We start from the raw sequence: 61397 nt of genomic DNA, 5'->3' as shown, positions 1-61397 counted from the left end.
AGAGTAAATATTTTAAGTTTTGTGGGCCACATGGCCTCTGGGATGACTACCCAATGGAGCCGCTATAGATTAAAAGCAGACACAGACAATACATGACAAATGGGGTGGCGGCACTCCATTAAAGTTTATTTATGGATACTGAAATCTGAATTTCATATAATTTTTTCCATGTCACCAAAAAGTAATTCTATTCTAGGAGAATGTTAGAATTTTGTAGGTAGGAGTATTAGATGATTTCATAAAACCTAGGGAGTAAAAGAGACATACAATTTTAAAAATAAGATCCTGTGTGAAGACTGTGTTTATTCTACATGGAAATAAAGCCGCCAAGCTCAACATTAGTCATCATGCAGACAGAGTCCTATGCAGATGTAGCTTGGCCTCACACCTAAAAACTGAAGACCAAGAGCTTCTGTGAGTTGATTTCATATAAGTTTCATATTTTCTTAATTGCAAAAACAGCTGCCTCACTGAGGTGTCTCAGACACCTGCAAAGTTCTTGTAGGCATTTAAACCAAATATTTCCTTCTTAGGATTCATTTTGTGAGTTTTTTTGTATCCTTGTTGGTTTACCATTCTCTCTCTAGACAGGTGGGTCAGAGGGTTGTGTGAAATGCTGGCTGTATCCATTAATTTAAATAAAGAATAACCTGTTCTTCATATGAAAAATAAAACCACCAAAATGTCTCTCTCACTAGAATAAATTAGGTCTTTTCCTTAATATTTGAACTGCTCTACCTTAAAACAGATTATTTTTTTCGTTAATCCATTTTCTTGGCATTTCACATGACATCTTCCTACTCTTCTTGGATTTCTTTTCATCATATCTTGCCAAAAGAATTAAAAAGTGAAAGCTGAAACTTTTCATTTCATTTTTAAAGTCATTTGATGAGAAGATGAAATGAAATTCCATCAACTGGCCAAAGTCCATCTCTTCCAAATACTTCACTGTACACATACCTAAGTCACACACAAAGTTGTAACAGTTAAAAAAAAAAAAAAAAAAAGATGTTCTATATAATACAAGGTGGTATAATTTAAGCAACCATGAAGAATCTGAAACTATTCAAAGCAAAAGTAAGTCAAAATCTACAATCAAGACCCCCATTTCTTCATGACCCCCTCTTTTTAAAAACAACCTGTTTATTTAATATCAGAAAATGAAAATTTTACACTTGGAACTATGAGCTATAAAACATTTAGTTCTTCATTCAACTCTTTTTTTAAAGATTTTATTTATTTATTTGAGAGAGAGAGAAGAGAGAGAGAGCATGCACAAGGAGAGGGAGGGGCAGAAGGAGAGGAAGAAGCAGGTTCCCCACTGAGCAGAGAGCCCAATGCAGGACTCGATCCCAGGACCCCAAGATCATGACCTGAGCCAAAGGCAGACGTTTAACTGATGGAGCCACCCAGGTGCCCCTTCATTCAACTCTTAAAGAAGGAAGGATAAGGTGTCTTGATGGCTTCCATTTCTTTTCAGGTGTATAGAGACTTAATGATCATCATCTCCCCCAAAAGAGTGAGGAGTTACCACCTACCTGTGGGACAGGAGACTCAAAAAGAAAGTTGGAAACAGGAGATGTCCTGTTTCTCTTCCCCTTAGATGCAGAAAGCCACAAAAGAACTGATCTTGAACCCGCCTTGAAGGCAACAGAAAGCTGGATAATTAACAAAATCATGATTTGCCTTGAGCCCACTGGAGGGCTGAAGCAGCAAGGCAGACAGGTGAACTAAATTTCAGATGACCGGCCCCTAGGAGAGGCCAGATGCTTGAACTGCTTCACCTGTGGCAAAGCACAGCCTAAAGAGACAACCGCCTTAAAAGAGGGCTTAAACAGAAAATGGATACATGTTTAAGGAATTCTTCAAGGCCAAGTGTGGGCCAGAGGCACATTCACATCCCTGGTTGCTCCAGACACAAGAAGTCTGCACACCTTCACCCCACCTCCCAACCCCCACACCAGTGCACAGGCACATAAGGCCCTACCTACTTTCCCTTTGTGAAGAGAGACCTTTCTGGAAGCGGGAGTCAAGGACTGTGGGTCCTGGGGAAGGGGCAGGAAGTGCTCCCACCCACGCAGCCTAGGCAAAGAGTCACTGCCTCTGGGCAGGGATAGAAGCCAACATCACTTGTGGAGGTGTAGAAAACCCTCCCTCTCTCCCCCATCCCAGGCAAAGATGAATTCCAAGGGCAGAGTCAGGCAGTCCCCCTCAAACCCACCACCAACCATGTACTAGCAACAAGGGCTAGCAATCTCCCAACAGGGCTGGAGTGTGGAGCAACAAGGCAACCCACCTGTCACTCATCTCAAGCAAAGGTCCAGTGCTGCTTCTGTGTTGACACAAAGCAGAGATCAGCTACCACTCCGGGAAGAGCAGGGAACTCTCTCCTGCCCCAAATTCTCTGTAGATACTAGCCAGAGTCTGGCTGCCATTTGAGGGACAAGAATGCTGAAAAAGCCCTACTCTTGAGATCCATGTACCCAGGGTCTGGCTCAGTGAGCCTGGACCAAGAGAATGAAAAGCCCCCACTTCACCCCCATCTTTAGCTTCCCACCCAATAACCAACAACTGGCAGGATACAACATGAGAAAGATAAGAGCCATAGAGACAGACCCTGTATGCAGTCAGGGCTGCTTTAAGTTGCAGGTGAACTGGGAACACAGAAAAATCCACCAGCACCCTAGAATCCACATTAAGTACAAGGCAGCGGCAATCAGCCCCCCCCACACACCGCCCAGAGGCATTAAAAGACTGTGATACATTAATAGTAATTATAGCAACAACAAAACCTACAATCAGCTTGAACCGAAGCTGCATTGGCTCAATCTTCTCTCATGAAACACTGAGAAGAGTCATGCCCATTTCTGGGCATAAATACTATCTACCTCAGGCTCTACTATTCTTTTTACACAAAATGTCCAGTATTCAATCAAAAATGACAAGACACACAACAATAACAAGAATGTATATTGTGCTATTTTGGGATGTATTCTATATATGTCAGGTCAAGTTGGAAGTGATTTTCTTTTATATTCTTACTGATTTTCTATCTAGTAATTCCATTAATTAGAGAGGACTATTGAAATCTCCAGCCATTATTGCCGAACTGTCAACTTCTCCTTTCTATTCTGTCCTGTTGCATCATGTATTTTGAGACTGTTGTGAAATATATAATCATTTATAAATGTTAGAGCTTCCTGATGCATTGAATCTTTATGATTAAGAAATATTCCTCATTTCCAGTAATATTCTTTGTCAAAAAGTCTATTTTGTCTGAAATTTATATGATCACTCCAGCTCTCTTATGGCTACTTTCAGCAAGCTGTACCTTTTCTGTTCTTTTATTTTCAACCAATGTTTGTCTTTAAACAAATATGTATGTCTGATACACAGTGCATAGTGGGGTCTTGCTTTTTTATCCAGATGATCTCTGCCTTTTAACATAACTACCGATGTAGTTGAACTGATGTCTGACAATTCACCATTTGTTTTCTATATGTCTCTTGTTCTATTTATCCTATTCCTTTTTACTGCCTTCCTTTGCATAAATATATATTTTCTACGATACTATTTTAATTCCTCTACTACTTCTTAAGCTTTTCTTAGTTTTGTTTTTTATTGTTGTTGTGGGTTTTTTTGGAGGGGGGGTTAGATAGTCATCTCAGAATTAATATGTACCATTAATTCATCACAATCCACTTCAGATTAATACTGACTTTTTTTTTTTTTTTTTTTGACTAATCTCTACACCCAACGTGGGGCTTGAATTCACAACCCCCAGATCAAGAGTCACATGCTTGGGGCACCTGGGTGGCACAGTTAGTTCAGCGTCCCACAGTTTCAGCTCAGGTCATGATCTCAGGGTCGTGAGATTAAGCCCTGCATCAGCCTCATCCTCAGTGTGGAGTCTGCTTAAGATTCGCTCTTCCTCTGCCCCTCCCTTCTGTTCACTCTCTCTCTCAAATAAATAAATAAGTAAATAAATCTTAAAAAAAAAAAAAAAAAAAGAGTTGCTTGCTCTACTGACTGAGCCAGGCAGGCACCGACCACAATACTGACTTAATTTTGATAAAATATGGCAAATTTCATCCAGTAAGCTCCATTTCCTCTCCCCATCTTTTATGGTACTACCATAAATATTAAATCTATTTATGTTATAAACCAAAATCAGTCTTACATTTGCTTTAAACAATGGTAAGCTCTTTTTTTTTTTTTTTTGTATGCTCTTTTTTTAAAGATTTATATTTATTCATCTGAGAAAGAGCACAAGCAGGGGACGGGCAGAGGGGGAGGGAGAAGAAGACTCCCCATTGAGCAGGGAGCCCGACACGGGGCTAGATCCCAGAACCCTGGGATCATGACCTGAGCTGAAGGCAGATGCTTAACCAACTGAGCCACCCAGGTGCCCCAACAATGGTACATTTTTAAAGAAATTCAAAGAAAAGAGAAAAAATGTATAGTCTTTTATATTGACCTACATTTTTATCACTTCCTGTGCTCTTCATTCCCTCTGGTGGACCTGAGTTGCTATCTATTGTCATTTCCTTTCATCCTGAAGGACTTCCTTCAGTATTTCTCATAGGGCAGGTATACTCCCAGTGTTTATTAATTTGGGAAGTCTATTTCACTCTTGTTTTCTGAATAAATAGCTTCGTCGGATAGAGAATTCTTGAACGACACTCTTTCTGCATTTTAACTTGTCATTCTACTGCCTTCTGGACGCCATTATATCCTGATAAGTCAGACACTCTCCACACCATTGTTTCTCTTTGACGATGAGTCATGTTTCTCTTGCTGCTTTCAAGACTTGCTCTTTAGGTCTTTCCACAGTTATACTGTGATGGGACTAGATGTGCTTCTCTTGGTGTTTATCCTTCGTGGAGTTTTTTGAGCTTCTTGAATCTGCAGATTACAGGTTTTCATCAAATTTGGGGAAGTTTTAGATCACTGTTGCTTCAATTTTTTTGTTTGTTTGTTTGTTTGCCCCTTTCCCTCTCATCTCTCCATGACTCCTATCACAAATATTAGAGACTTATCCTGATATCATCCCACAGGTCTCTGAGGCTCTGTCCTTTAATCTCATTTCTTCCCTCTGTTCTCTGAATTGGGTAATTGCTATCTTCAGGGTCAGTTATTCTTTTATCTGCCATTTCAAATCTGTTGTTGAGCCTATCTGCTGAATTCTGCACTGGGTTATCTTACTTTTCAATGCCAGATTGCCTTTTGTTTTTATTTTTTTTTTATAGTTTCCATTTCTCTTTTGCAATTTCTTACTTGCTTTCACTGCCAGTTTTTTCAAATAAATAAACCCAATTTCCTTTAATTTTATTGAACATATTTATAATAGATGCTTAGAGGTCTTTGAGCCCATTTAGAATTAGTTTCTGTTGATTGCTTTTTTTTTTCCCCTGAATATTCATCACACTTTCCTGCTTCCTTGTATGTCTCATAATTTGGGATTGAAAACCGGATATTTTAGATAATATGTTGTAACAGCTCTAATTCTGTCTCATTTTTCTGAGGATTTTTTTTTCCCTTTTCTTTGTAACTTGCCTGGACTTACACTATAAAATCTGTCTCCCCTGTGGTGGGCAGTCACTGATGTTTCTGGACAGATTTTTTAAATTTTTATTTGTGTCCTTTTTTACCATGGTGCCTTCATGGTTTCCCCTGTGTCTACAGAGCATCATGGGTCAGTCAATACTTGGAGTAGAAGCTGAACTCAAACATCTTATGCCCAAAAAGCGTACAACCTCTCCTGATTGATAAGTCTGGGAATGTATTCAAATTTGCAATCAGTTAGGTCTTCCTTGGGATTTCTTTTCTTCTCAGTTCTCTCAGGTCTCCTTTGTGCATCTCTGTGGTTTTCCATTCAGCCAGGGAGATCTGAAGAGCTGAGCTCATTTCTATGATGTCTCTATTAAGTTGCTAACTGGCCTAACACTCACCCCAAGAACTGCACTGTCACATTAGTAAAGCAGATGATTTTTCCTGTTCCCAGCCACATTCATCACTGTTAGCCAACAAATCCACAGGTTTTCATCCCCACTTCCCACCTCAAATCAAGTACACCCTCTCTGGCCAGTAAAGCTACTGGTTTTCCCATCCAGCCCCACATTCTTGATTCCACTGTTGGGGTGTTGGGTGGAGTGGACAGAAGGGGGAGACAGCCTGATTTAGCAAAAAAAAAAAAAAAAAATACAGGATATCCAGTTAAATTTGAAATTCAGGGGCGCCTGGGTGACTCAGTCGGTAAAGTATCTGCCTTCAGGTCAGGTCATGATTTCAGGGTCCTGGGATCGAGCCCCGCATCTGGCTCCCTGCTGAGCAGGGAGCCTGCTTCTCCCTCTCCCCTGCTTGTGCTCTCTCTCTCTCTCTCTCTCTCAAATAAATAAAATTTTTTAAAATAAATAAATTTGAAATTAAAATAAATCATGAGTATTTTTTAGTATATATCCCATGCAATATTTTGGATATGCCTATGCTAAAAAATTAATTTTTGTTTATCTGAACTTCAAACTTAACTGGACATCTTGTATTTTATCTGGCAACCCTAGGGAATGCAGGGAGCCTCAGACAAGAGGGCCACATAACCTGCTGTTCTTCCCTAAAACGCTCTCATTTTCAAGGATAAATTGCTCTCTGTTGCCTGCCTTTGGTCAATTTCGAGTGCCTCTCAATGATTATTTTTGACAGTTGTACCCAGTTTTGTACTTGCTTTTGCAGAGAGGAACTACCATCATCTTTATCCCACCATAATGGGAAGCTGACCTCCCTCAAATTATAAATATTAATATTTTCCGAAAATTTTGGTTGATCTCAGCTATGGCAAGAGACTAAAGGGAAAAAATGTCAGTTCTCTTCATAATCGGACCCCAGTTTATGGAAAGCATTCTCAGATCTTTACAAAATGGTCCACAGAGAAACTCCAAAGATGAAGTTACCTGTGGAGGGTGTCGGGTCTCTTGTACAGTTAATGCCAGTTTCCCCACAATGAGGTGGTCCTTCTGGACTCTTTGCTGGTGGTGAAAACCACAATTTCCAAGTAGTGAATTCTCCACCAGCATGGGGCATCCGGGGAAGGTCTGAGCTTAGTAACGGTGGAGTACCCAGCAGTAAAGTAGGAGAGAGGCCAGCCCAAAGATGGTTCAGGGTGCAAAGACTGGCAAAAAGCAATGATTTGAGCTTCATTACTTATATTTTATTTTCCCACTGAACAAGCAAACAAAGGATGCAAAAATACATGCGAGACCAAGAGATTTCGATATTGTGTATGGATACAGTTCTGTTGCACCTCCCTTGCTCCTCAAGAAAGTGCATCTGAGTTTTAGTATTTTCAGCAGCCTGTGTGAAACGAGGGACCCTCTCCTGAGATCCAGAGAAGCCAGCCACTGCAGATTTACCACCTCTCGTTTCATTGTAGGCCCGCGAGCTTGCATTGGAGGTAGGCAGGATACATCAGTATCAGTACCCACACACGTATTACTGTGCGTCAAGCAAGCTAATATCCAAGTTCAGGTTCAAAATGTACCACTGCATGACAGTAACATAACACAGCTGTTAGCACTGACAAAGCACTTTATACAACATAGCTATCACCATACTTGATTCCTTGCCAGGCCACTGGGCTGCCAGACATTTCCACGGAGCAGGCCTGGTGATGGCCCACCACAGAAAAAGACAGATTTTTGAGGTCAAAACCAGGCTTCTGGGATGCCTGGGTAGCTCAGTCAGTTAAGCATCTGTCTTTGGCTCAGGTCATGATCCCAGAGTCCTGGGATCAAGCCCCATGTCAGGCTCTCTGCTCAGCAGGGGTCTGCTTCTCCCTCTCCCTCTCCCCCAGTGCCTTGTGCCCCCTCTCTCTCTCTCTCTCTGTCAAATAAATAAATAAATAACCAGGCTCCGCCACTCATCACTTGTGCAAAAGAGACATAAAAGGAAATGCAAAGCATAACCCAGGTCTTGAGGGCCTGTTTGAGGTTTTCTTAAAATTAAGCAACAGTTGAAGGAGAACAATTTTAAGGGTATTACTGCCTTTCCTGTAAGTGAAGATCTAATGGAATAGGGAGCCGATATTGAAGGTCTACAAAATACATTTTGGCATGGATTATTCTTCCAACTGAAAATAAACTTTACATCACAATACAATTTTGTCCCTCCAGTTGTGAAATTCCTAACAATTCCTTTTCATCCAAATGTGGACCAAAATACTGGTCGGGCTTGTATAGATATTTTGGATGACCCCGATAAGTGGAATACAAGCTATACCTTGAGCAGCATCTTACTTACCCTCCAGGTTATGCTTTCTAATCCAGTGCTAGAAAATCCAGTGAATTTGGAAGCAGCCCAAATGCTGATTAAAGATGAATCTCTGTACAAACAAGAAGTTCTAAGACTTTTCAACCAACCAACACAATTGAGAAATAACAGCCCTGAGTTTCCTAAAGATCCAGATAAACTTATCAGATCAACTAAAGCAATCTCATTTAATGATTACTACAAGACATGGTCCGGAATAGCAACATCAAAAGCCACAGAATACTATGGAAGTCCATGTAAGGTGGTCTAGCCTTATCTTTTGTCCTTTTGTATATATTAATCTCCTAATTATTCTCCACTTGTCTTGCTTTCCAAGACTAATTGACATATATTTATAATCAGAAGGCAATAAACTTCTCTGTTACCTCTATATATGAAACATTCAACAACTCTTAATTTAGTTCCTCTTTTGTATAGAGTCCTGGACTGAAGCCTCATTCAAAGTCAGAAAGAAAGATAGACAATTGGAAGAATAAAAGATGACGTTCTCAAAAAAAAAAAAAAAATTAAGCAACAGTTTCATTCCTTAAGCAGTTCCCCATTTTGCCTCAGTGCACCTCCAACTCTTTCTCCCCCACATCACTCAGAGCAGAGTACTTTTAAAATCCCAGATCTGCTCATTTTGTGCTCTTAATGCATGGATCAGGTCTCTTAGATCCTTTGTGCCATGCTTACCATACAGTTGGTAATAGGTAATAACATCTAATACAGACATACCTCATTTTATTACATCTTGCTTTATTGCACTTTGCAGATTTCACAGTTTTTACAAATTGATGGTTTGTGGGCAACCTTGCATCGGGCAAGACTGTCAGCCCCGTTTTTCCAACAGCATGTGTTCACTCACTTCATGTCTGTGTCATATTTCATTGATTTTTGCAATATTTCAAACTTTTTCATTATGACTCTATTTGTCATGGGGATCTGGGATGAGGGATTACAACTCACTGAAAGTTCAGATGATGGTTAGCATTTTTTAGCCATAAAGTGTTGTTGTTTTTTTTTAATTAAGGTATGTACCTTGGGGGGGGGTTAAGACGTAATGTTATCTCGCACTTAATAGACTACAGTATAGTGTGAATATGACTTTCATATGCACTGGGAAACCAAAAAATTCATTTGATTCACTTCACTGTGATACTCACTTTATTTTGGCAGTCTGAAACCAAACCTGCAGTACCTCTGAGGTCTGCCTATACTTCATGAGCTCTCAGTATATGCCAAGCATTGCTCCAAACAGTTTAACATGCAAAAACACATTAAATTCTTAAAACAAGCCATTAAAAAATGGTATGAACTATTATCCCAATTTTCTGGATAAAAGAAGCGAGAAACAGTGAGTTAAGTACCTTGCCCAAAGGGAAGTAGCTGAGAAATGTGAAAGCTGGAATTCAAGCCAGGTGGATGCTAGATCCAGAGCCTACCCGCCGACCATGAGGTCCTACCGCCTTGCTTTAAATAAAAGAAGGAGCATGAAGAATGACTTTATAAAACAAACAGGTGCAATTCACTCAGATCAAAGCAGTGCTACATTTTATACAGTTGCCTTTTTAAAGGGGACACTTCATTTCAACACCCTCAATGGAAAGAAAGTTTAATTTACTCTCCTAGATAATCGTAAAAAGATTAAAAGTAGATGCGCTAACTTGACATAAAGCTCCTGGGAACAATAAAATTCAAACCAAGATAAATTATCATTTCATTGCTACTATGTGTCATACGGACTTGCTAGTTAATATGCCCGGAGTGTGCGGTTTCATTAATCCACCCCATGCCCTGCAGTTCAAATACCCAATCACAGCCCTCGGCACTAATCTGCTGTTTGTATCAGGGCTTCTACTCTCAATCCATATACTAATAACTTCTGTTTTTACAATGCTTTGCAACATAGCAATTACCTTCTTATACATCATCTCACTTAATCTTCACAACAGCCCTATGAGACTGGCATTATAATTCTCATTTTTTTCACTCGCATCTAGTGACAAGCAGGGGGTTTAAGTAATTTTTTCAAGCTCACACAGCTTGTGAGTGGCAGACTACAGACTCAAGTCTCAACCCAAACTTCAAGTGTAAGCCCTTACCTATCACACAAAACTAGACAAAAAGAGACACGGCTTTTACCAGGATATCAAATTCTATGACTTGTGGGGCCACACAGACTAAAACGGAGTAATAATATTTATGGTTATGTTAGAATCTTGTCTCAGAAGAGCTCAAATACCTTATGCTTCATTAATCTTGCCAGATGTCTCTAACGGGTCCTAACAGGGAAGGCCAAGGACTGGACGAGAGCGCCCGTCGGTCCTGATGCCAACAACCCACCCAGCACGCCCAGCTCTCTGACTCCCCAGTGGCTCCCTAGTCAGGGAACATGGCCTCGGCTTTCTTTGCTTTCCAGTCACAGAACACAGAGGAAGAAGTTGAAAGTAACCTCCTTGTTTCCAAGGAAGATGTGTTTAGGTATCTCTCTAACAAAAAGAGCAAAGTGGAAGAAAGATCACAGATTCACAGAAGAGTAAGCAGAAGAGGTGACAGATCTCATTTTTCCACTCACTATTTGACTAGCTTTGGGCAAATCTCTCCCCAGGCCCCCGACGGCTCATCTATTAGAAAAAAACAGGCGGGGCGCCTGGGTGGCTCAGATGGTTAAGCGTCTGCCTTCGGCTCAGGTCATGATCCCAGGGTCCTGGGATCGAGTCCCGCATCGGGCTCCCTGCTCCTTGGGAGCCTGCTTCTCCCTCTGCCTCTCTCTCTCTCTCTGTCTCTCATGAATAAATAAATAAAATCTTAAAAAAAAAAAAAAAAAGAAAAGAAAAAAACAGGCGTCTAGGGGCAGCTGGGTGGCTCAGTCGATTAAACACCTGCCTTCAGCTCAGGTCATGATCCCAGGGTCCTGGGATCGAGCCCCGCGTCGGGCTCCCTGCTCAGTGGGGAGTCTGCTTCTCCCTCTCCCTCTCCTACTCCCCCTGCTTGTGCTTTCTCTCTCTCTGTGTCAAATAAATAAATAAAATCTTTAAAAAAAGAAAAAAAACAGGTGTCTAGGTCAGGCCTCTGCAAATGAGGGCCTGTGGGTCAGATCCTGCCCAACGCCCGTTTTATAAATCAGGTTGATTCGAACATGGCCACATCCATCCATCAAATTTCACTGACAGCTGCTTTCACACGAAAGCAGAGCTAAGCAATTGAGACAGAAACCATCTGGCCTGCGAAGCCTCAAATATTTACTACCTGGCCCTTACAGAAGAAGGCTGGCAAAGCCTTTGCCCTCTGGCTACAAATCTCTGGCCATAACAGAATATTAAAAAAAAAAACTGTATTTGAATTCCAAAATAGCCATGAGAAACAAGGAGGGGGATGCTTTGGCACATACATTTCTGAGGACTCTGTGAAAGATAGAAGATGACTGGGATCCAAGGAAATGGGAAGCCTTGGCCCATAGCATACACAAGAAAGGGGCAGCCACAGAAGGTAGGGACGAGCCCAGGGAACGCCTCGCTCACACAAGGAGGCCAGAGAGGACGGGGGTCCCTGCACAGCAGGCAGCATGGCTGGGTAGGCACCCTAAGCAAGCGGTCCATGCCCAGCCTCAGCAGCAAAAGGCATCCACCCCCAGATTGGAGCCCTGAGGTGGAAACCGTGAGCCGGGACATAAGGACAGTGTCCCTGGTGACTGGCCACCCACAACCCCCTCCAGAAAAAAGGGGTTTGTATCCCAGGGAGAATAGCTACTGGTATATTCTCCCCACTGGCATAGTCCCCAGTCCCTGGAGAATGGTGTCATAAAGAGATGAAGCATCCACAGGGGAGGAGAGAGGGAATTTAGCTATGGGGTGAGTACATGTTGCCTACCCTTAGCACCATGACTGAGCGGCCCAGGTACAAACACAGCCTCATGTCTGAGTAGACAGTGTTCCTAAAGCAAACAGAACAAGACTTTAGATAACAGCATAAAATATATAAAGACCCCTCTGGAATAAATTTAAAAAGACTATGAATCTAAAGAAAAACAACAACAACAACCTAGCCAAAGGATATGAAAAGGCAAGGCAACTCGCCAAAAAAAAATCACCAATGGGGGGGCGCCTGGGTGGCTCAGATGGTTAAGTGTCTGCCTTCGGCTCAAGTCATGATCCCACCGTCCTGGGATCGAGCCCCGCATCGGGCTTCCTGCTCAGCGGGGAGCCTGCTTCTCCCTCTCCCACTGCCTCTCTCCCTGCTCATGCTCTCTCCCTCTCTCTCTCTCTCTCTCTCTCTCTCTCTGTGTGTCTCAAATGAATAAATAAATAAAAGAAAAAAGAAAAATCACCAATGGCTGTAAATACGTTTAAAGGTTCGAATTCGAGTAACAGAATTCAGGACTCAGACTCAAAGAACAATTACCTGCTACCCGTGCCCCCTGCCCCCATCGGACCAGTAAAACTCCAACAGGGCAAACAACTGTTGTTGAGGGAGGAGGTGCACTTTATCAGCCTAGTTAGCATTAAATATGCATATTTCCTTTATTTTTTTAAGGATTTATTTATTTTAGAGGGGGCAGGGGGAGAGGGAGAGAGACTCTCAAGCAGACTCCGAGCTGAGCCTGGAGCCCGACACAGGGCTCGATCTCACGACCCCGAGATCATGACCTGAGCCAAAGACAGACGCTTAACCGACTGAGCCACCCAGCCGCCCCTAGAGCATATTTTTAAGTAAAGAATGCAAGTTCCATGCCAGAGCACAGATAATGACATAATTCGTGTAGGGACATATATAAAACAAGCCTACGTATTTCTCTTTGTGCATACGTGTGTGTAAATTCAGAGAAACAGATGAAAAAGGAGGCACACTACATTGAGGACAGTGATTGAGGAGAGGAGCAGGGAAGAGGGACCAAGGAGACATCTCACTTGATCCATATTGTTAGAATTCTGAACAGTAAGTATGCACTTAGTTATTACATGTTTAATTATAAGATCTTGAAAGAAAAAATGTCTGAAGGAAATAAAATATTCACTCTATATTTTTATTTTTTTTAAGTAGGCTTCATGCCCCATGTGGGGCTTAAACTCATGACCCCGAGATCAAAACCTGAGATCAAGAGTCAGATGCCCCACCAACCAAGCCACCCAGGCACCCCCCATTCTATATTTTTTAATGACTGGCATAAACAGCATTTCTTTAAAGACACACAAAAGGGGCGCCTGGGTGGCTCAGTCGTTAAGCGTCTGCCTTCGGCTCAGGTCATGATCCCGGGGTCCTGGGATTGAGCCCCGCATTGGGCTCCCTGCTCGGCGGTAAACCTGCTTCTCCCTCTCCCACTCCCCCTGCTATGTTCCTGCTCTCGCTATCTCTCTCTCTCTGTCAAATAAATAAATAAAATCTCAAAAAAAAATAAATAAAGACACACAAAAGTATTAGTAGCCATTAGCATTACGCATGATCTCCGTTTTCTACTTTTTGTCTTCAGTTTCCCAAACCAAAAATTACATGACTTTTGTAATTATGAAATGATTTACATCATGAATCGGATAAATTAAGTGGAGAGGATTGGATCAGAAAGATGATCTCTGAAGTTATTTCCGTTCTGAGTTCTGGACTCTCTGATGGTTTGCTTCAACAGCAAAAATGATCCAAACAGCAGAAAACGACAGGAAATTGGCAGTTTGACCAAGTGGTTCCTCGGAGAATACATGAGGAGACATCTAACTATTCACAGTGAGGAAGGATAGAGTGGGGCCATCGACAGGCACAAAAGTGCTCGGGTGAGCATGTGGGCGGGGCAGAGAGGAGCACCCCACAGTCAGTGGGGAGACTAGACTGATAAAGACCATGGCCTTCTCTCCGTTGGTAAGGCTTCTCGTACTAGCCCCTGGAGGAAAGGGCACAGGGATCAACCCATCCTCCTCCAGCAGAGACGGGAGGTGAAAAAAGAATTGAGAGGGTGTCCAAGGCCCAAGGCCAAGGCCCAAGGTCCAAGGCTCATGCATAACTCAAAAGCAAATTGACCTGTCCTCTGGACACGCATAAGAAATTGGCTTATCCTTTTGGCCAAAAGTGAGTGCCAGAGCAAATAGGCGATGAAAGCAATTGGCAAAAGGAAGACTTCCCTTCAACTGCTGGAGAGCCCCTAAAGGCCATGATAAAACAAACAAACAAACCAAAAAAACCTTGATTTTATGGAAGAGGTAATTGGGAAACCTCAGCTGTGTTCTGGGGACAGAGACACACCAGAACACACTAAAAAGAGATGTCCACTGAGCCCTGACCCAGGCCCTTGGGGATGAGAATGCAAAAGGTAATTAAACCAAAAAGGCTGATGTCTTTGCATGAATGAAGATAAGAGCAGCAGAATCCTAAGAATAAAACCACAAAACAGCTGTTCTGTTCTATTGGGGTTTAAATTCCCGTATCCCTGATCACTAACTGCGTGACCTTGCCCCAGCCTCTCATTCTGTGTATTACAGGCGCAGGTCTGGTGCATGGAAGATTCGCGATCAATATTAGCAGCCTTCCCCCCACCTCTCACTTTTCTCCTTCCCTCTTATATTTATAGATTTATGCAGATACCAGAGATATTTTTAGTACTGCTTCCAACCCACTGAAATAAATTATGCTACAGGAAGTAATTTGTTTACAAAGCAGACCCACGAATCTGAATGCTAAAAAGGAATTCCCTTCCCAAGTATAAAAATAAGGAGTCACTTATTGATTAGCAAATAACCTGCTGGCAGGCAAAAAATGGGAGCTTGACTTAAATACACCTTGAATTTTCCCACAACGCCCCCCCCACCCCCGCAACCTGAAAACCCTACAGAAGACCATGCAGCAGTTTTGTGGGGACAGAAAGCAGGATCGGTCATCAGAGGAAAGTCAGAGCCTGGAAACTTCCTAAGGATCATCATACAACAATCTGCCGCTCTGTCATTCCAATTCTACCTCCATCTGGTAAGTGTCTGAGATCGGCTTCCCCAGAGGCAGACCCTGAGATGCGGAGTGGTGTGAAACTGATTTATTAGGAAGTATTCTGAGGAACAAACAGTGGGGGAGTAGAGGAGGAGACGGGATAGGGAAGGAAGCCATGCAAAGATGAGATTTCACACCAAGTCTTAGAGAATTAGCATTCGCTCAATCCCACAGGAGGAAGAGGTGGGGCGGGGGGACCTCTGGAGACAGTGGAAGCCACTGTCCCATCAGGAGCAAGGGACACTGAGTATTTGTCTCACACCTGCCTTTCACCAGGTAAGGGCTGGATCTGGGGGCACTGGATTCCCAGGCACTCCCTGCTCTCCTTGCACTAAGCAAAGGTATCTCCAGTGGCCTCAAGGACAGTCCTTCCGAGAGAAAGCAGTGCACAGGTCAATGGAATTGACACTGAGGAGATCTGGGCAGATATTGTCAGCGTATGCGGGTATTTGTCCTGAAATCTATCCGCAGGACCTCTCCTGCTAACTCATTTTAAAAGAAACAGAACACAAACAATGAATCATGGAACACTACATCTAAAACTAATGATGTAATGTAGGGGATTAACATAAGAATAAAAAAAAAAAAGAAACAGAACATATACCCTGGCATTTCTCAATAGCATACATTTTGTTTCCATACACGAGCACAAATTAATCCAAATATTCATCTGAACAGATTCCGTTGTAAAATGCAAGTTCATCTTAACTCCGGATGTCAGAAGAAATTCTACATTCTTCGCTTGTACAGCCCCATTTGCAAATGCTTAAAAGAGATCCTGTTCAAGTATTGTTCTGGAAAGCACAGAGGGCATAAGCCGCCCCAGCGACTGGATTCCACGGTCCTCAGAAAGTCTAGGAATATGTCTGAGATGATCACAAAAAGTGCACGGCACCTTGTTCAAATGAATTGTTTGGAGAATTGATTTATTTAATGGGTGTTTTTATCAATGTAATCCAAACACAGAGTTGAGGAATCAAACACACTACAAAGCCAATTGAGAGAAACCACACACACTTCTCTCACTTTCCCCAAATGTCCACTCGACTTCCCAGGATCTAACAGTTTCAACTGTGCCAAGTGTTTCTTCCAGTGTTCACCTTCCATGTTTCTAAATAATATGTTTCTTTTGCCATTTGCTCACTTCAAAATTTGGTATGTTATTGACTGATTTCCAAATATGGGAAATGATAATTTAGCTTTTAAATTCCTACCACCTATCTACAAACCTCCAAATCAGTATAACGTGACAACTTACATTTAAATCTATTGTGAATGGGGCACCTGGGTGGCTCAGTTAGTTAAGAGCCCGACTCTTGATTTCGGCTCACATCATGATCTCAGGGTCCTGGGATCGAGCCCCACATCAAGCTCCATGCTCAGCACAGAGTCCAGTTGAGATTCTCTCTCTCCCTCTCTCTCTGCCCCTCCACCTGCTCTCTCTCTCTCTAAAATGGATGAATAAATCTTTAAAAATAAAAAATAAAAAAATTGTAGTATGTTATAATTATATCAAATTGAAGTGCATACGATATTATGCTAATTACATAATCATAATGCAATCTAGTGAATATATATTAATTATAACAAACAGTAAAATATTATTTGATTCCATTTGTTACAAAATATTTCTATTTCAGATTATAATTATATATTTATGTTACTTGTTATATTGTTACAGGTAATCATGCTGTGATTTTTTATTTTTTAAAGATTTCATTCATTTATTTGACACAGAGAAAGAGAGAGACAAAGAGAGAGTGCACACACAGGTAGATAGAGCGACAGGCAGAGGGAGAGGGAGAAGCAGGCTCCCCACTGAGCAGGGAGCCCGATGCGGGGCTCAATCCCAGGACCCTGGGATCATGACCTGAGCTGAAGGCAGATGCTCAGTGACTGAGCCACCAGGCGCCCTGTGTTGTGACTTCTAATATTGTATTATATGACTATTAAATCATGTTATAATAGGGTTTGGTTTTATATCCAAGTTTTCCTATGTTATATTGGTTTTCTAGATTATAAACAAGAATAGCTTGCTTTTGTGTTCAACTATTCAACTATTGTTAGTTAAACTCCCCTGTGCACCAGCTCCCATGCTAAACACTTGGAATAGAGTTGTAACCAAAGCCCCGTGGCCCCCTGGCTCTGACATTCCAGTAGGAGGCTATAAACCCTATAAATAATTAAATTCAGAAGTTGGTAGGTGTGTTAAAAAACAATAACAACAACAACAGGATCTCCTTAGTTTTCAAAATACTATGCTAGTTTTCTAGGTACTGTGCATAATTTTTCTTCACATGCTTCTTTGTATCTGTCAAATGCCTACCAGTATTACTTTTCAAATGTTCAAACATAACCAGATAATCTGATTTTTCTTTTTTTAAAGCCCAGTATGGAGCCCAACACGGGGCTTGAACTCACGACCCTGACATCAAGACCTGAGCAGATATCAAGAGTCAAATGCTTAACCAAGTGAGCCGCCCAGGTGCCCCTATAATCTGATTTTTAAAAATATCTCTCCACCAGCAGAGAGTTGGGCATTTACTGAGGTACGTCCAAATATCAGTATTAGGAATTTTTTATTTATTTATTTTTTATCTGAACACTTCCCCTCTCCTCCCTGGTTATCGGTGTCTGAGAAGAGAAACGGGCAGCGTGATTCTCAGTACGCAGCCTTTTGTTTACCCCTACTGTATGCAACCATGAGCTCTGCCCCTGCCGTCCACGGTGACAATATCCCTCAAGCTGGAGCACAGGCTCCCAGTCAGTTCTGAGTGAGGATGTGCCGTCTTCAGGATGCAGTATCCACATGGCATCAGAGATCTCTAAGAATAATACATGGATCCAGGAACCAAGGCACAGAAGCAGAAATCGCCCCTTTATCTTCATTCCCAATATCCCACTGCAGCATTTCAGTTCTGGGCACTGTTTAGCTCAGGGCTAAACGTCCTGGTCCACAGATGGGGGGCACGCTCTTGCCAGAGAACACAGCAAAGGTCTCCGCGAACTGCAGGTTGAGACTGCATCCTGGGTCCTTTGAACCCCTGGTGTCCAGGGAACAACAGACAAGAAGAGCACTCACCACCAGGGCAGTTGTGATTGCCCCTGATTATCAGGTGGAGATGGAGACGAGGAGGAATATGTGTGGAATTCAGGTGATCCACGAGGATACCCGTTGGGACTCCTCCGTCCAGTTGTGAACGTAAATGGACAAGCATGACAGCCCCAACCAGAGGAGGACAGATTACCAGGAGCTCAGAGCCCTCCAGAATGAGGGCCTGGGTCACACTCCCTGGTAAAGCACCGAGGACCGCTGAAAACAGGGGAACTTAGAATGGATAGTGTAAGAGGAAAATGATGACTACCAGAGGCAGCCCCAAGACTGTCCCACCACCTCCCTGCTGCTAAGTCTCCCCACATGAACAGAGCCAGCTGGAACCCTGAGGGACCTGCCCCTTGAGCATGTGGATCCATAAGACATAGGGTGTCAATAGTGGCAGCCATGGAAGGATGCCACTCAAACCTCCCTTCAAGAAAGAATTTGCTGTTCAGCTTCAAGGAGTGCATCCAGGGGACATCCTCTGGCTGACAGCACCCTCAAGATCTGCCTCAGCTTTTGATTGGAGGCCACACTCTTCCCAGGCTGCCATCAGCCCACGACTAAGCATCTCTGCCCAGGGTGGGGCTCTAGAAGCAACCATTGCCCTGTTGACTTTGTCAGATGGCCATCGAGGTCTGCACCTTGCCATCCCCCATCCTCCTTCCTCTCTTCTTTTTCCACAGATGTGAGGTTCCATCATAGCCTGAAAGCTTTCCATACCTGATCCTGTTTCATCCCCCTTTAATCTTTCAAAAGCTTTATATCCATTTCCAATGCTCATTCTCAGAAGCATCTATTTCCTGGAGGACTTGACTGACACATCAGTCCAGCAGCCTCTGAATGATAAGGGATGAAGTATGCATCCCATGGTCATATACCTCCTGCACACCCTGTTTTCTATAAAGTATGTCCCTTGGTGCTACATGCCATGCAGGACCCAGTGATGGTGAGTCATTCTTTAAGCCCTTGAACAGCGGTTCTGATGGAGACGTTACTGGTGCAAAGGTCAAACCCATAATCAGAGTGTCTATCCCAGCCACAATGAAGTGTTGCTCCTTCTAGTGTAGAAGTTCAATTTAATCCATTTGCCACCAAGTGGCAATTTGCTCACCTTGAGGAGTATCAGGAGCTCAGCATCAGGCAGCGGCAGTTAGCTAAGTCTAAATGGAGAGAACCCACACTGATGGGTCCCTACCTAGCCTTTGTACTCCCACTGTGATTACTCCATTCATTAAGCTCATTGCCCAAGCACTGGGATGGCCAGCAAAAAAGGTTGGCTGACATCAACTGGCTGAGTCATTGTGTCCCCGTGGCCAGTGACTATTGCCCAGTAGATGCTGTCTGTGGCATGCTAGCGTGCGTAATTCACACTTCAAGTCTACTCCCAGATGTCCAACCATGTGCCTCCTCCCAAAAATCCCTCAGGCCCCTGACTAATTAGCTAAGCCATTGCCGCTGCTCATCAATCCTTATATATCCTTACCTGGGGCCACTTCTCCTTCCACACAGCGAATGACTACACTGCCCAAAGCTCTGCCCATAGGTAGTATTTCCCCACAATGCTGTGTATCAAAACCACCCCTCAGCGGGAATAAGATATGAGAGGAATGAATTTTCACCTTCACCAAATATAGCAGGGCTACTCATCCATGAACCTGGCTCAGGTTTTCCCACCTTCAACAGCTGAGTGTAGGGGACCTCCCGTGAAGTCAAGGCAGGTGTGAGCTAAGGGAAAGGCTTCATTGGAAATCTTACAGAGTCATTCCTAGCAATTCCGGCTTCTCTACCCAATTTAGTGGGGCCATATTGTCTTCCAAGCTTCCAAGACCCATCCCAGCAGAATATTAGACTTATCTCCAGGGTCCTTGCCAGGCTGTTAAATCCTATATCAAAGAAGAGTATCTTGTAGTTTAAAAAAAAAAAAAAAATCTCCCCTATACAACTTTAAATTCCACATCCCCTAATTCAACACCTCACTATTCACTCCCCAGCACGCTCTCCTGGTTGCCAGTCGGTCCCGTGGCACCTTCTGCATTTAACACCCCTCCCCTCCACTAGCAAACCTAACCTTTCCCCATTGGGTCATGCTAAGGCTTGACCTTAGCTATTGGTCTGATGGCTAGGAAGAGAGAAGGGGCAAATTGGGGTGCCTAGGTGGCTCAGTCATTAAGCGTCTGCCTTCGGCCCAGGTCATGATCCCAGGGTCCTGGGATGGAGTCCCGCATCGGGCGCCTTGCTCAGTGGGGAACCTGTGTGCAGGCACACACACATGCTCTCTCTCTTTCTCTGACAAATAAAATAAATAATCTTTAAATTCATGGGTAAAGGGGATTGGGTCAGGACACCAAAATCGTCCACCACATCCCCCACTCACTAAATGTTTCAAACACGAGCACTGCTTGGCCAGATTGATATGTAGTGGATTTAAAATATCTATTTCAAAATGAAGATATTGAGACAGGAGTTGTGCCCATCGGGAACCCAAAAAATTATGCCCAACCATAAAAAGAAACGTATCATTTGCACTCCAGGGACTCTGAATGAGAAATCCAGATGGTGCTGCAAACTCAGAAAAGGTTAGCTATCATAGATCATCCAAGAGGAATCAAGTGTTAAAAAAACAAAAACAAAAACAGAAACACCAGGCATTGATTGTGAAGGAGGCAAGGGAGTCCAGGCCACTGATTGTATAACAGAACGCACATGGGGCGCCTGGGTGGCTCAGTTGGTTAAGCGACTGCCTTCGGCTCAGGTCATGATCCTGGAGTCCCTGGATCGAGTCCCGCATCGGGCTCCGTGCTCGGCGGGCAGTCTGCTTCTCCCACTGACTCTCCCCCCTCTCACATACCCTCTCTCTCATTCTCTCTCTCTCAAATAAATAAATGAAATCTTAAAAAAAAAAAAAAAAAAAACAGAACACACATGATTAAAATAAATAAACTGAAAAATAGGTAGGGATTCGAAATAAAACACACCTTCTATTAACTTTACATAAGGCTAAGCATCTCATAATTCATTATATCAGAAAATTAATGTACTCTATAAATTCTAAAGAGAAAATGTGCAAAGAAGGGCTTTAAAGACATTTTTAGCTCGTATTTCTCTGTTTGAATTCATCAGCTCCCTTCTGGTTTCCAATCTGTCACAAGAAAAAGTACCTAATTGACTGCAATTTCAGCATTGGTGGAAAACAGAAACAATCCAAAGGCCAATAATAGAGTCGAAATGCCTTTCTCTTTTACCAAAAAGTAGGTTTGCATCCAAAGAAACGGGCTTTGAAAAATGCATTATTTATTTAGCACCGAGAATAGGGAAGCCAGGCTCTGTTCGGGAGTTCTCTTGCTTTCTGTTATCAAAATGTCATTCTACTCTACAGCCACGCTTCCTACATAAGAGGCTTGCTATTTCCATTTAAAATGTTTAGACCTTTTCCTCAGAGAGCAAAAGAGAACTCACACAGTAGAGCCTTCTGAGCCTTTCAATATGGAAATTGTCCAAATAAGGTACAAATTCAGCACAGTGATTTGGGGGGGGGGGAGGAGAAGGACCTTGAGAAAACATTGATATATCTGCATTTCAGTTTCCTTCCAAAAATCAGAAATTTCCAGCACTAACAGGGGAAGAAAAGTAAAGCTTTGCACGATTCTGGCATACCTCCAGAGCATCCACAATTACCAACATGTGGTCTGGTCACATATTTAAAAAGAAATGTAGGAAGTTGAGGTAAAAAAGGGAACAAAGATGGATGTGAGGGAAAGTTTAGAACCTTGAGGAATATAAACACCACGTCTTGGGTTTTGACAGATACCTACTGCTTTTCCAGTGAAAGAAATACTTATACGTGGTTGAATTTCTATACTCTAATCTCGAAAGCAAAGAATGTCATATGGAAACTATAGACTTTCTCGAGTAGAGTTCATTCGAAAATATAAGGGAAAAGCTTTGAAGAAGCCCAGGCCTAGAATCACAAGATTTTGAGCTGAAGGGGTGAGAAAATCATTTCCCAGATAAGAAGGTTAGTTAATAGGCACTTCACTCGGATGTTTCTTATAACGTTTACAAGATAGGCAGAGCTGTTCACTAATACGTTCCTTCGGATTTGCAAGAAATGCCAGTACAGGGGCATCTGGGTGGCTCAGTCGTTAAGCGTCTGCCTTCGGCTCAGGTCGTGATCCCAGGGTCCTGGGATCAAGTCCCGTATCAGGCTCCTTGCTTCTCCCTCTCCCTTGCCCCTCACTCGTGTGCTCTCTCTCTCTCTCTCAAATAAATAAATATTTTTTTTAAAATGCCAGTACAAATCATCTAGGGGGTCCACTGTTGGCATCTCAAATCAGTGTAGAAACTGGTTGTCTCTTAAATAAATGGCATGGGGATGACTGGCCAAACTGGGGGAGAAAAGGAAGTTAGACCTCTATTCCATCAGAGTTATAAAAATAAAATACAGAGCCATGAAAGAGGTCATCTTTAAATTGAGAGTTCTAAATAAATATAGACAATTCTGTCGATACCTACTGCTATACTTCAGAGGATATCTGTAATGAGAAGGCAGGAGCCACGTAAAGATCTGGGTAAAGAAAAACCTGTGCAGAGGCCCGGATACTGGAAAGAGCTTGCCACGCTCAAGGTCAAAGAAATCCAACGCAGCTACAGTGAAGAGAGCAAGGGTGAAAGCAGAAGAATGTGAGGTCCCAGAGCTGGGAAAAAACAAGATTCTAGGTCATGTCAAGGAACCTGGATTTTATTCTAAGTATAATGGACGTTTTCGAGTGTTTTCAGCAAGGTGATATGATCTGATTTATGCTTGAGAAAGACGGGGCAGAAAAGCAGAGCCGGGGACTGGAAATAATGTACCAATTGCAGGGACTTTGACTAATTGGTCATCGAGGTAAGAAAGCAGTGAAGGAGCAAGCCCAGGCTGCAGCCAAGACTGGATTGTGTGCCATTTACCTGGGGGGCCAGGGGGAGGGGGGTTGACTTGGGAGGAGAGGAGTGTATGGTTCTATTTTGGACATATTACATCCCAGATGCCTAACAGGCATTCCTATGGTAAGAACCAGTTCGATATCTGAGTGGGGAGCCCAGGGAAGAGATTTGGGGCTAGAAATAACAATTTGAGGATTCTCCAACACATAACTGGTATCTGAAGCCATGGGATGAGGTCGGATCAGGGAGGAAGAGAATCTGGATAAAGAACAGGACCAAAGACTGAGCGCCTGGAGGACTCTTACTTTCAGAGGTCTGGTGAGGAAAATCAAGACTGAGGAGGAGGGGCCTAAAAGGTGGGGAAAACCAGGCTTACCATGTCACGGAAGCCCAAAGAAGAAAAGCATTTCGAGGAGGGAATCATCAACCATGTCCATCGCTATTGAGAGGTCAGTGGTGGGAACAAAGGGAGAGGGAATGGACAACGGACCCTGACAAGGTATAAATCACTGGTGACTGTGACCAGGAGCTGCTTCACTAGAGCGGTCTGGATGAAAGCCCCATCCATTGAGTTAAGGAGAGAAAGGAAAATGAGAACAAGACAGCAAGTACAAACAACTCTTTCAACCACCTCTGCTGCAAAGCAGAGATGAAAATGAGGCAGGAACCGGAGGGGAACAAGAACCCAAGGGATATTTGTTAATGCAGGACAATGATGACAATGAGGCATTTTTTTATATGCTGTTGTAAATGATTTTATTTTATTTTATTATTTTTTTTAAAAGATTTTATTTATTTGACAGAGAGAGACACAGCGAGAGAGGGAACACAAGCAGGGGGAGTGGCAGAGGGAGAAGCAGGCTTCCCACGGAGCAGGGAGCCTGATGCGGGGCTCGATCCCAGGACCCTGGGGCTTAACTGACTGAGCCACCCAGGCGCCCCGTAAATGATTTTTTTTAAAAGATTTTATTTATTTATTTGAGAAAGAGAGAGCATGAGTGGGGTGAAGGGCAGAGGCAGAGGGAGAAGCAGACTCCCCACAGATCAGGGAGCCCAATGCGGGGCTCGATCCCAGGACCCTGAGATCATGACCTGAGCCGATGGCAGATGCTTAACGACTGAGCCACCCAGGCACCAGAAAATGATTTTTTTTTTAAGATTTATTTATTTGAGAGAGAGAGAGAGCATGCAAGGGGAGGAGCAGAGGGCGAGGGAGAGAGAGAATCTCTAGAAGACTCCCCACTGAGCATGGAGCTGGACACAGGGCTTGATCCCACGACCCTGAGATCATGACCTGAGCTAAAATCAAGAGTGGGAGGTTTAACCGACTGAGCCACCCACACGCCCCGCAAATGATTTTTAATAATCTGCTAATTAACATTTACTCAGCATTTACACTGGGCCGGGCACTGGCCCCCATACTTCCTTATATTGCTCATTTAATTATCAAAACTATCACCATTTTAGAAAGACACAGAGAAGTCCATTAATCTGCTCAAAGTCACACTGTTTGTTAGTTGCAGAGCCAAGATTTGAAAACCAACAATATGAGCTGTTTACCACCGCACTAGAAGATGCAAGAAATAAAGCAAATACTTGTAGAAACATGGTCCCTGAGAAAGTGAGAGAGGGTGACTCCAGAACGCAAGCAGAGGGATTGGTCTTAGAAACCGAAGCAGGATCAAGTCCATGTCAGGATCCCTGCTCAGCAGGAAGTCTGCTTCTCCCTCTCCCTCTGCCACTCCCCTCTGCTTGTGCTCTCTCTCTTTCTCTCAAATAAATAAATAAAATATTCTAAAAAATAAATAAAATAAAAGCTAATAATTTTAAAATAAAAACTTAAGACTTTCCCTGCCCAGTGGGGAGACAGATATGTAACCGACAAGTGATCTGGGTAAGCGCTCCGAACAGATCCTGGAACACAGGAGGGACCGTGTGGTGTGGGGTTCGATTCCATCACGCTCCATAGTGTGACCTAATGCTCTTGAGAAGCACATGCAGGACACAGTGGGGACTTAAGTGAGGAACCACAATTCTACTGTGGGAGGGAGCAGGAAGGTCTTCAAGGCAAAGGATTCTTGAGTTCACATCATGGACGGGGTTTTGAAAACGGAGTAGGTTAGTTAAGGCAACTAGATGGAGTGGATGGTGAAGAGCATTACAGAGAGAGGGCAAACAGGAGCAACCAGAGGTTCCAGAAGGATCCACAGCAGCTGTTAAACTTAAAGATCCACGAACAGTTCCTTATGGCTGGAACAGAGGTTGCAAGGTGGGTCAGTACAGGAAACGAGGGTGGGAGAGATAGATGAAGGGCCTTGTACGCTAAGACAAAGAACTCCCTCGGACTCCAAAATGTGGAAGGAGGGTCTAGGAAGACCCACTATTCACCTCACAGAAAGAAGAGGGTCTAAGCGAAATCAGGTAGCTATAACAGAGAAGAAAAGCACAGGGCGGCCTGGCTGGCTCAGTCAGTAGAGCACCTGACTCTTGATCTCAGAGTTGTAGGTTCGAGCCCCACGTGGGGTGTCGAGATGACTTAAAAATAAAATCTTAAAAAAACAAAAGAAAGAAAAGTGGAGACAAACTAAGCAGAAAAATAGGGAGTGTGCAGTATTAACAGAAATAAGTGAGAGAATGATGAGCAGTAAAGTATAAAAGAAAAACGAAGGGCGCACCTCAGTCGGTTAACCATCTGACTCTTAGTTTTGGCTCAGGTCATGATCTCAGAGTCCTGGGATCAAGCCCCATGTCAGGCTCCCTGCTCAGCAGGGAGTCTGCTTGAGATTCTCTCTATCTCTCTCCCTCTCTCTCTGCCCCCCACCCTGTCTAAAAAAGGGTGGGGAGAGCCTCTGCCAAAACCAAACCAAAAGTATATGGAGAGTTAAAGAAGAAAAAGAAGGAGGAGGAGGAGAAAGAAGGAGAAAACAAAACGAAAAAAGATGGGTCAATTACAGCTAACTTCAGAGAAATATAATGAGCAGGGGAGCATCTACTCCTTACAAAGTTTTGGTTGCAGAAGCAAACCATTTGGAAGGAAATCAACTGGCCTTTGGGTTATTAGAGGTTACGACCAAGGAAGGAACAGCTGGGTAGGTGCCAAATAAGGATACGGGGCGCACCCTTTATCAAGTATGAAAATGCAAGGGTGCCTGGGTGGCTCAGTTGGGTAAGCATCTGCCTTCAGCTCAGGTCATGATCCCAGGGTCCTAGGATCGAGCCCCACATTGGGTTCCCTGCTCAGCGGGGAGCCTGCTTCTCCCCTCCTGCTGCCCCTCCCCCCACTTGTGGGCATGCTCTTTCTCTCTCTCTTAAAAATAAATAAAACCTTTTAAAAAAATAAAATAAAATAAATATGAAAATACAAGGAATGGGAAGCAGAAGGTCACATGCAAATAGGTAGCTCTGCAAGTCTGCCCCAGGGAGGTCCCAGATGGGAACTACCAATGTGCTAGGATGTTCCATGGCATCGCAGCTCCGAAGGGTTCCAATCCAGTCCATGTGGACAACACACCATCTCCATAACACCAGGCGTAGTTTACCGCTTGGTTCCACAGCATGGAAGGAACCAAAGGTGAGGAAAAGGGGAACGTTCGTGCTCCTGAGGCCCTGGGGCAGACCTAGGCCAAGGGACGAATAGTAGCAGTGACAGAACTGAAAAGGGGGATAGGAGAGACAATCTACAGGATTTGGTGCCTGAATGGATTTGCTGAATGAGGGGGAGAGAAGGGTCCCAGTTGAGATGCGTGGAGAGGGGTGGATATGAATTCCCAGGGGATATGATGCCTCTGGGGAGGCTAGCGAGGCATTGGGCATATGTGGGGGTCAGGGGTTCCAGAGAAAGGTCTAGGCTAGAAAAGTGGGTTCTAGACATCAGGACACCATGCGGGGAGCCGCCAGATCCAGCCACACAGCAAGAGCAGATAAAAGAAGAGGATCCAGCCAGAGGGACCTGCAGACATCAGTCCAGGAGATAGAGTATCTGGGGGAGGACTGGATTTCAAGGAGACCAATTAACCAATAATGTCAGGGTCAAAGCTGGTTTCGTGCTTTCATGTTAACATAGTCAATGAACAGAAATCATTTTAATAAATACATTACTGTTCACTGAAGACAGCCGATACAAAGCAGGCATGATGAACATTTCTAACGGGAACACATGCATAGTCATGACCTTCATGGGAGAGCAGCTTTTAGAGACAAATCCTCCCCCTGTGCTCTCCCTTCTCTTGCAATTTTCTCCCCTGAACAATTTTGAATCATTAAGAGGCACAGCTTCTAATTAACCTAGTAATACCTCCTAATTACTGCATGTGCTCAAGTTAAGACTTTGAAATCTCTCTAGAGTGCACAGTCATGAGAAGGCAAAAAAAAATTTTTTTTAGTTAAATACAACATAATCTTGATCAAAAATGGATACCTTCCTTCTCTAAGCTTAAATAATAATTAATAATAAAGACACTCCTCATATACACTCTTCTTCTATCACCAAATTTCATTGCTTTTGAGGGAAGTGAAGTAGAGAAAGAAATATTAGGGACCCATGGGAAAAGCTAACTGATAAGTTAACGACTGACCAACTGCTCTTGCAAAAATAAAAACTGCATCAAGGGGCACCTGGCTGGCTCAGTAGGTAGAGCATGCAGCTCTTCATCTCGGGGTTGTGAGTTCAAGCCCCTTGTTGGGTGTGGAGCCTACCTAAAATCAAAAAATAATTAAAAAATCAATAAATAAATTTTTTTAATTGTGCATTGAATAACTAGAAAGAGATGCATCATATTTCTTCTGACTTTCCATAACCTCAGAAGCCGAATATAAGTGCTGAAGACCCTAAAGTGTGTGTTCTCATTTCCTATAATCAAGCCAGATTTACAACAAGTGGGAAATTTCTTGACTGCAGTGGACATGATATTTAGATCACATATGTTTGTTTCTACAGTTTCATACAACCTCTACACAGGGAAGCCCAAAATACTCTCCTACCCGACCTCATTAAGGGTCTTCAAGGTTGACACTTTCTGCCGCAACAATTTTGTGATTTTTGAGACATTTTAGGGTCCCTAGGACATAGGTTCTCAAAGTCTTCCCCAATGCCTTCCTGAATATTCCTGAGGGATAATGACCCCCTCCCATCTGTGAAACAGCTCATACAGAACCGATCCCCAAAGGGCACAGGTGTATCAAGGATCTGAGCGTTTCATCTGACCCACTATTACCCTCCCAACTTCTAGGCACTTATGGGACATAATTTTTTTTTTTTTGAGAGAGAGAGAGAGAGAATGAGCATGCGTGCACACATATGAGCTTAGGGGAGGGGGGAACCGGGGAGGGGCAAGGGGAGAGAGAGAATGTTAAGCAGGCTCTACGCTCAATGTGGAGCCCAACACAGGGCTCAATCTCACAACCCTGACATCATGACCTGAGCTGAAATCAAGAGTCCGATACTTAACCAACTGAGGAACTAGGAGCCCTGACATAATTTTTTTTAGCTAAGCTCTACATCCAATGTGGGGCTTGAATTCACAAAGGATAGAGTACAGTGAAAAGCCTCCGCTCCGAAAACTTTCTGCTTCAACCCTCTTTTCTCCACTAGCTAAAAGTTCGCTGACATTCGTCCAAGTCACTGGGGAACAAGGACAGCTTGCATCCCATTATCATTTTTCCTCAGCTTCCATCTTTACCCCATGCTCACTGTGAACAGAGAGCCTGCTGGGGAAACCAGACAGGAAGGCAAACCAAACAGAAATACTGTACGTGTTTACCTGGCCACATGATTTTATTCCTCCACAAAAGTCTCACGCGACACCAGAACCAGAGACGGCTTTAAGAGGGGGCACGATATGATAAATTACTACAGAGTCGTTACCATCTTTGTTATTACTGGCAAACAGACACAACCTTGAGAGCATCCTCAGGAGCCCCAGCATAACCGAGGCTGACAGCCCGCACACAACGTGTCCAAGCTGTGAAATTGTACATTCTGCTCCTGGGGGATTAGGACTCATGTCTCAATAAAAACCATTTCTCTGCTGCTCTGAGCCCCAAAGTGGTGGAGGGGAGCTTGGAACCCAACCAACAGCAACATGCTCACCTTGGAGTCAAAGCGATTCACCCTTTCCTTTTTTCTTAGAGGGGAAAAAGAGTGGCAAGCCGTGAAGAAAACATAGACTGTGGCCATGGCCATCGAGGGTAACAAGACTACCTTCCCCTTAATCTAAAGAAAAGCTTTTCCTGTGGGGTCCTTGGAATTGAAGTGGGCAGGTGGAGTCTGTCTGCTGGGAAGCCGCACTTTAGCCTCTGGATCTGCGGATTCTGCTTCTGGCATTTCAACTCCCTGAGAGCCAACTTTTTTTTTTTTTTTAAGTTTTTTGTTTGTTTGTTTGTTTGTTTGTTTTAATTTGACACACAGAGAGACAGCGAGAGAGGAAACACAGCAGGGGGAGTGGGAGAGGGAGAAGCAGGCTTCCCGCCAAGCAGGGAGCCCAATGCGGGGCTTGATCCCAGGACACTGGGATCATGACCTGAGCCGAAGGCAGATGCTTACCAACGGAGCCACCCAGGGACCCCGGGAGCCAACATTTTGTACTCCCCACCAGACGAGAAGCTCAGCCTTTGGCTCTCCCGACTCTCTTCTCCCCACTCCCACCCACCTTCTCCCACACAATTCAGTTCATCACAGCTTTACTGAGGACACCCTATGCGGTGAAAGTGCACAGCCTTGCCAACCTGACTACTCTGCAGTCAGACATTCCTTCAGAGGACCAGCTGGGTTGATCCCAGTTCCCTCATTTCGAGGGAATCCAAGCTCTGAGAGTGAGAGAATGTAGTCCACTCACGCGAAAAATGAGGTTTATATATGTGCTTACGTATTCACATTTGTGCCCACAAATATATATATACACACACACAGGTACACAAATACACACAAGCATATAGAAATACCCACAATGATCGCTGACTGCCTCCTTTACCTAGAGGACTATGGAGCGTCACCACCCCCACTCAAGTACCATTTCAGGACATTTTTGGTTTTTTTGTGACATCTTTTTCCCCATCTGCATTAACCCTGACACTCATCTTACCCAGATTTCATCCCTAGAGCAATGCTACAGAAGAAACAACATTTTGTAACATACTCTAACTGTTGCCCACGAGGAATTTATAACTAACCCAAAAAGCATCTCTACCACTGGAGAACCAAGGGCTAAACACGTCACAAAACACCCAGCCTTGGGGGTTACTTGTCTCCTGGCAGGTTACTTGGGGGTTACTTGTCTCCTGGCAGGTTCTGCTAATTCAACCAAGAGGACGTTGACACGCGGTTATTAGTGACTTCAAGTATCCCACTAAACACTCAGCTATGGTACTCGGCTCATGTCAGGTGACTTTTGCAAAGGTCCAGGATTTTTGATAGAAATGATCTCCGTGATCATCAAAGTGCTAAAGACAGCTACCAGTCAGCCCAAGGCTCCTTTTGCTTCGGCATTCATTCCAACAGAGCTCTGAAAAAAATGGCTGGGATTTTAAAGGACAAATTTCCCAGGCAGGCAGCATGAAAAGACAACAGATCGCAGGTGGGTCTTTCCTGCCCCACTCACACTAGGCAAGCGCTAGGATTTGTCTCTGTGGGGTTTCCTAAACTGTTGTTTGCCTTATAGGAAAAATATTAGCCTTGCCTTAAACAGCCTGGCTTAATACTGATGGCCATTCTCAAGGGCAGAGCATTAGAGTAAGCTTCCTATCAGGGGTCCGCATAGATTCATAATGACACCATCTACACACAATGAACCCCCAACTGTACACGGGGGCACATACATCCAGCCACATCCAGCCCAGAGGCACACACACCATCCAGAGAGCTCATTCCTAACCACAGGAGGGGACTGCAGGCTGATTTAGGCGTTGCTCCGTAGGATTTCAAAAGCCACTCCGTTTGGCTGCTTTTCCATCAAATGGAAGAAAACCGCTTAACCTAGATTTTAAGCTTTAAATCCCCATATTCCTTCTCTGTGAGAGAGAGAAGTGAGGACTCTGCCTTGTCCGGTTTTACTGTATTGCTAAAAATCACCCATTAAAAAAAAAGACCAAAAAAGCTGATTTCTCTTTTAGAAAAGCCTGGGTTAAGAATAAGCTTTTAAAGAAAATAAAACCGGGCAATCAGGGAGACTCTCCCTGATTAAGTCCTGGGTGTTTTGAGGGACAGGGAAATTCACAGTAAGGGGGCAGAAGAGACTGAATTGGTGAAGCCGCAGGATTAATGCGCTGGGGTGGGGGCGGGGGGGACGGAGGACACCCCCCCACGCCGGGGACGCGCGTGGGGTGGGGGAGGCGGGGTTCCACCCGCCGCCTGAACTCCACGCAGGGGTGCAGCTGCCTCTTACCTTACCACCCTCCTCCGTCTGCATCCTGATGTTTCCCCGGCGATTGCCTAACAGCTTACCTGTTTAAAAACAACCGTGTCCTTCGAAACACTTCAGCCACCAACAGGTGAAAGTGATTGGTTCGACCTTAACGAGGAGGGCGAGGGTGGGGGTGTTCTTTAATCCTTCTGTTTAAAAAAAAAAAAAAGGCTTTCCTGAATCAGAACTAAGGTAAAAATGGAAATCTGTGCATACTCTGGTTACTGGGCAACCTGAACGTAAGGGCTGTGTCTGCCGGCATCCTAATGTCCAACGGCATGAAAGATGCAGTCAAGAAGGGGTTTCCCTTTTGTGCAGCCTCTTTAGTCCCTGGTCCGTTCATTCATCCCTATTATTTGGTTTCCAAGTCAGTAACCCAGATTTCTGCGGGTTGTAATACTCGTCCCTGCGGGGAAGGAAGCTGCCGCTAGGGAATTCACCATCACACATTTTAAGATGAATCAGTGGTTTGGTTTTGTGTGTGTGTGTGTGTGGTTTTTGTTTTTTGGGGGTTTTTGTTTTGTTTTGCTTTGCTTTGCTTTGTTTGCAAACCCCTGGGAAACTTGTGTTAAAAGGAAAAAAACAAGGACGGGGGAGGCGAGGGGAGCATTGTTCCTGGCTGCCCGCAGGTTCCTTCCCCTGGCTCTAGGAAATCTGCAATGTCATGCGGATTTCACCGGAACCTCGCCGCCTGAGGCTTGTCACACTGCAAATCCATCTATAAATAATCAGCCCGAACTGGCAACTGCCTGGAATAACAGTACAAGAGAAGAAAGGGGCTGCCGCAGGCCACACCTTGGCTCCAGCTTCTTGGAGGCTCCAGCCCCACCCCCACCCCAGGCCAAGCCCCTGGCGGGGTTCTTTCTGGTTCCTTCTATTCCCTGGAGTAGAGATAATATCCTAGGCTTGCTTCTGTTGTTGCCGTGTTGACTTTGCGAGTTAAAGGAATAATTTGGAGACTACTGGAGAGCCACATGCTGAAATCCAAACTAGAAACATTTTTTTAAGTTACTATTTTACTCTTGTCTGCAGAAAAAGGCTGCATTCTCTCCCTAGGTTTTTAGGCTGAATATCAGTGTTTCTTTTCTTTTTTTTTTTTTTAAGATTTTATTTAATTGACAGAGACACACACAGCGAGAGAGGGAACACAAGCAGGGGGAGTGGCAGAGGGAGAAGCAGGCTTCCCGCTGAGCAGGGAGCCCGATGCGGGGCTCGATCCCAGGACCCTGGGATCATGACCTGAGCCGAAGGCAGCCGCTTAACGGACTGAGCCACCCAAGCGCCCCTGAATATCAGTGTTTCTTACAGTGATTCTGTTCATCCCCAATGACTTTTGTCGTTTGCAACTTGTCAATTGCACCTGGACCACCTTCTGGAACTTTGGACGGAAAAAGAGATAATGTAACATCGTAGCTAAATAGCCATTGGTGCATTAGTCAGTTTAACTCTGCCAGCACCAATCCTAATTCCCTTCAAAATGTGTTATGTAACCTAGCAGTTTTTGCCTTTATGAGCCTGCGCTCCCTGCTTGTGTCCAGGGCACACTTTGAACTTCAGTCCAATCCCTAAGACCCAAATGAACGCTTTAGTTGCTTTATAGCCTCTTCTCCTTGGTCAGTAATGCTTTACTATAAGAAAAATATGGTAAGGACCTAAGGGGACATAAGCAATGTGCTATGAGAACTTTTTTTTTTCTTTTAGTTTATTTATTTATTTGGGGGGAGGTGAGGAGCAGAGGGAGAGAGACTCTTAAGCAGACTCCATGCTGAGTGCAGAGCCAAACACTCAGGGCTCGATCTCATCTCACATCCCAGAGACCGTGACCTGACCCAAAACAAGAGTTGGACCCCTAACCAACTACGCCACCTAGGCACCCTGAGAACCTTTTGAGATACAATTATTTCCATCTATGGTGATGAAGAAGCCAAGGAGATTTCAGGGAGATAATGGCATTTGGTCCAGGCCAGTGGATGGGTAGAATTTTGATAGAGATGTAAAGGATAATCAAGGAGGAGGAAATGGAGTGACCAAAAGCATAGGGGGCAGGAAGGTGCAAGTGACATCCAGGAATTGGCCAATTGTCCAGTTTGGTCAATACACAGGATACAAGATTACCAATTTCAAATGTGGAATATCGATTAATATCCATAATGATGCCTTCCACATTTCATTCACTCATTCATTGGCCAAATATTTACCAGGTACCCACTCTTCTTGGCAGGGACTTAAGAGAATTTTTTTTTTAATTGTAAACAAGGGGCGCCTGGGTGGCTTGGTCAGTTGAGCGTCTGACTCTTGGTTTCACTCTGGTCATGGTCTCATGGGTCGTAGGATGGAGCCACATGGCAGCAGTGGGCTCCATGCTCAGCAGAGGGTCTGCTTGGGGATTCTCTCCCTCTGCCCCTCGCCCCGTGCTCACTCTCTGTCTCTCTCTCTCTAAAGGAAATAAATAAATCTTTAAAAAAATAAAATAAAAGGGTGAGACTTAGCCATTTCACTTAGAACTAGCCATTCTCTCAATTCACTTAAGAGCTGGACATATACTTTTCATTTGAAAGGAAAACAATAGTATCCTCAAACAATACTGTCCAACTTGATGGATAAAAGAGAAATAAAAACACTTGCTGGGTCTACTTCATGGATTTAATGTAAGGATAAAAAATGAGGCAGCAAATGAGAAGTAATCTGTAACCCACAAGCCCTAAGCAAGTATTAGTCGAGTCAGAGCCTCCAAGACCCTCTCCCTGAAGATGGCCCCGGCATGCACCATAGATTACGCGTGGTATTACACCAGGTTGGAAGGCTCTCATAAGCTATTTCTTGGGTTTCGGAAGAGGGTGGGGGACTGTGTTGGTCCCCGGTCAGTCCAGGGACACAGGACCAATCACAGCAGCAGTGAAACTGAGCGGGTATCCTTGAGAAGCTGCAAATCCGCTAATAGCGTGGTACTTTCATGGAGATGTATCCTTGGCAATAACATTGAGATCATGTGGCCTCTAGTAGGAAAACTGAATCCAAGGTACGGTAATAGCTGTAAAAAGTGTGTCCATTCACGTGGCCTGACCACAGGAGTCATTTGAGGTTTTATCATTGGTTTAGAGTTATCCCACACATATATTTTGGCTATAGTAATTGAGCCACCAAATGAACAAGGACATTAGGTCAGCATAACTCATTATAGCATCATATTTGCTGAAACTGAGTTACCTAATATTTTTCTAAACCATCTTTGCTGGTCAAAGGTTATTAATTAAAGACAGACAGATAAAAAACAGTCACTAACTGATTGCTCTGTGCCAAGCACTCTAATTGGTATTTATGTGTTAATTATCTCGTGTCACATCCAAAAGACAGATGCACGTGCCAAGGGGTGTATGATAAAATGCAATGCTTTTGTTTCTTTTAAGTTGTTATAAACATAAATCTCTGGTTGGAACTCGCCCAATGTCCCTTGACCTCTTTTCTCCCAGCATTTTCTAGGACTTTTAGAGGTCATCGGAAAGACTAGAGCAGAACTGAGGATGAGGCCAAGTTTGCAGAGGTTTGAGACTGCTTCTCTGGGGAGTCAACAAGGAGGGCCAGCAGAAACAATTACTGAGGGCAAATAGAAGGATTTCACCACAAACAGATCAACATGACATCCTAGCTTCTTCCAGAACGAGGAGAATAAAAGACACAGCCTCAAGATTCTCATGGCCTTCTCCAGGAGAAGAAAGAGGTAGCTACAGCAGTAACAACAGATACGTTAAATAACACTCAAATTTAAAGGGCTCCACTCTATGGTACATTCTCCAAATCCACATGGGTGGACACAAAGGTTAAATTCACTTTGTGAAAGAGCTTGCCTTCTTGAAAAATCCACATCGGTGGAATTCCATGGGTTGGCATGTTCTAGAATAAGGAGGTAGACGTCTTGGTTTGTAGATAACCGACAAATAAGAGATCTGAGGATTTTTTTTTAATTATCATTAGCTAGTTTCACTTATTCTTACCCATAAAAGACCTTCTCTTTTCATCTTCAAGCCAATGCTACAACCTCAGCTCCACCATGACAACCTCCCCACAAAGTTGCCAAGCCCAAAAACCGCATGATGAGACCCCTGAACCACACTCCCTTCCCAGAACCAATAACCTCCTCCCTTCACGGCTTTTATAAGAAAACTGACATCTTTCTTACTGGGTGTATGCATTGGCGATATTCAGGAAAGACATTTCTTTTAAAGCATACGTTTTAGGATGTGGAAATTATTCATCAAAACCCCAATATAACCATTAAGTGTAATACATATAACGCTATGATCATAACAAGGTATCTTTATTATTTAACCATTTTAAATATTTAGACTAATTAGAGAATCAATTTGAGAGAATATCCTAAGTATTAGCAAAATGGCTTTCTAAAACTGAAGATCCCATTAAGAGATTAGATGTTTTATACACTGATGGAAACTGTTCATTTTTTTGTTGTACCCTGTAAGGAGCACAAATATCCTTCTGTGAAATGGATTTTATTTATTTATTTTTTAAAGATTTTATTTATTTGACAGAGAGAGACACAGCGAGAGAGGGAACATAAGCAGGGGAAGAGTGAAAGGGAGAAGCAGACTTCCTGCGGAGCAGGGAGCCTGATGCGGGGCTCGATCCCAGGACCCTGAGATCATGACCTGAGCCAAAGGCAGATGCTTAATGACTGAGTCACTCAGGCGCCCCTGTGAAGTGGATTTTAGGGTGGTCTGAAGAGCAAATGAGATCATTCATATGACAACATTCTAAAACTACAGGACATAATGCAAATATAAAAGATTGGCTCCCTTCCTATCTTGCCTATTCTTCAGATGAGACTGACTCACAGTCAACAGAGATAAAATCTGAGTCTGTCCCTCTCGTAAATAACATAATGTCTCAATTGCTAAAACATAGTCACTACTGCTTTATGCTAAGGTTGCATTCAAATTAATGTGGCATCTCCCAACAGCGTCAAATTGAATTACGCAAAATTGCCAATATTCAATGGTTTTTAACCTACGAGAGTGCTCATTTCCTGGTTCAACCAAATACAAAGCATTAGCTTTATTTTTAAGATCCTGTAAAACTACAAACTTCGTAAAAATTCATTATTATGGGGCACCTGGGTGGCTCAGTCAGTTACGCATCTGACTCTTGATTTCCACTCAGGTCATGATCTCAGGGTCATGAAACTGACCCCCATGAGAAGCTTGGGATTCTCTCTCTCCCTCTCCCTCTGGCCCTCCCCCCGCTCATTCTCTAAATAAATAAATAAATAAATTTTTTTTAATTCATTATTATGATTCTGATAGGATTTGTATTTATAGATGAATAAGCGCTATACTGTTCTACCAAATGGGTCCTCCATAAGAACTTGGAGGAAGGAGATAGGAAAGGGGCAGCTTTTCAATTGAGTCTGACTGGAACCTACACACCAGGAGGGGACCAGCTATGTAAAGGAAACCCCAGACATAATACTGTCTATGCAAACATGTCATTTGGAGACATGTTGCGATCACCCTGTAATAGGATGTTGAAAGACTCTCTCTTGTCTCACAATTTCAACTAAAGCCCAAAGCTCGGGATAATAGGCACTAAGAACCCCCACATTCCAAAAAGAACTGACAGACACATGTCTACAGAACTTAAAAGTCATGCAACTATCACCTTTGACTCCCCCCACCCTGTAGAAGTGATAGACTCGAAATTCTAGAATTCTCATGTGTTACTGAGTTGTTGGCCTAGCAATGGTTCTCAAACTGAGTGCAAGTTGGAAATGTGAAGAGGCATTTCTGGGAGTGACCTTGGCATTGAATGGGATACTAAATATCCTGCAATATAAGGGAGACCCCTGCACAGCAAAGATTTTTCCCACCCAAACTGTCAGTAGCACTCCTATTAAGAAATACTGGCATAACTACTGGGTATTTACCCCAAAGATACAAATGTAGGGATCCGGGCGCCTGGGTGGCTCAGTCGTTAAGCGTCTGCCTTCGGCTCAGGTCATGGTCCCAGGGTCCTGGGATCGAGCCCCGCATCGGGCTCCCTGCTCCGCGGGAAGCCTGCTTCTCCCTCTCCCCCTCCCTCTGCTTGTGTTCCCTCTCTCGCTGTGTCTCTCTCTGTCAAATAAATAAAATCTTTAAAAAAAAAAAAAAAACAAACAAATGTAGGGATCCGAAGGGGTACGTGCACCCTGATGTTTATAGCAGCAATGTCCACAATAGCCAAACTGTGGAAAAACCCAAGATGTCCATCAACAGATGAATGGATAAAGAAGATGTGGTATATATATACATGGAATATTATGCAGCCATCAAAAGGAATGAGATCTTGCCATTTGCAACAACCTGGATGGAACTGGAGGGTGTTATGCTGAGCGAAATAAGTCAATCAGAGAAAGACATGTATCATATGACCTCACTGATATGAGGAATTCTTAATCTCAGGAAACTGAGGGTTGCTGGAGTGGGGGGTGGGGTGGGAGGGATGGGGCAGCTGAGTGATAGACATTGGGAAGGGTATGCACTATGGTGAGCGCTGTGAATTGTGCAAGACTGTTGAATCATAGATCTGTACCTCTGAAACAAATAATGCAATATATGTTAAGAAAAAAAAAAAAGAAGATAGCAGAAGGGGAAGAATGAAGGGGGGGAATCAGAGGGGGAGATGAACCATGAGAGACGATGGACTCTGAAAAACAAACTGAGGGTTCCAGAGGGGAGGGGGGTGGGAGGATGGGTTAGCCTGGTGATGGGTATTAAAGAGGGCACTCTTTAATGTTCTGCATGGAGCACTGGGTGTTATGCACAAACAATGAATCATGGAACACTACATCAAAAACTAATGATATAATGTATGGTGATTAACATAACAATAAAAAATTTAAAAAAAAAAGAAATACAAACCAAAAAAAAAAAAAAGAAATACTGGCATAAGGTGAAAGTCCTGTGGCTTCTCCATTCCCCTCAGGAACAGGGCTATTCTCCAACCCTAAATCCAAGCAGTAGGGATTCAAGAAATTAGCAGTGGCTGCAAAAAGGGGGCGACTGGTATCCATTCCCCATGTGGACTCTACCTGTGAATGGACTTATTAATCTGCCTCTGTGCCCTTTGAGAAGAGAATTAAAGGGAATTAACTGTGGGAAGATGGCTGACTGAAAGAGGGGCAGCAATGGAATGGACTGCCCCCCACCTTTAGTTGTACCTTCTCTGGGCCAAGTGGACACCAAGGAGGTCATCCAGGCTTAAGCTGTGTAGCCAGAGGGATGCCCACTGAGCAATAAGAGCATGGTCATTTGATGTCTGCCACATGGAGGACATGGCTAGCCAACAAAGAAACACAGCACTCCTCTTATGTAGGAGACATCTGTTCTTCCTCCATTCTGCCTCCCAAAATCTAATGCACTAAAAGAAAGGCAAGTCCCAGGAGAGGGAAAGAAAGAGGTAGAGGAGACAAAGAGCAAGCCAGCCTTCCACCAACACAGGTCTTGTGAGCACCTAGCCAAGCCTGTTGAAGAAGGGTTCTCTATTAGATAAGAGGATGAAATTGTAGCCTGATTAAATTAAGCTGGACTGGACTTTTATGCCCAAAAGTGTCCACAAAACAATGGGATCTCTCTAAGATAGTGCTGAGATGGGAAAGACTTGACAGCTCATGTTTGATGGCAGAAAGAAAAAAAATGAAAGAAAGCTGTTTCATACTTGCATCTTACCAAATCCATGCTAATAAGGAACATTCTTGACTGATAACTTTTCTATATAAAGTATAGCAGTAATGCCAATATATGAAGAGGAAGATTTTTATTCTAAAACCTGCTTTTAAAAACTTAATAATAATAGCTATCTGGGGGCACCTGGGTGGCTCAGTTGTTAAGCGTCTGCCTTCAGCTCAGGTCATGATCCCAGGGTCCTGGGATCAAGCCCCGCATCGGGCTCCCTGCTCAGCAGGAAGCCTGCTTCTCCCTCTCCCACTGCCCCTGCTTGTGTTCCCTCTCTTGCTCTCTCTCTCTGTCAAATAAATAAATAAAATATTTTAAAAAAATAATAGCTATCTGTGTTGGCCAAGTTCAATAACCACAAGCAACAAATAGATATTAGTTCTCAGGCAAACAGCAAACTTACCGAAGAATATCACAAGCCTATAGTGTTCATTTATTCAATAAATACCTACCAAGTACTACAATGTGACAGGTATTGTTCTGGGCATCAGGATAAAACAGTGAACAAGGAACAAATTCCCTCCCTTCAAAAAGCTTAATTTCCAATGGGAAAGTCAGATAAAACAAATAAGAAAATATACAGTATGGTAGATAACTCTTAAAAAAAAAAAGTACAGATGAGGAGAGGGAGTTTGCTTGGGGGATTGGGATGTATATTGCATATTGTTCCTTTAAATAAGAATGGTTCTGGAACATAACCTAAAGTTGATATTTTGGCAAAGACCTAGAGGAGGTGAAGGCACTGAACAATTTGCCACTCAGTGAAATGCCACCACCATTAGATGCTGCCATCGCTACAGATAAACACTGAGGGCTGCAGCTACCAACAAATGCTAACCATCTCTTCATTTTTGTCTCTCCCATTCGTTCCACCCCCTCACTTTTGAAGGGAAAAAGAACATCTATGTGGCTGAAGGAAACCAGAATATTTCACCCCAAGTATGCCTCTTTGACATAAAAAGGTTTTGAACTGAAGACAATTAAGAAACAGCAAATGCAGGAAAAGTTCTCTCTATCCTCCCTGCCCCCTTCCTGGAGACAGAATCTTATCAGCCCAGAGACAGAACCAGAGGAACCTGCAAACAAATCTCACTCCATTAGTTTCCTCCCATAGATTTATCTTCCCATGGTTTGCTGCCCTTGGAAGCCTAAAATCCCTTTCCTTTCCTTGTCACTTCTCCAAATGTATTGTTCTTCGTTGAAGATGTTATATAAGCTGGAGTTCTAAGCCACCACTTTGAGTTACTCTTTGTAAAAGCTGTGTACTGCACACATTGATAAGCTGTTTGTCTCTTGCTAATCTTTTTAGAAAGAGTCCCAGGTGAAAACCTAAGATGGGTAGAGGTAAAGTTTTGCCTACCATATATGGCCAAGCCAGGGTTATATGTCCCACTGCCCTGTATCAAAGATGGGTGGAGGGAGGATGGGCTGCAGTGACAGTCACTGGGCTTTCCTCCAAATGGGAAGAATGGATACCCACCACACTGTTGTCTTTGAGAACCTACTCTGTGACACGAACTCGATGAGAGGCAATTATGACTTGACAGAGGTTAAATGTCTTGCTCTGGCACTGTGAGGTGGAGCGGGGACTCAGGATCAAGTCCCGGCTGACTCAAAAGCCAAAGCCTGTGACCCTAATCATAATGAGAAGTGCTTCCCTGAGTGATAGATTACTCATTTTCTCACCAGTGTGTATGGGGGGAGGAAAGTGACTGTCCCTGAGTCCAGTGTCAACCAAAGACTCCCTAAAAAGCATCTCACATCAAGTCTCAAGACACTCACTCTCATTTTAGGCATTCCTTCTAGGTTTCCTCACCTCCTGTTCTCTCTGCAAGTGGCCAGTTCCTAATCAAGCCGGGTGGTAGTCTGCTCAGTGTTTCTCAAAACGTGGTCCTCAGAACAGCTGCATCAGCATCATAGAGGAAATTGTTAGAAATGCTGGTCTCAGACCCCAGAGCCAGATCTGCTGAATCAGATACTGGGGGTGGGGGTTGCCATCTTAGTTTTAACAAGCCCTCCAGGTGATTCTGATGGAGGCTTAAATTTGAGAACCACTGCTACCGGTTTTACAGCTGTTTGGGATACTGTACCTTCTCGGTGGGGTTCCCCACACCTGGAGCAGCCATCTGCCTGCCTCTCATCAGACACCATCCTCCTCTCCCAGGCATCTGCTGATGTCTCTCATGAAGCTTCCCCACCCTGGGCACAGGAAATCTCTGCCATAAAAAGTCATTAAGAACCTGTCCTTACCTATAAAGTTCACATCAAGCCTACAAAACCTTAAGAGAATAAAATGTGCAATATTGTATTTTGACAACCAAAGGTAGGATGGATGCCATGGTACCTTGAGTTACGAGGCCGTGGAGAAAAACTGTGTATTTTCTGTATGGCACCCAAGACGTCGGCAGTGCTTAACAAATATTTTCAAATTGCTTATCTACTTACTGGAACACTTGAATCCTGACTGTATTGTTGGGTAACCACATATCACAGGCTCTCCACAGGCACAGAGTTCACTCACAGGGCGATGGAATCCATGTAATGGTGAGATGATTAAAAACAAGGGTTTTAGGGGCGCTGGGTGGCTCAGTCGTTAAGCGTCTGCCTTCAGCTCAGGTCATGATCCCAGGTCCTAGTATCAAGCCCCACATCAGGCTCCCCGCTCCATGGGAAGCCTGCTTCTCCCTTTCCTGCTCCCCCTGCTTGTGTTCCCTCTCTCTCTGTGTCTCCCTCTGTCAAATAAATAAATAAAATCTTTAAAAAAAAAACAACAAGGTTTTTAGTAAAAATTTTATAGCTTTTTATAAATGCAAATTTAGACCCCTAAGTAAATCTTCATGCGGTCCTTTCTTACCAGAGCACTCCTCAAGTTTCCATGGATTTGATTCTCATGGGCCTTGAGAAAAACATTCTAGGATTCTTCCCCAGCGAAGTTTTACTTCAGAATACCTCATAAAATGACTTTTTTCCTTCTTCTCTCTAAAGCCCTTGCACAGGTCTTTTGGTAAGTTAATTTCTCTATTAATAACATTTAATTTTTCTTATTACAGAAACAATATATACATTTGCTAGAAAAATGATAGATTGATTTCAGTTAGTATTTTGTATTTTTTTATTTTTATAATTCAATTTTATAGTTCGTAGTATTTACCAGGAGAATAGAATGATTTTGTAGATAATAATGCAAGGAAGCAATTTAGACCTTCTTTCTTTAATGCCAAAATGGCAATCTCTCTCATTTTTATGTTGGTTACCAATATTTAATAAAATGCACACTCTATTTCAGTGGTCAAACTAAATAAAATATAGTTACTTAACATGCATTGACTATCTCCCTAAATAATAAATGGAGTACATTTTTGCCCTTCTTAAGACAATGAGTACAAAACTCCCCCACCCCCAACTTTTCCAAGGATTGAAACCTGTTTCACAGATGATTCTCCTGAGAAAATCTAGGACCAAGATGGTCTCTAGAACCCAAGAGGGCCTCCAACCAACAGACACCAAGAAGTGTGGTCCTCTGTCATTCAGCCACGGGAAATGAATTCTGCCAACAACCTGAGTTTGGAAGCAGACTCTTCCCAGTCGAGCTAAGAAAGCAGCCAGTCTAACACCTTGACTGCAGCCTCGTGAGGGCTGAAGCAGATGGCCCAGAGAACCTTGCCCAAACTCCTGACCCACACTAACTGTGAAATAATAGAAGTGCATTGTTTCAAGTCACTAAGTTCATAGTGACTTGTTACACAATGTGGGAAACTAATACACAGAGTCAACATGGAGTCCTTTTCACTCGAATCAACGAAGTAACCTCCTTCCCTCATTCATACGTGATGATTCTAGCCCTCACTGTAGGATGCATGATATTAACTCTGTGAGGTGTCCTTTCCTTCAGAAAGGTCTGAAGTTGCAAATTAACCCCCAGAGACAGGCACCTGGATGGCTCAGTTGGTCCGACTCTTTGATTTCCACTCAGGTCATGATCTCAGGGTCCTGAGATTGAGCCCCACATCGGGCTCTGCACTCACAAGGAGTCTGCTTGTCTCCCTCTTCCTCTGCCTCTCTCCCTGCTTGTGCTCTCTCTCTCTCTCTCTCAAATAAAATAAACACATCTTAAAAAAAAACAGAGATACCTTTTCATTCTTTTACAGAGGTAAGGATCACCTCTACTGGAAGACTACTGAATTTAATATAGCTCTAAGCTCCTGCCAGGCTAACTTTAAAGAATGCAGAGAACTAGAAAAATCAAGAGTAGAATCTTTGATCTCTTCACACCCTCATTCTATAAAGCAAAAACATTAGGTTTATTTAAACAACAACAGTGACTCAGGTAGCTCTTCTTTCAACATACACTGGAATAATAGGAATTGCAAAATAACTCCGGAGCAAGAAAGAGTTCCTAAGGTACTTTCATCTTTATAACTTTTGTACACTTTTTGTTTTTTTGGGTTTTTTTTTAAAGATTTTATTTATTTATTTGAGACAGAGAGAATGAGAGAGACAGAGAGCACATGAGAGGGGGGAGGGTCAGAGGGAGAAGCAGGTTCCCTGCCGAGCAGGGAGCCCAATGCGGGACTCGATCCCGGGACTCCAGGATCATGACCTGAGCCGAAGGCAGTCGCCTAACCAACTGAGCCACCCAGGCGCCCCTGTACACTTTTTGTTTAACAAACATATACAGAAACATGTATTTACGGGGCTCGAGGTGCCACAGATGATTTTTCATTCATTCAACAAATATTTACAAAGACCTCTATGTGCCAGGCACTGTTCTAAACACTTTTTTTAAAAGATTTTTAGGGGCGCCTGGGTGGCTCAGTCATTAAGTGTCTGCCTTCGGCTCGGGTCATGATCCCAAGGTCCTGGGATCAAGCCCCGCATCGGGTTCCCTGCTGGGCGGGAAGCCTGCTTCTCCTTCTCCCACTACCCCCTGCTTGTGTTCCCTCTCTTGCTGTTTATCTCTTTGTCAAATAAATAAATAAATAAATCTCTTTTTTTTTAATTTATTTTTAGGTAATCTCTACACCCAGTGTGGGGCTCAAACCTACAACCCTGAGATCAAGAGTCGCACGCTCTACCAACAGAGCCAGCCAGGTGTCTCCCTAAATACTTCCTAAATTTTTTAGTCAGTAAATAAAACAGTAAAGAATTTTGCCCATGTGACTCTTACAATTTAGTGAGAGGAACAAATAATAAACCATAAGAATAAGAAACAACTAAGTTATTCCTTTAAAAGTGGTAAGTGTAATAAAAAATACAGTAAGGAAGGGGTAGCTGAGCACTGAGGAGGGTAGATGGGGTACAGTACCAAAGATGGAGATGAGTGGAGGCCTCCACATGTAGATGGGATCTGAGCAAGGACTTGCCACAAAGAATGAATTCAGTCAAGCAGACATCCGAAGGAGACACATTTCAGATGGAGAGAACAGTGAGAGCAAAGGCCCTGGGGCAGGAACATGTCTGCCATTCCTCAGGGGAGATCAGGGAGCCACTTAGAACATTAGCTCAGAAGTTCCCTAATTTTCTAAGTTTGAGGCACTCTTTGTGTCTCGGTAAGTTTTTCACCCCTATGCCAAAATAAACACCTAACCGCTCTTTTCATTAAGTCGTAACATCCAAAAAGCCTTACTTACAAAAATTACTTACAAAAGATATATAGATGTCCCTTGGATACTGCATCGCTCCTTAAACATCGGCATCAGATTAGACAATGCCATCTTAGTTAACTATTCCATACTGATTTTTATACAGACTTGCTTTTTATCCCATCGACTTCTGAAGACCCAGCTTTGCAAAAATCCGATGTCACCGGAAGGAAAGCTGTGCAACCTAATATTTCAACTGGGAAGCAGTTTGCTTGGTCTCTGACAGATGTTTCTCTCAAAAATCAGAATGTTTCAGAGCATCCCTGTGAGTTTGCTGCAGGGCCCTGGGCTGTCATAGCACACAGTTTAGGAACTGGGGAGTTAACATATGCCTAAACTCTTTCTCTCACAGGGCCCCTGGGTGGCTCAGTCGGTTGGGCGTCTGACTCTTGATTTCCACTGGGGTTGTGATCTTGGGGTCGTGGGATCAGCCCCAGTAGGGCTCAGCACAGAGTTTGCGTGTCCCTCTCCTCTGCTCCTTCCCCGTTCTCTCTCTCTCTCAAATAAATAAATACAATCTTTTAAAAATTAAAAAAGAAAAGGGCACCTGGGTGGCTCAGTCGTTGGGCATCTGCCTTTGGCTCAGGTCATGATCCCAGAGTCCCGGGATTGAGCCCAAAGTCGGGCTCCCTGCTTCTCCCTCTCCCACTCCCCCTGCTTGTGTTCCCTCTCTCGCTGTGTCTCTCTCTGTCAAAAAATAAATAAAATCTTTTTTAAAAAAACTTCTTTCTTTCTCACAGATCCAGCTACCTCTAGCCTCATGAGCAGGTTTCTCGGCTTCCTTTTTAAATTTCTCCTTCCCAATTGCCTTTTTGAGTAGCCCAGACTGTCTTGATATGATAATAAAGCATGAGTATGTAGAGAGGAAGACGTATAGTTATAGGTAACTGTGCACCTCATCTCATGAATGCAGTTGTTCAGAGGCCTCTACCCTGGTGGAGGACTCACCCCTTCTCTCCCTGGGTTCTATAAAGGACTTAACCCCCGTTTGACCGTTTTAAACACCAAACAGATCAGAACGTAATTAACAAATTAAAACAGGTCCTCTCACACCTATAAACAACGGAAGGCTGAGGGGAATATTCTTTGTCTCCACAAAGATAATTCTAGGTATGGTGGAAGCCAGTGATCCCATCTGCTAGAATTTCCTTTTAGACATGACCTTAAGGCTTAACTTCAATTATTTTCAAAATCATATTAACAGTCTGAATGGCTGCAAACTTTTTAAAGGGCAAAGAAACGTTTTAGCCCGTTATGGGACTTTCCAAGGATTCCGAGAAAATGAACACAGTCAACCTTTGAACTAAGCGGGAGTTAGGGGCGCCGACCCCATACACAGTCAAGAATTCCCGTAGAAATTTTGGCTTCCCCCCAAAACATACCTCTGAATAGCCTACTGGTGACCAGAAGCCTTACCGATCACACAGTCGATTAACACATTTTTTGCACATTGTATGTGTCATCTACTGTATTCTTACAATAACGCAAGCTAGAGGCAAGAAGATGGTAAGAAAATCGTAAGAGAAAATACATTTCCAGGGCTGTAGTGAGACGCGCCGTGCAAACCCGTGTTGCTCAAGGGTCACTGTACTTTTATTCCAGTGGAAATTAAAGCGTCATTAGCTTTCGGAGAAGGAAAGACGTTCTCAGTGTTAGAATCGATCAGGCACCTTCATTTCTCCAAATCTCAAGTCACCTTCCGACTGCTCGGGTAGCACAGCGTTGGCGGCGGGAGGGGGTCACAGCCCATTACCAAGGCCACACGCCTCGCGCTGCTAGACAGAGCGCAGCCTGACAGTCTGCCCCTCAACGTGAGAATTAAATAAAATTGAACTTGCTTTCTGCAGTGGTAAAACCACACAGTGGATTTCCTAACCCACCCTTCAAAAAAGAAAAAGGTCGTGACTTCTTATCAAGTGAAATGAGGAGGAAATGAATTAAAACTCTTGCCTTCTGGGCGAATTACAAAATCAGAGAGGTTCGTCCCCAACCACCAACCCCAGGGGCCGGTCTTCCACGGTGACAGAGCGCCATCTAGTGGCAAGATCCTCTTAAGGGCATCCCAAAGCACGTAAGGGAGGGAATGCGGGCCGAAAAAACTACGGGTAAAATGAAATAAAATCAACAAATATTTATTGAGCACCTACTGTAGAAATATGATACGCCTGGCCTTTTTCCCCAATTCTGCACGAGCCTTCTGAAGCTTACACTGCCCTGAGTTCTGTGGAAATTATTTACATTGTGGTAGGAGGAAAGAGCGTCTCTGTTGGAAGTTTTGCTGGTGATTCTATCAACATTAAATATGAATGTGGGGGTGGCCATCAGGCTGCTCAGCTTGAGCAGAGCCCTGATTACATTTACCCCACCTCTTCCCAGAAAAATATGTGGCTACTTAGCATTTATATTGCATTTTTCCTCTCCAAACCACTTTGCAGAACCTCTCTGATTAATTCCCCCAATGCCCTGGCGAGTAGTTATCACTCCATACTCTTAGCTTCTTTGTGAAAGCTGTTGATGATCGTTTCCACTGCATGTGAGTGAGTTGCATTTACCAGAGAGAATTTCTCCAAAGACTCGTGGCCAGAGTCAAGGAACAATTACCATCTGAAACCTTAACGTTTTCACTTTTTTTCAGAGAGAAAAAAAAAGGGGCTCATAATTAATGTAAACAGTGGACATAGTACCCCTTTCTTCTTCAAGGGTAAGTGTCAAAATAAAGGAAAGTTTTGGATCATATTGGATTTCTCTCCAGTTCCTCCTCGCTGCTACCCAAGGACTCTCCCTTAAAAGAATGGCATTTTTGTGTCCTCAAAATAAAGAAAGCCCAAGAGACAAGTAAGATGGGCAGGCTGCAAAGGAGGACCTTATAAATTAAGACTTTGGGGGCGCCTGGGTGGCTCAGTCATTAAGCGTCTGCCTTCGGCTCAGGTCAGGATCCCAGGGTCCTGGTATCAAGCCCCACATCGGGCTGCCTGCTCAGCGGAGAGTCTGCTTCCTGCTTGTGTTCCCTCTCTCGCTGTGTCTCTCTCTGTCAAATAAATAAATAAAATCCTTTAAAAAAATAAATTAAGACTCTGAAGACATTGAGGAGCTGTTTTTTATTTACAAGCTAAGCATCCCTCACTCCTAACTTCCTCACCTTTCATAAACCAGCTTTTCTTTGTAGCATTTAAACGAACGGTGTAATTTGGAAGCAAAAAGAAAAAAAACGGTAGCGAAGATGTATTTTAAATGAGTAATATTCACATTTTTTCTGTAGAAAATTCCAGTTTGAGCATCCTAACTGGACCCTTCCTTTTTGAAAAAAGAAAACAATTAAGCATGTTTAAAAGCACAAAGCACATCTAGAATGACTCCCACACAATATGTGATAAAATGTGAGTGTCCTGAGAGAAAGGGCCCACGTTAAGAAGAATCCCAGGGAGAAACAGAACAGAGCAAGGAGGAGGAGCAGGATTCTAAGCAAAAGTGTGTGACATCGGGCGGGGGAGAAGCCAAGACAACCAACATCATCAGTGAAAGGGTGGCCGATAGGGCACCTGGGTGGCTCAGTTAGTTAAGCAACTGCCTTTGGCTCAGGTCGTGATCCTGGGGTCCCGGGATCAAGTCCCGCATCAGGCTCCTTGCTCCGCGGGAAGCCTGCTTCTCCCTCTCCCAGTCCCCTTGCTTGTGTTATCTCTCTCTGTCAATTAAATAAATAAATAAAATCTTAAATTAAAAAAAAAGGAAGGCTGGCTACCCTCCCATTTATTTTGCCTTTTTTTCTTTTTTAATTTATTCATTTGAGAGAGAGAGGGGCAGAGGCAGAGGGAGAAGCAGACTCCGTGCTGAGCAGGGAGCCCAATGCGGGGCTCGATCCCAGGACCCTGGAATCATGATCTGAGCCAAAGGCAGACACTTGACCGACTGAGCCACCCAGGCGTCCCCTCCCATTTATTTTCCTGCTTTCCTGTTTATTTGCCTTCATCCCTGGGATAACCAAGCAAATAGACACATATGACAGCTATGTTGCAATGCATTCTGATGATGGGAATACATTTCACATTAGAAATAATCATCCAATAATTTCAGAAAAAAAAAAACAAACTGTTCCAAGGTTTGTGGGAAACAGTAAGTCAGAATTAATGTATCATATGCCGTTTCCAAAATCCTTTCCTCAGACCCAGGAAGATGGTTGTGGTGACCTCTCAACACAAGTTTTTTCAACAGTCTCTACTTCTAGCCACTTTTCTGGGAGGAGATTCATTACCATTCTGTTACCTAACGCATTTTAGGATATTGTAGGATTTAGGAAGAAAAGGTAGATAGTGGGAACAGAAATAAAAACTCCAATGAGAAGGGGCGCTGGGTGGCTCAGTCATTAAGCGTCTGCCTTCAGCTCAGGTCGTGATCCCAGGGTCTTGGGATCGAGCCCCTCATTGGGCTCCCTGCTCAGTGGAGAGCCTACTTCTCCCTTTCCCACTCCCCCTGCTTGTGTTCCCTCTCTCACTGTCTCTCTCTCTGTCAACTAAATAAATAAAATCTTAAAAAAAAAAACAAACCTCCAATGAGCATATTCATCAGCCCGATTCTTTCCTAACCAGAAAACTTATAATTTTCATTAACAAGAGATTTTACTTTGGGTTGTTGAGGGGAGCAAAGATGGGTCTTGTTCTGGGAGCAGTGAGTCCAGCTTGGACAAACTGGAAAGTACAAGTGAGTAAAAGGGAAAAGACATGATTTATAACACAGAGAGCTGACGCTGATGCTACCAACCAATTCTTGGAGGCCCCTCCATTGCTGACCAAATGAAGTCTGACTCCTTAGCTGCTGTAGGCTACTCATTTACTCACTCTGTCTTCACACGTGGCCAGAAAGCTTAATTTCTTCTTTCTGGAAGGCCGGGCCTGATCTTCCTCCTGAAGCTCCCACCTAGCTGAGTAGCATGGATAATTTAGATTTGCAATTAGTAATATTTTAATCGTTTTTGTTTGAAACAGTTTAAATGATTTCATTGAAATACTCTGTCTAGTCAAAGGACAGTGAGTTTCCATGTCCTCTTTTGGAGGACACAGACTCTTCGACCAAATTTTCAGTCTTCGAATTTTGCTCCCTCACCTCCCACTTTCCCAGGATGGCCGCTGTATATTTTTTTTTTTTTTTTAAAGATTTTATTTATTTATTTGAGAAAGAGAATGAGAGACAGAGAGCAGAAGAGGGAGGAGGGTCAGAGGGAGAAGCAGACTCCCCGCTGAGCAGGGGCCCGATGCGGGACTCGATCCCAGGACTCCAGGATCATGACCTGAGCCGAAGGCAGTCGCTTAACCAACTGAGCCACCCAGGCGCCCCTGGCCGCTGTATATTATTGTCCCCTCCTAATAACAGCAGGGAGGGGTCCTCAGGCCCCCATGCCTTCCTCTGGATCCACTCTGATTGTTGCTGCAAAGTGGCAAGATTAACTGAACCCCTGAGGTGTCATTGGCTACATCTGGCTCTTTGGGGTGATGTGAGACCATCCACCTCTTGGTCCCAGTTATTTGTCCCCAGTGTAGAAGGCCCTACCCATGGTAATCTCTCTATTCTCACCCCAGACTGCCATTAGCTCCTCGGTACCTACCCATCTGGACCATTCTATAATCCTTGACGCCTGACCTCCACCTTCTGTGGAGGGGATGGCGGGACCTCACGCTTTTCTTCCTCTTCATCAGTGCTTCCAATCCTTTCTCATAACAAACACAAAATGGGGTGATATTTGGTCAGCACACTGGAGTAAACTGGAGGAGATCTGGCAACATCTACAGGTGGCTTTCTGAAAAATGTATCACATTGTTTTTATGATATACAACTATAATAAACAAAAGGCCAAGTATTAGGAAAGTTACTAAATTTTGAATGTTTATAAAACACACAAATAAGATATTTTCTAATCTTTTAAGAAAAACTTGAGGTTGATCCCATGCACATAAATTGTGTATCAGCTCAACATCACTCACCCTTAGGGAAATGCAAATCAAAACCACAATGAGATGTCATGTCACACCTGTCAAAATGGTTAAAATCAACAACACAAAAAACAACAGGTGTTGATGAGGCTGTAGAGAAAAAGGAACCCTCTTGCACTGTTGATGGGAATGCAAACTGGTGCAGCCACTGTGGAAAACAGTATGGAGGTTCCTCAAAAAATTAAAAATAGAACTACACTGCTGTCAACGTCTAGTGCGTTGGGGTCCCTGGGTAAGGGTCTACGAAATCACCAGGACACAGGGGATGCAGAGCAAAGGCAGCACTTGCAACTGCATACTGCCGTTTATTTCTCACATAGCTATATACTCGTAGAGATCAGATAAACATAACAATGTATACTTAAAGTATCAAGCCAACATCCGTGAAGTGAAATATACACGAAATGCAATAAGAACAAAATACATCCTGTTTATGCTTGCAGAATAAAGAATTCTCTTAGCCATCCTTCCTTTGGAGACAACATGTTCTTTGTCTTTAGAAAGAACACTTCTGTTTAGAAAGACACACTTTAAGCTAGGCAAGAGCCACTTCCTGCTGGTCCAGGCATTTAGGCCTTGCAACATGAGATAAGGGGAAGAGAACATTTTCTCCTCCTGGCCCAGGCCTGCCTGGCCGTCCTTAACCTCAGTGCAGTCCTCAAATGATCTGGGCCTGCAAGGGGCTTACAAGCCTACACCATCTCACACTGCGATCCAGTAACTCCACTACTAGGTATTTACCCAAAAAATACAAGAACATGAATTCAAATATATATATGCACCACTAGGTTTATTGCAGCATTATCTACAATAGCCAAAATAGGGACACAATCCAAGTGTCCATCAGTAATTGAATGGATAAAGAAGATGGGCTGTATATATATAATGGAATATTAATCAACAATAAAAAAGAATGAAATCTTGCTATTTGCAATGACATGGATGGAGCTAGAGAGTATTATGCTAAGTGAAATAAGTCAGTCAGGGAAAAACAATTACCATATGATTTCACTCATATATGGAATTTAAGAAACAAAACAAAGGGAAAAAAAGAGACAAACAAAAAAACAGATTCTTAACTATAGAGAACACACTGGTAGTTACCGAAGGGGAGGTGGGTGGGGGATGGGTGAGATAGGTGATGAGGATTAAGAGCACACTTATCAGGCTGAGCCCTGAGAAATGTATAGAAGTGTTGAATCACTATATTGTACACCTGAAACTAATGTAACACTGTATGTGAACTATACTGGAATGTAAATTAATTAATTCGTTAACTAATTAATTAATGCTAGAAACAAAAAATAAATAAATTGCATATCAGCTTTTTTTCCTAAAATAGGCCCCCAAGCAATTCCTGGTCAAGTTTTTAATGATGAGCTGTTCAAATTCCAGAGAGTTGATATGGATGAGAAACTTGATGAGAGTTGATAATAGAGAAACTCTATTATCACAAATGGGTGACAAATTTAAAATGCTTTTTTACACCCAATATTTTTTTTTTTTAAGATTTTATTTATTTATTTTGACAGAGAGAGAGAGAGACAGCGAGAGAGGGAACACAAGCAGGGGGGAATGGAAGAGGGAGAAGCAGGCTTCCCGCCGAGCAGGGAACCCGATGCGGGGCTCGATCCCAGAACTCTGGGATCATGACCCGAGCCGAAGGCAGACGCCTAACGACTGAGCCACCCAGGTGCCCCTTTTACACCCAATATTTTACAGCAACATGAAATTTTGGAATTTTCCAAAACTCCAAAATTTACAGGAGTTGAGATGACATTTAAAGACTCTATCAGCATTTTCTTTTCTTTCGTGACACATGTATGTTAAAATTTTGGTGATAATGCAAAAGCACTTGAATTCCAACCAAACTTTTCCCCACATCAGGCACTCAGACTAATGGTAAAGTCATTTGCCGGAGGGGCGTACGTTGTGAGAGCAGTCACTCCTTCGCTACCTGAGGCACTAGAAAAGGGTGCCTCTGTTGCATTAGGACAAAAGGATCTGATATATGGAAAAACAGCCTCAAGGGGTCTGCCAGCACTCCGCCAGGCCTCCCCCTCCTCTGAACCTTGACCACAGGCCCTCAGATTGCACCCCATGCTCCTGAGCTCACCCTGGAAGAAAAGCAATCCCCAGCAGCATCAAAGACTGTGTGTCCACAATGGACGGCAACACACCCTACCCCTCGGCTCACTGCTGAAGTCCATGCGCGAGTGTAGACATCTCGTAGGCCAAGCACAGGGAGAGTGCCCAATTCCATTTTGCTTAAGTCCCAGACAAAACTATTCATGTCCAGAAGCTACCAGCCAGGGAGCATGGCGACCTTGAGTCATGCCAGGTTTTCCTGAAGACCAAGAGTTTGAAGGTGCCTCTAACCCACCGGCAGCATGCAGGTTGGGAAGCTCCGTTCTGTCTTATTCTTGAATGATTTCTATGTGGGCATCAAGCCTCCGGGCCTAGACAGGCCCTAAAAGGGATCAGGGAATCTTTTAAACACTGTAGCAGAATCCTATGATATGAGGCCTCTGGCGTCTGTTCTCTGCCTGATAAAAGAAATCAGAAGGTTGTCTTCCTTTTAAGACAAAACCTGGCTTCTGAGCTCATTGTCTTGCTGCTAAATTCTCTTGAATTTCATAAGCTAAATATTAACACTGCTTTTCATTTCCATCTTAACCTTCAGAATGTTAACATCTCTGCTCCCAGGGAAGTCGTAGGCTTTGGCTGAGTGCAGAACATCAAAAACGTGGGAAGAAAAAAGGGAAAAGCTCATCACTCTTTTTCGGCTGCCCCTGCTACTTGGGCATTCGATGAACCTCAGCCTAGGTCTCCACCCTCATCTCTTCCCGCACTTCTCCACACGGGAATGTTGCCAAACTAGACAATGGGGCATTTCTGGAACAGGTACCGTGCAATCCCCCTTTACCTGGAAAACCCTTCCCTTCCTGTCTCCAGCCAAAAACAAAAAAACAAAACCAATCTTTCCTTTTCCATCAAGACCCATCTTCTACCGAGTCTTCCCCTTTATTTGCTCCATGCTACACTTGTATGTCCTTCACCTCAAAACTCCTATGGCATTTTGCACATCTTTCTTCATTTCTCCAAGTTGACCTTGTGCTGGTGTGAATTGTGCAGGTTTCTGCCCATCACCCTGGCTTGTGGGCTCCTTGAGAGTGCCAATGAGGTCCTGTTTCCCTTTGTGTTTACCCCATACTTTAGACTTGAGTTTGAAATAATTAGCGTGACAGGTATCAGTTAGAAGTAGGTTTAGCTCTACTTAAAGACAAAAGACTAGGAGCTTAAACACAAAAAAGGGAGGATTCTCTCACAAAAGACGATCCGAGGCTAGGGCTATTTGCCTTGGGGTAGGCAGCCCAGGGCAAGGATTTTTGCTCCAGGAAGTTATCGGGGATCCAGGCTCCTCTTCATCTCCTGCCCTGCCAGCCTCAGAATCTGACTTACATGGTCAAGGACATCTTGCCGCTATTCACATTGTCATCAGTGAATTATAGTCAGCCAGAGAGAGAAAACAGGAAAAGGAGCAAAAATAGTACACCTATATCTCCAAAAATAAAAACCTCAAAAAATGAGGAAAACAAGCCACACACACCTACACACACAATATACTTGACAGAAATAGAAGTCACAATTTGTGCCCGTTGTTTCAGGGAGTGGAGGGACATGAGGGAGACTGTCACAGGCAGCCCAGAGAACAAAAGATTCAAATTATTGGCTTTGGTGCTTCTAAGTCCAGATATGAAACTCATAGATGACTACTTGCAGCAAGAATTTCCCACCCATGATGGGAGCTGTCTCAGCTACATGAGCGTAGTCGGGAGGGAAGCAAGAGGACCAGAGACTGGTCCTGATTAACTGTGTCCCTGGTGACCACCTCTGCCCTCTTCAGCTGAAAGGATCCACTGTTGAGTTTGGGGATGTGTGATCAGACAAAATCAACTTTGCTTCCTAAGGGAAATCCTAGAATTCACCCACACTCATGGTGGAGCAGACATGGTGATGGGGCAGAGGGAACTTAAGACAGCCCCCACTGAGTTCTTATGACCCACTGTGGCTTGGAAGAGCACCACAAGCCTCCTTGACCTGACCCTGTGGAGGCTCCGTGTAGCAGAGAAAGCCCAAGAACCTAAAGAAGTCTTGAGGTGAGTCAGACAGAAGAAGCAAGGACTATCTTCTAGAACTTGCTCTTGAGTCCATTTGGGAAAGCCCGTGTTTCGTGGAGGCCAGCAAGGATTGAAGCTGATGACCAAGACATGCAGGAAGGAGCCATTGTGACTGAGATGGTCACGTGCCAATATAGACCGATGACCCAAGAATAGGATGCGCTTTTCCCTCCCTATAAAAAGAAGCAGGACAACTCAGAATTCACTAAATGGGGCTCAAGTTAAATGTTAAATTCGGTTTGAAAAAATGCAATTATGTTTTATATATACAGTGTCTTTAAAAACTACACCCATGCCAACAGTGAGGAAAGTAACTGCCTGATCCTTTTGAGAAAAGGCTTGAGGAAGGGGTAGGGTGGCTGCGCTGAGAAGACTTCACAAAGTGGTATCAGATCCAAGGATGAGGACCGACTAAAAGTCTACCTTGCTGACAAGATGGAGTCACAGGAAGATGCTTTTGGCGGAGGGTCCTTGTACAAGATGGGTACGTGGAACCTCCAAGATGGAGGGAAGAGCCCTTGTGGGAGACATGACCTGGGCTCCTTAGATCATCCTCCCCCTTCTCCTTCCTTGGGTTTTGCTTATTCACACTCTGGATCCACCTGTGTGGCATTCTTCTTCTTTTAATTCAGAAGTGCTAGCTCCTCAAGAGTACACTCTGGCTCTGGAGAAGCAAAATCTTGATGGAATTAAAAATTTTAAGGAAGTGCCTTGGATACTAACTAGAGAAAGTGAAATCCATCTGTTTATAGCATCCATGTGGATGTTCATCTCTTCCTAAACAGGGGGAAAGAAACATGATCACACAGGACGCACTAGCCCCATTGGCCCAATCCTACCTGGATGGGCAGCAGAATGTTCCATGCTGATTTCCCCTGGGCACCATTTGGGAGGTGCTGCTGCACACCGCTCCACCCAGAGAGCTCGACAAACACCACTGGATTCCATCTATCGGATCTGATTTGATTTGGTCCTTCATTATCTGTCAGGTGTTGGGACCTACAGAGAAAGCAGCAATGCTTAATGTTGGTATCAGTTTCTAATTCTGTTCTGTGCTCCTGTAATAAAATACCACAGATGGCAGGGTTTAAACCACAGAAACGTATTTTCTCACAGTTCTGGGGGCTGGAAGTCCAAGATGAAAGGGCCAGCTCGTTTGGTTTCTCCTGAGGCTTCTCCCCTTGGCCACACCTCACTGCCTCCTGATGTGGCCTGTCTTCTGCACACACATCCCTGGCATCTCCCTGTGTGTCTCAATTTCCTCTTCTTTTAAGAACCCCAGTCAAATTGGATTACAGCACGCCTTAAAGGGCTCATTTTAACTTGGTCACTATCTCTTTAAAGGTCCTGTCTCCAAATACAGTCACATTCTGAAGTCCGGGGGGGGCTGGGGCGGGGGGGTGTCGGGCTTCAACATAGGAATTTTGAGGAGGCACAGTTTGGTGTATAAAAATGTTATTGACTGGGGTGCCTGGGTGGCTCAGTCGGTTAAGCGTCTGCCTTCAGCTCAGGTCGTGATCCCAGAGTCCTGGGATCAAGCCCCGCATTGGGCTCCTTGCTCAGCGGGGAGCCTGCTTCTCCCTCTCCCTCTACCTGCCACTCTCCCTGCTTGTGCTCTTTCTGTCAAATAAATAAATAAAATATTTTTTTAATGTTATTGACTAATCATTTCCTGTCAGAGGTTTTGAGGATTTCTGTAACTGTCTGTGTAACAACTCAAGAATACACCATCCTCAAGTCCCAAGGGTGAAGAGAACCATGTTTTATCTAAAGCACCTCAGCTTTAGAGGAATACCGTGAGCATGTTTGACAGTAAGCATACTGTTCTTATGTGGTCGTCACTCCTCTTCTAACTTTTCCTCCAGAAGGTCAAATAAATATATTCCGTAAGTACACAGGCATACCCACTCAGAGACATACTGATTTACAGCCAGATTATGGTTACAAGGGAAACACTCTTGAAATGTACTTCAGTGGGATAAAAAACACTTGGAAGACTCACCCAACAAAACACTGCAAATTGAACAGGTGTTCTTCACCATCTGCCAAAATCCCCCAAATAACATTAAAAAATAAAGGGGTTAGACAAACAAGAGGACAGAACATAAGAAGACAATGGACAAGTGATGACAAGAAAGTTCTAGAAGATGGAGAACAGAGGAATGAGTAGTCATTGACCACTCTGGTTATCTATGGGTGGATAACAAACTACCCTAAGACTTAGCAACTTAAAACAACTATCTTTTTTTTTTTTTTTTTTTTTTTGTGCTCACCAATTATGGAAGTCAGGAATCTAGAAAGGACATGGCAGGGACAGCTTGTCATTTGACCATAATGTCAGAGGCATCAGCTTGGAAGACTCAGAAGTTGGGGTGATTGGACAACTGGGGTCTGGAACTATCTGGAGGCTTTGTGACTCATGTCTGGGGGGTGAACACTGACTGCCAGTGGGGACCTCAGTTTGGGCTGTTGGCTGGAATGTCTGCATATGACATGTCCATCTGGTCTGGGCTTCTTCAGAGCATGGCAGCCCAGGACTTCTCACATGGCAACTCAGAGATCCGAAGATGAGTGTCTCAAGAGAACCAAGCAGAAGGTCTATCTTTTCTGATCTAACCCTTCGCACTGTTTCACTGCACTCTACTGGTCAACCAGTCATGGAGGTTGGCCCATGTTCAAGAAGAGAAATCATAGACCTCACTACCACCACCTTTCATGGATAGGAATGTGAAGGTATTTGCAGACATGTTTTAAAAGCACCATGTTGGGGCACTTGGCTGGCTCCATCGGTGGAACGTGTGACTCTTGATCTCAGGGTTGTAGGTTCAAGCCCCATGTCAGCTATAGAGATTACTTAAAAAATAAATAAATAAATAAATAAATTTTTAAAAGCACCACATTGACTTAGCAGAGTCGAAAAGGCTGGAACTTTCGAGTTTGTAAAGGAGGGCACAAATAAAAACAAGGCAATCAATCCTGTAGAATCCCACTAAGTCTCAGGAATTAAATACACCAGATACCAAGGTGAGGGGACAGAAGGCAGGGATGAGGGTGAAGGTTGGAACAGGAGGATTGGGGGAACCTCTGTATAAGGAGCACTTAGACCCCCAGGTCCTTTCCCCGACCTGCACAGACAGACCACCAACCCATTCCCATCCCCCAAGCAGGAGGAGGGAAGTATGTTTCGGAGAGGAATAGTTCTCAAAGTGTGGAGTCCCCAAGACACTTTTGGGCATCTACAAGGTCAAAGCTATCTTTACAATAATGCCAGAATATTATTTGCCTTTTTTACTCTCATTAGTCAAGAGTGCAGTTTTCCAGAGAATATATGCAGAGCAGATATGAGAATCCAGCTGTCTTCTATTTAAGCTAGGCACTTAAACAATATGCAAAAATATAAAACAATGCTACCCTTCTCACTAGATTGTTTGCTTGTTTTGGAAATTTTAACTGTTTTTCATAAGCACGTGTTTATATTAAAACACAATGTGCTTATTATAGTTATTTTAATGAATTAATAACTACTCTTTAAATTTCTGTTTTAAATTCTTACACAGAGGGTGCCTGGGTGGCTCAGTCGGTTAAGCAGCTGCCTTCAGCTCAGGTCATGATCCTGGAGTCCTGGGATCAAGCCCCGCATCAGGCTTCCTGCTCGGCGGAGAGCCTGCTTCTCCGTCTCCCTCTGTCTGCCACTCTGCCTACTTGTGCTCTCTATCTCTGTTAAATAAATAAATAAAAATCTTTATTAAAAAAAACAAAAACAAAAAAATTCTTACACGGTAAATATCAATCGATATAATCAACATAAACAAACACTCTTTGGAGGTCTCCATAATGTTTCAGATCATGTAGAGGAATTTTGAAACCAAAGACTTTGAAAACCCTACTCTGGAGAATCGAGCTTGAAAGACTCTGCATGTGGGGCCATCCTGAACAGCAGAAGACAAAAATAAGGCACAAAACAACAACAAAAGTCTTAAGAGCCTATGTACTGATCTACAGAAACTCTCTACCCCTTATCTTCATTCAGCACCCAGGAATCTGGGATTATATCACCCCACTCCAGGCAGTAAGTAGAATTCTTTTCTGGAGAAACCAGCCAAGTAAGGGGGAAAGTCTGACATTTGAGAGTCCCCTAATAAATGACCCCAGACCCCCAGGATCATCTTATAGTGTAGCCACCAATAGACACAGAGCCTACATCAGTTTGTTAATGCCTCATTTAAAGATGAATGGACAACTTGGGGAAATCTTCCAATGTGAGAGATAAGATCAAAACAGGCAAACCAGACAAGAGAAAGGCCATGGAGGAAAGAAAAGAAAATCTTAAAAAAAAAAAAAAAAAAAAACAGAGGCGCCTGGGTGGCTCAGTTGGTTAAGCGACTGCCTTCGGCTCAGGTCATGATCCTGGAGTCCCTGGATCGAGTCCCGCATCGGGCTCCCTGCTCGGCAGGGAGTCTGCTTCTCCCTCTGACCCTCCTCCCTCTCATGCTCTCTCTCTCTCTCTCTCATTCTTGCTCTCAAATAAATAAATAAAAATCTTTAAAAAATAATAATCATCATCACTGACATCCTAAGTAAGAGATGACTTCAAGAAACAGAGAACTTGGGAATATAAAACAAAATTGTGAAAGATCAGTGGAGGGTTGGAAAACCAAGTTGAGAAGAATGTCCTAGAATATAGAGCAAAAACAGAAAAACATGGGAACCAGGGAGAGGAAAGGCAGCTGGAGGCCTGGTTTAGAAGGTGCAGCACCTGACTTTAAGAACAACACAGACCAAAAAACAAAACAAAAGAAAAGAAACAGAACATATAAGAGACAAAATTATTAAAGAAACAATTCAGGGGCACTGGGTGGCTCAGTTGGTTAAGCATCTGCCTTCGGCTCAGGTCATGATTCCAGGTCCTGGGATCGAGCCCCGCATTCGGTTCCCTACTAGGCGGGTGGCCTGCTTCTCCCTTCCCACTCCCCCTGCTTGTGTTCCCTCTCTCACTCTGTCTCTGTCAAATAAATAAATAAAATCTTTTAAAAAAAGAAATAACTTTTTAAAAAAAAGCTTTCCCAGAGCTAAATGACATGACTTTCCATGTAGAATGGACTCATACAAGTATAAGCCTCCAGAGAGGAAAAATGTCATAAACAAAGGATAAGGAATCAAGATGTCATCATAACTTCCCAGGAACACTGGAAGCTTCATGACAATTGAATAATGCCTTCAAAATATTAAGGGGAGCATTATTCAACCATAAAAAAAAGAAAATCCTGCCATTTTTGACAATATGAGTGGATCTCGAGGGCATCCTGCTTCGTGAATTAAGTCAGACAGCAAAAGACAAACACTGTATGAACTCACTTATACATGGAATCTGAGAACAAAGCCCCAAAAAGCCAAATTCATGCCCAAAAAAAAAGAGTTTCTGAATGCTAATTGAAGACCAGCAAGACTAAAATACAGGGTATTCTATCTGTTAGAAGAACTTACCATGAATCAGAACCCCTAATCATGAAAATTTGGCTTTGAGACAGAATCAAACATTCAGGAACATATCTAGATACATGGACTTTTCACACTGGCCCAAACTCATCCATACCTGGTATCCTCCTGACCACAGCCATCGATCAGTGATTAGCCTCTGGCCCCCCCACCACAATGAAGTGCCAGGAGTCAGAGGTGATATGGTTGCAAGGACCTAAGATCTGTAGCTGCCCCCCCAAAGGACAGAGCTGACAGATGAAAAGAAATTCTACCCCATTTCCATTGTTTGATCCACTTACTAAGCCATTGTGCCTTCCACTAGGATCCCTCAGTCAATCATCTATCTACCAGTTTGGGGGAGGCCAGTTAGACTCTTTTTTTTTTTTTTTTTTTTGGTCACAACTGAAAAAGTCAGTAATACAAAATAACAGGATACTTGAGGGGCACTTGGGTGACTCAGCCCATTAAGTGTCTGCCTTCGGCTCAGGTCATGATCCCGGGGTCCTGAGATCAAGTCCCGAATCAGGCTCCCTGCTCAGCGGGGAGCCTGCTTCTCCCTCTCCCTCTGCCATTTCCCCTGCTTGTGCTCTCTCTCTGTCAAATAAATTAAATCTTAAAAAAAAAGAGAGACACTTGTCTTTGGGTTTAGGGCCCACTCAGATCATCCAAGATGACCTCCTTACTCAAGATCCTTAATTTAATCAC

General features: G+C 43.6%; 1 protein-coding gene and 1 pseudogene across 1 annotated transcript in view; one reads left to right on the top strand and one right to left on the bottom strand.

Moving 5' to 3' along the window:
- Positions 1-1047: 1047 nt before the first annotated feature.
- On the top strand, positions 1048-8572 carry LOC118017081 (annotated as a pseudogene).
- A 45461-nt stretch (positions 8573-54033) lies between these two features.
- Positions 54034-61397, bottom strand: part of YTHDC2 (YTH domain containing 2) — a 123407-nt gene continuing 116043 nt past the window's right edge. Inside the window, exon 36 of the mRNA XM_035013932.1 lies at positions 54034-56213. The gene's annotated coding sequence lies outside the window, so the exon portion shown is untranslated. The remainder of the gene's footprint in view (positions 56214-61397) is intronic.

Source organism: Mirounga leonina, unplaced genomic scaffold (genome assembly GCF_011800145.1).
Source record: "Mirounga leonina isolate KUSES-001 unplaced genomic scaffold, KU_Mleo_1.0 Mir_168, whole genome shotgun sequence".
In the NCBI taxonomy this organism is placed as follows: domain Eukaryota; kingdom Metazoa; phylum Chordata; class Mammalia; order Carnivora; family Phocidae; genus Mirounga; species Mirounga leonina.
The sequence above is the reverse complement of the archived record's forward strand: the minus strand, read 5'-3'. Positions and strand labels throughout refer to the sequence as shown.